Source organism: Anguilla anguilla, chromosome 1, assembly GCF_013347855.1.
Source record: "Anguilla anguilla isolate fAngAng1 chromosome 1, fAngAng1.pri, whole genome shotgun sequence".
NCBI lineage: Eukaryota > Metazoa > Chordata > Actinopteri > Anguilliformes > Anguillidae > Anguilla > Anguilla anguilla.
Genome location: NC_049201.1, coordinates 23,082,685 through 23,154,773, shown reverse-complemented (window position 1 = coordinate 23,154,773; position 72,089 = coordinate 23,082,685). Strand labels below are relative to the sequence as shown.

At 42.0% G+C, this 72,089-nt stretch overlaps 4 protein-coding genes across 7 annotated transcripts in view; 3 read left to right on the top strand and 1 right to left on the bottom strand.

Moving 5' to 3' along the window:
- Window positions 1-7,454, top strand: part of runx2a (RUNX family transcription factor 2a) — a 48,439-nt gene extending 40,985 nt beyond the window's left edge. Inside the window, exon 8 of the mRNA XM_035431708.1 lies at window positions 2,923-7,454. Coding sequence (XP_035287599.1) covers window positions 2,923-3,416 — 494 coding nt within the window. The 3' untranslated portion in view covers window positions 3,417-7,454. The remainder of the gene's footprint in view (window positions 1-2,922) is intronic.
- A 9,490-nt stretch (window positions 7,455-16,944) lies between these two features.
- fam167aa (family with sequence similarity 167 member Aa) lies at window positions 16,945-28,620 on the top strand. 3 transcript variants are annotated; one of them, XM_035421167.1, is made up of 5 exons: window positions 16,946-17,261; window positions 23,617-23,727; window positions 24,818-25,772; window positions 27,024-27,299; window positions 28,133-28,620. In XM_035421167.1, exons 3-4 carry the CDS (start codon window positions 25,410-25,412, stop codon window positions 27,285-27,287), a joined length of 627 nt encoding a protein of 208 aa, XP_035277058.1. In that variant the 5' UTR covers window positions 16,946-17,261; window positions 23,617-23,727; window positions 24,818-25,409; the 3' UTR covers window positions 27,288-27,299; window positions 28,133-28,620. The 3 variants fall into 3 exon arrangements, with proteins under 3 accessions (XP_035277050.1, XP_035277058.1, XP_035277041.1); XM_035421159.1 differs by lacking the exon at window positions 23,617-23,727 and having other exon boundaries at window positions 16,945-17,261; window positions 27,024-27,309; XM_035421150.1 differs by lacking the exon at window positions 23,617-23,727.
- Window positions 28,621-28,765: 145 nt separating this feature from the next.
- On the top strand, window positions 28,766-34,983 carry LOC118229286 (ras-related protein Rab-39B). The gene is made up of 2 exons (XM_035421141.1): window positions 28,766-29,805; window positions 30,859-34,983. Exons 1-2 carry the CDS (start codon window positions 29,591-29,593, stop codon window positions 31,274-31,276), a joined length of 633 nt encoding a protein of 210 aa, XP_035277032.1. The 5' UTR covers window positions 28,766-29,590; the 3' UTR covers window positions 31,277-34,983.
- Window positions 34,984-36,085: 1,102 nt separating this feature from the next.
- LOC118229275 (XK-related protein 6-like) lies at window positions 36,086-71,446 on the bottom strand. 2 transcript variants are annotated; one of them, XM_035421120.1, is made up of 3 exons: window positions 70,499-71,446; window positions 47,732-47,928; window positions 36,086-47,076 (listed from the first exon to the last, which is right to left on the bottom strand). In XM_035421120.1, exons 1-3 carry the CDS (start codon window positions 71,065-71,067, stop codon window positions 46,106-46,108), a joined length of 1,737 nt encoding a protein of 578 aa, XP_035277011.1. In that variant the 5' UTR covers window positions 71,068-71,446; the 3' UTR covers window positions 36,086-46,105. The 2 variants fall into 2 exon arrangements, with proteins under 2 accessions (XP_035277011.1, XP_035277020.1); XM_035421129.1 differs by lacking the exon at window positions 70,499-71,446 and adding an exon at window positions 53,898-54,507.
- Between the last annotated feature and the right edge of the window lie 643 nt (window positions 71,447-72,089).

Genomic DNA, 72,089 nt, shown 5'->3' with positions numbered 1-72,089 from the left:
TGAACACGTCTGCCGGTTTATTTCTATTGCTTTACCAGAGAGCTCCTTTAAAGTTTGGCCGCACGCTGGGTTTTCTCCCGTGCACCTGTCTGACCTCCTGCCGGACAGTTTCGCGCTGTTCGCGGCTCTGCCTCCAGCCATTTCTCACTGAGCCGCGAGGCGACTGCAACGCCCCCGCCCCCGCCCCCGCCAACGCTCGGTCGGAGTCCCGTCGTTCCGGGTTTCGCCGTCTTTAATCTCGAAGGGACGTGGAGCTTTGCTGTCCTCAGGGGCAACAGGCTCAGGGCGTGGTTCGCCTCTGACTCACTGTCTCAGGTGTGAGTGTGTGTGTGTGTGTGTGTGTTTTTTTTATTGCCATGGTTCTATCTGGCTGCCGGCATCTCAGTTTTCCCAGCATGCCGTATCAGGTCACGGCCACTCGACAGGAGGGAAAAGATGTTGTCCGAGCCGCCGACGTTGTGTTTAGTATTTCATATTTGAACTTCCCTCGTTGTTTCCCCATTGCTCTGTCTGCTTCTCTTCTGTGAGGAAATTGTATTCCAGTGAGTTAAAACCTCTTCATTCAGATAGAATTAGACTCTATGGTGTATGTTCCTGATTACAGGAATAACCATGTAACCTGATTGATCTTGGTGGCTCTTCAGGTAGGGAATGCCAAGGTCTGTTCAATGTAGTAAATAATATCAGGAGAAGTTGTCACAGTATTAGCATAGTTGTCACTCTACATGTCCAATGAAGGTTGCTGCCTAAGGTTGGGCTGGAGGGAACCTTTATTTAGTACTGTCAATAGAGAAGCGATATCCACACAGAAAGCTGTTGCTGAGGACAATGCACTCGATATGTTACTTCATACTTTCATTTTTTTGTTTGCTAATTCTGCAGCTTAGCACCAAATCCAGTGACATTTTTAGGTACCAGCTGACAATCACTGTACATTAGAAGTGATTGAGAATTTGATTTTTAAAAATCCCAAGATAAATATATGAAGGAAGAAACAAGCGATAAACCATCTCTAGAAGACCACTTCTCAAACCGTAGGGATGATCTGTGTCCAATACAGACTTGATTTCAGGGCGGATTCTAGGGCAGAGACCTGAAACTGAGAGGAGGGAGTAGTTCTAATGGGCCTCATGTTATCGGGCACAGGGCAGGCCAACCCGCACCGTCCTGCTTCAGGCCCATAACCAAGTCCTGTGGGGACAGCCCCAAGGACTCTTATACAGAGCAGCCTGTTAGTGGTTTTTTCATTTTTAGAAAACCCAAGAGAAGGTCTGAGAGAGGCAATCTAACCACCCCTCCACCCCCCCACCCTCAAATGGCAGACACGCAGCCACTTCTAAGGGTGGCCAGGACCCATTATGTGTCTCCATGGAAACTTTTTTTCTTCGCAAAAAAAAGAGAAAGTGTTTCCATATGTGCAGCTCCCAATTTATCCTGCTGGATTTTCTGAAAATGTGCAGAAATGCGTGCACACGCACGTATGTGCAAACACAAATGCACATGTTTATGAACACACTGAGTTCTGTGGAACTCCCAGGAAAGAAGATATGGCCACACCCATCACTCCCATCATGATTTTGGAACTCTCCTGCGGGCAAGATGTGAGTGTGATGACACTCATAATCATTACCTCTTTGTATCTGTGTATGTTTTTCAACCAAGGCCATGGCTGGATCATGTCCCCACTTACGACCATTTACTTCGCACTTGAACACGCTGAACAACAATCCATTAAAAAAAAAAACAGTTTTTTCTGTCAAAGAATATGAAGCTACAAACTTTACAGGAATGCTTTGTAAATACAATGTAATAAGTTTTTACTGGAGTCAAAAAAAATTTTTTAATCTTCATAATTTTTTATTACAAATCTGTCTTTGATTACCCTGGTTTGATAGCCACCCGGGTGTAGAATGAAAGTGTCTGAGGCCAGCAAGGCTCTTTTGATTCGACGCTTTTGTTCAAAGTCTCTTTTCAGACGCGCGGGGCATTTATTATTATTCAGATACCAACAGAGCAACTTCAAAAAGCCAGAAGATCAAAAAGCTCTTCATACCTGCGTCCCCACCTGTTCCATAACTCCTGTGCAGAGTCTCTCTGATGCGGCGTGAATGTGGCCAATTAATTCTTCAAAACCGATTAAGAACATTTCACTACTTCTCCATTATCAACTTCTCCAGTGCTGTGTTAGTGAAGCTACCCTATTAAAAAAAGCCATGAAGCTTTTTTGTCCACAAGGAAGCAATAATGCAATTATTCAGCTTAGCATAGCCAGCCTGTGTGTGTATGTGTGTGTGTGTGTGTGTGTGCATGTGATTTATTACGCTGGTATTTAATTTCAAAATATGGGCTGCTAATGAAATTATACCCTCCGTGATCCAAAATTTTATTTTATGCTGCCAGACAGTGCTGACGAAGGCGTTATGTTCAGCAGTATATCCATTATTATCGCTTCTAGGGTTGGGAGCTGAGTGCTTAAAGCTAATGGAGAGAATGATTTTACTATTGGACTGTTTAATTTTTGTGTATAAACACATCTTGGCTCCGTTGGTTAGAGCCTCTTGTTTGGCGTGAAGTGCTGGAGTGAATTCATGTCACTGTTAAGAGTTAGTGGGATAGAGTTATGGTCAGGTTTACCAAATGATTTCATTATCATTTTATTATTATTATTACCCTGTGTGTAATATAAATCCCATAGATTTCACAATAAAAGGAAAAGGGAAAAAATAAATAACTATTTTTTCATATAAATTAGGGATTTATCACGTCATGTCCATAATGATTGGCACCCTTGATAAAGAAAAAAAGCATTTTTGCCAGCTTCATCACAGGTGTCGTAAATACTGGACCTGTATGTCATTTTATTAATTGATTTATTTTTTGAATTCCATTAAATTTTTTTTTTCATTATTTCATTTTTTGCAGGTGCTGCTGACCTGAGCCCTTTCTCGGACCCGAGGCAATTTGAGCGGCAGTTCCCTGGCCTTTCCTCCATCACCGAGGGCCGCTTCTCCAATCCCAGAATGCACTACCCTGGCACCTTCACCTACACGCCTACCCCCGTCACCTCTGCCATGTCTCTGGGCATGTCATCTTCCAGCCATTACCACACATACCTGCCGCCACCTTACCCTGGCTCCACCCAAAACCAGAGTGGACCATTCCAGACCAGCAGCACACCCTATCTCTACTATGGGGCCTCCTCTGGATCGTACCAATTCTCCATGGTCCCTGGGGGGGATCGCTCACCGTCCAGGATGCTCCCTCCTTGCACCAGCGTCTCCACTGGAGGCTCCTCCCTCAACCCCACCCTGGTCAGTCAGGCGGAGGTGACGGAGGCTGACGGAAGCCACAGCAGCTCACCGACAGTGCTGAACTCCAGCGGACGAATGGATGAGTCTGTTTGGCGGCCATACTGAAAGCGCCTGATGGTCAGAAGACCCGGAGTCAACTCAAGGGCCCTACAGCCTTCAAGTAGAGCATCACCAGTCAGAAACCAGGATCTTTTTTTTTTGTTGTTGTTTTTCTAAGGCACAAACCATCATGAGGAATAATTGTTCCATTTACAGGAACCATCAATTTTTTTATTTTTTTGTATAAATTCAGTGGTGACCAGGATTCGCCGTTGAACGCCATTGCCACTGAAGACCTGTGTGCGACTGGAACAGAGCAGACTTTTCTCAGAGCTGCACTGGGGGGGGGGGTTGGGGCAGATAAAAGCGGCACTGGGTACAGGCGTCACCCCCATATTTTCCACATTCCACTGCTGGTTCTGGTCATAGCCAGCGGCAGCATCTCCCCGCTCATAGTTTTTGTCATCGAAGCATATTTTTCTATACAAACTGAACTTGACTCAGTTTTAACACTGAATGTCCATACTCGCCTTGGCTGTATTTTAGCATGTGACAGAAGCACAGGTTCATGTTGAACACCAGCGGTACATCTATGTGTTTGTGCTGTCTTACAGACTTTTATTTAAATGGTAAATTGTAGCTGGAAATCTGGCGCAGATTAAATGTCTTATAAAGCCATAAGTTATATAATGTTAGCGTAAGGGGACTCTTTGACGCTTGAATACTATTTTTGAATCATCTCTTATAAGTTAATAATGTATTCATGTTAGTAATTTAAGCAATATATTTTATTTTGAAGCAGCCAAAGACATGCTGTTTGTTAACTTGTGTTAAGTTAAGAAAACTATGAAGGTCAGATTTTTAACTGTCAGCTATGATTTGTAAAAAAAAAAAACAAGATGTATGTTTTTCAGAATAGTTTTTTTGTGAACACATCTCCATCTCATTGGCCTAATCACCAATCTGAAACTTCGTTTTATTATGAGTTACAGTAATGTACAGTACGGTACTGGAAGAGCAAACATGAGCTGTCAAGACACACATCATGGTAAGCAAAAACTAAAAGCTGAAATATGCATGCTGGTTCTTTCTGAGACATTGTATTTAATGTGTAATGAAGCTGTACATACATGTATTGTGAAAAGGATGATCATGATAATCATATGCAACAGGCTTATATTTTCCCTCCATTATGGCAAACCAATATTGTAGATGAAGAGAGGGCATTCTCCTCTCTCCGAGTTTTAAGTTAATTATATTTGGTTCCTTCTCTTGAACTAATTTATTTTCACATGCTTTCTTTAAAAATCCACAATTACCCAAGGATTAGAATATTTTCATTAACTGAAGCTAGTTTGTGAGCCTTTCTTATTTTATATACATACTGCCTTACAGTATGTGTAAAAAATAGAAATACTAATATAAACATGGACAATCTTTGTTCTCTTTGATCTTGAAAAGCTGGAGGTCACTTAAAAATGAATGGGTGATGACACATTAATAATCAAGCTTTGCGCTTAAACATGAACAAGGCTTCAGTCGCCATCGAAATCTCAAACAGGCAACAATGAGACAATAAAATCATCTACATGCAGTAGTTTCTCTGTCTGCATCATAATGGATAAAACACCATTCTGAGATTTCCCCCTTGAGGTTAGCCTCACTAAAGAATGCAAAAACCCTCCTTAATATTCTCACTGCTTGATTTTTCTTTCATAGGCAGGTTTGCTCTGTCATCTCACACCCGGCCTTTGAACTTCAATTGGAGCATTACCTTTGAAATAATTCTTACTTAGTCTATAATAGTATATGGATATGTTACCTTTAAATTATGATCCCAAACAAATTACTGAGGTAAAATTAAATATTTCAAGTGTGTACAGGTTTAAGGGAAAGCTGACATATTGCAGGATTATTGTCATAATAAAAAACAGGCTGTAAAAAGTTTTGTTAGTTTACATGCAGATACTGCACACGGCACAGGTTTACTCATTGACTCTATCTGAATGAGTAACGGGTACTTTCAACTAATTATTTCTTCATATGCTCGGGTTTTATAGTAACTTGACTTCTATAGTAACTCTGTTTCTTTCAAGACTTCCGTTCAAGGAAAGTGAAAAGATGAAAAGTAAGCAATAAAGTTGTGCTTAACATAGTATGCTGAACAAAACATTTGAAAGTGTTTTCACTAGTGCTTCCACAGAAAAAACAAATCAAATGCCCTCTAAAACTGAAGAAACTATGGCATTTAATAGAAAAAGGAGTGCAATGCCATTGTTTTATTGCCTGAGCTATTTTGATGTGAGAAAAGAATTAGTTCCTAATGTGTTCAGAATTCCTTTATTTGTTGAATGAATGATATTCATGTCCTGTGTCAGTCATTTTATATCAGCACTTATATGAAAGTGTCTGACTACAGGATTCATGAGAATAATGCTATCATTTCAAAATGTCATCTATTTTACAAAAAGAAAAAAGGTACTATATTTGTATTCATATTTTTTTAATTATTGGTGAAAAGGGCTTCAGTGAAATGTATAACAATGTTATACTCTTATAATGAGTGGTACAGTAGGTATGCTTTAAAAATGTTTTGTAAAATGTCATTTTTAAAAAACAGGCTGCAGGCAGCACCCAGGGAAAGCATGATATGTAATAATAATGATTTTGTGTGTACAGTATATGTACGGTATGGCACTTATTGTTTGGTGGTTTCATCTCTAAAACCTGAGGCCTTGATAAATTCTTGGAAAATGGGTCCGTGGACAGTACAGTCTTCATTAGAGGCCACAGTTGCAATATCACCAAACATGAAACTTGGGCAGCATAAGACTTTGGCACCTAGTCCTGAACTACAATGTACAATATGCTTGACTTAGTGCCTGACAGACACAAGGTTTAGAGTTTTACTTTTATGAAATACGTAGTGTAGGAACATAAGGAATAAGATAAGACATGCTTGTATTAGCCCCTCAAAGATATGGCCAAAGCAAATTGCAATAAGATTGAATTAAGCCTTTGCCTTCTTTCATTCTAAATGAATTGCAATTTATTGCAAATTGTTTAAGTATTTAAAAGTAAAGTGTTTAAGTATTTAACCAATTTCAGCATGTTTTTTTGTTACTTTAAACAAAAGACTGGTGATGCTTGAAATATTTAAACAATTAGACCTCCCCTCCTTATTCAAAAGTTAGATAAACCAAATTTGAAGAAGGCTGCACATTGGATCAGTGCCTTCATAACATACTAACAGAGAATTATTCTTCTTTTTTGCATTCCCTAGCAGAATATGGCTACAAACCATACATTTGTGCCTCAAATTGAATTACATTTAAAAGACTTATGAAAGTGAACATCGGAGGATATACAGTTATTGACACACAAATGAAATGATCTTTCCAGCACAGATGCATATGTACGTGTTCTGGACCACATTGTAATATGAGGCTTTAATGTCCCTGGGCTGTGAAGGGAAGATGGAAATTGGCTAAATGAGGACTTGAAATGCCCCCTGGTGTATGTTTGTGTGACAGCAGTCATATGATTTGATATTGCAAAAATATATGATCCAATATTACAAAAGTAGACGTGTGATCGTGAAGCAGAATAGCTGATTCTGATGAGAACATACTGCTGTCTCTGACTCTGAAACCAAGGATTTATAACACTATGTTGTTTTAAACAGAGAGAAGAGCTGGACTTTGTTTACATAATGGAAGTTCTTTCTCAGCAGACTTTATCATAAACATCTACACAATGCTGGATGTAGAATCTGCCGGTCGTATTTCCATGCAGACCTCTGTTTTGCATTTTTACTCTGAGTTTGTTCTTCTGTTACACTTCTCATTTTTTCCGAGTGCTGCAAACAGAGGTAAAGAGAAGACGTTATTGTACCATGTATAAAAACTGAGTCATCTGTCGTGCTCCGAGCACATCCTGTACAGACTGTCCAGTTTGGTTGTTTGCTCAGATTGTCTTTGTGTCTGATACTCCATTGATTTTGGAAATAGTTTCTTTTTCAGGATGATCAAAAACTAGCCACACCGACCGGTTTGCGGTCTGATATGTCTGGTTTTGGTTGTAATATTTGTTTTTCAAAGAATAAAAAACCTTTTTGTAAGAATGGAGCTCTTTCATTGTATTTCTTCTTTTTTTTTAACAGCCTACCTTTTTTGTCTTGAAATTCCTGGGGAAAATCTGTCATGTAGCAAATATTACAGGCTCAAAAAGGCTTCCATTCCTAAATTAGTGATATAACTTGGGGGGAAAGGCAACAAATGTGCTCCAAATAACACAATAGTTTATTAAAATGGACATACATCACAAAAAGAATGTTAGAGCTCACAGTTGTTAGAAGATGTGCTATTGTCTTGAAATGTTTTCTTCTCTGCTGTGCTGAAAACAGAAAAGAAGATTTAAATAATGTGAAGGGTGGATTGGATGAGAATATTAAAAACTGTCAAGAATATTTTTCCTGAACATTGCAGAAATGTGGGTCTATTAAAGGAACTGTAAAGTTCACCGGCAGGCAGCACACTGCCCTCTCTAGTGGATTTGACTGTTTTCTTTCCTGACATGAAAAAAAAAAATGAAAATAAAAACTTGATGCGGCTAGCACCATTGGAGGCTTCCAAGGCCTGTTTAATGAAAAAAAAATCCCAAAACACCCTTCAAGAATGTCCAACTTTGCAATTCAAAACGCCTCCGTGTTTACAATGTGAAGTTTATGTGGGCAATGCTCAGGGAGAAATGAATTTCCACAACATTAGCATGTATTTGTTGCATGCAACATGGCTGCCAACCCAGGAACTGACATATTTGATGCGAAGTAATTCTGGCAGGTCGCATTTTGAACCTCTTTACAAAGTAAGGTTATATAAGCATTAGATCTGGAGAAATGACTTTCAATAGAAATAATGCTCACCATACGGACTGATTGCAGTGATCCAGCATGTTTAATGCAAAGTATCAAAAAGGGGGTGAAATTTTAAACCTCTGAAGGTTTTTGAGAATGTTGGATCAAACAGAGGTAAAATGCATTATGCAGAATGTTAGTGGGCATGGTCAGTACACCATGTATGCTACCGACTATTCCATCAGAATTATCATAACCCATTATATTTACCATAAGTTCCTACAAGGTGTGCCATCTGAAGTATATGTTAAAGTGCCAGTTCACCCAAAAAAAAGCTGTATTTCCACTTACCCAAAGTGCTATCTATCCATCCAGATAGTTATGTTGAAATTTGATGGGTTTTCTAGATATCCACTGCACCTCAACCTGATACAACAAACCTCAAATGGACTAATGTTTGTGGCATTCAAAGCGCTAGAAATGTACATTCAAAGAGCTCAACAGAAAAGTCTCCTTACAAGTATAATGACACTGTTGCTCACGGACATCCACAAACCTTGGTGTGCACGGTTTAATTGAAAACTACTTTCTACCTAAGTACATCAACTTACTTTTTCCGCACGAGTCCCAGTCAAAGTACACCAGTGTACTGAAGCACAGTATCAACATTGTTTTCAAAACAACGTCGACACTGACATGCTTCAGTTGAGACGTTGAGCGGGTATATGCCTGCTGCACCTAGGCATCCAGCATCATCGAGAAAAAGAATTCAGTCAGTGGAATTGCCCTTATCCTATTGAGCAAGTACAACTCTTGTGATCTATTGTGCATGAAGTGTCCTCTTCCAACACAATGACTGTGCAGCTCAGCTGGTGGGATGAATTGTTGACTTGTAGCTGCACACTGTTTTCATTAATGTTCTTTTCCAGGATTTGAGAAGTCATGTTTTAAATATTTTGACGTTTTTACATATTATTCAATGGAGGTTAACAATAGAGGTTTTGACAATTTAAGTGTTGTAAATGCTTTGAGTTAAATATTTTAAGCCAGAGCATATTGTTCTCTTTAACGTGTTTTGTAAAAACCAGTTTCTGTTACAGTACTTTTCTGATACAGCACATTGTCTCTCCCAATAACACAACTTTAGGATTTAGGCAGTAATTAGTGGAAGAATACCGTTCAAAAAAGTTTTTTCGACAATGTTGACACATTTCATAAATACAGGAAACTTTAGTCAAATCTCAAATACGATGGAAACGCAGACATGCTTGACATCTTTCTCGGCAGGGTTTCTCTTCGGAGACGGCCTGTTGTAATTATTCAGATAGAACGCAACGAATGAAAACCAGCTCCACTTCAACTTCGACATCTAATTTTTGTTTTTCCTCTCTGTGATTTATCAGTGCAGTGTTCATTATTCTGGAGAATAATATTTCAGCAATTTAATCCCCGTTAGGAGATCAGATTGGCGCTGTCAACGAAGAAACTGGAGTCTCCTTCTACCGACCGGCTTCTCTTGGGATTCGACGCGACGTCTCACGGGATATCATTACTGGGATTCCTGTAGAGGAAACCGTTTCCCGAAGTCGCTCGGCTCCGACACATTCTTTCACCGGAAATTCAAACCATCTGCATCCATGTCTGCGATCTTAATTCAGAGGAGCCTCGCAAACAGGGTTGTGCTCTGATTACTCGACCTGTCAGGGGCCGGCGTGGAACGAGGGTCGCACGTTATCGGCACCTCGCCCGTCACTGCCCCTGTCACATCCCGTTTCGCCCCCTGATTATTTCCAAATGTCTGTTTTCTTTTAAATCAAATTACTGTTGACATTACAAAGTTTGTGTTAAACATGCTAAACATACAAATTTAGCACGCACCCAGTCGTTTATTCTTCATTCGAACCGTGAGATTATACTTGCAGTATTGTGGCAAAAAGGGGGCAGTTCCAATGATTTAATTCCACAAATAAACATGAATTAAATGTTACACAACAATATATCGAATGTGGTCATCAAGGGAAAGTATTCAGATTCGTATTAGGCCCTACTACTAAGTTCAGTCGCTCTTTGTGAAGAAGGACTATAAGCTACAGATGAATGTCCATTAAACCTTTTTCTTTTTAAATAAAATTGTAACACCAAACAAGAGAGAAAGGGACTGCATCTTGAAACATTGCCACAGATAATACTCCAAGTGCTCTTTAAATGAACGGCATTCTATAGTAGGCTATACCATGCAAAAATACATAATATACCGTGGACTAATATACCACTGTCAAGCGGTATAGGTGTAGGTGTTTGATGCCGTACACCTGCGCAATCATACAATTAAATGGGATGTTATTGCACAGGCGTTCTGCAATAGGTTATAGCATCACCTGTTGTAAATGTTGTGCTACTGCAGTCATATCCTCACTCTGTTCACTGCAGGGGGATCCCAAGAAAGTGGATCGTGGTCTCGTCTATCCTCCATACATTTTGGGTTCACAGGTTTACATTTTTCAGAAGCAAGCTCTGTAACTTGCATAAGACTTGTGGGAAAAGAGTGTATGGTGGTATAAAATTTAGAAACAGGTGAACGCTTTACTAGTATTGCTAATATCAACAAGTTTGAAGTTTGTGTCTAATGTTCAATATCTTTATTTTGCTTGTACTATTTTTTTTTTAAATCTGAAAGCCACCATGTATGAAATGTAATTTTATAGTCATTGGTCTGCATTACCATATTAATAAAGATTACCAAACTTATGCCTGAAAGCAGTGGCTCATGAAATTCAGTGGCACACCAATCCAAACACATTCAGCCGTTCTGGTTTGTAGTAAATAAAACCACAGAGTTTACCAGTAGACAAAACAAAAAAGATTTTATTTGAACCACAGGAAATGTCTAAACGAAAGCCTAAAAATGAACAAATATTCAACTTAGCTAATCATTTCTCTGTTTTTGTTGGACGCGTCTTTGTGTCCTGTGAGAAAAGTCGAGAGTTGCCAGTTCTTTGTGAAAATAGATTTTTATTTTAATAGGTGTTTGTGCACTTTGGTTGTACCTTACTGAAATGAAGTGATCTTATTTCAAATAAAACCTTTGCACAAACTGTGCAGTAGTATGAGTTCCCATAAGCTCTGTCTACCCTATTCATGTAGCATACCCGACCTAATCAGTCTAATATTTATTTTTAATACAACCCAATACATTTGAATTAACTGGCTACTTTTTAAAGTTCCTCTCAATCATAGTGAACTGTATTGCGGGCGTTTACGGCTTTCTGTTTTGCTGGAGTGCATAAATAAGGTGGCACAGGGCAGGACATCCATCACCATGGGGAAAGGCAAAGAACTTTCAGAAGAGACAAGACAAAGAATTATTGACTTTTACAAATCTTGAAAAGTACAAAAAATTAAATTAAATTTTTAAAAAATTAAAAAAAAAAACCAATGACACACTTTGCACCATTAAGCCAATAAATTAAAAAGTTTAAAACCACCTGCTTGGTAGAGGATACAAGTGCATCATCCTGTCCCCTGCACAACGCATGTTTTGGATGAAGACCCTAGGGCTGCAGTTGGAAATCCATAAAACTTGGCTGCATGCTGTAGACACAAAGTCTCCAAATCTGTCATCAGATGTCAACTTCATGCAAATAGGCGCTGTAGAAGGATTGCCTTTTAAGAGCATGAAACAAAAACAAGGATCTGGAGTTTACAAAACAGCACTCAAACTTTTATTGGTACCAAGTTATAAAAGTTAAGGACAGATCTGAGCAAAACGGAGCTTTAATTTAGATCCATGCAGGCTAGTGGAAGAAAATATAGAAGAAAAGGAAGCAATACATTACATTTTTGTAACACTAGATGGTACTGCTTCCCTTTTAGAATAAATGACTGCTTGCTTTTATCAAAAACGCAATAGTGAATATCTCACAACAGGGCTGGGAATAGCAATTTCTGATATATTAATCTAGGTACGTATAAATTATAACAAAATTATAAAACTGCATCGATTATCATATATTTCGTAACCTAATGAAAATACAGTAAATATGGTTGTCAAAAAAATACTGCATTAAAAATCTTAAGATTTTGTCATTGTGCAGCTGATTATTAACGTATCATTTATACAGTACAAAATTCACATAATTTTTATTTATCCTTCTGCGGTTCTGAAACACATACAATCCCACTGTGTATCCTGTTTTTCATTCCAACAATAATTCTACTCTGAATTTTGAATTTTCATTCCACTCTATATTGTAATGAGCCGTAGATTAACACCCTTTTAAGGTCTATTGAAGGCTGGTTTGCCCTTTTAAAGCCATATTATATGCAGCATACATGCTTTATATTCATGTCTCAGGACTTAGAATTATTTGAAATGACATTCAGAAAGAGGCCTTATTATTTAATTGAAGTCAATGGAGTCCTGATTGCTGAAAGGGTGTTTAGGGTGAGTAGACCAAATTCACTGTGGTAACTTCATTTTGGAGCAACCTTTTGCCCTAAGGTGTTGCACTTCACATCTCTATTCTAAACAACCGCCTCTTTACCATTGAAGTTGAATCATTCCAGTTTGATGAATTTGTGAATATTCATGCTCAATAAAACCAAGCAAAAAATAGAGTCTAAAACCAGAAAATGGATTTTAAAAGCACCCAACTGTTTTTCATAAGCAGTTGAACCAAAAATGGCCTGACCCAAAAGCAAACACAATTCTGAGCACAGAGGATCATTCAAAAAGAAAGGCTGTCCAATACAAACAAGTGTTCAGACATTTCAACTGTCAAATGTTTGTTTTCCCCATTCTCTAACCAGTTTGGAAATCCCAGTCATGCTCACACCTCAAGCTTTGTTGATGGACAGACATGTGTTGTCCTGTGAAGTATGTGATCTCAACCACTTTTCAGCTCACAAGTGCAGCTCACACAGGCATGAATCAGAGCAAGACACGTCATGTGCTTCTCAACAATTATACCACAAGTGTCCAACTGACCAGAGGGTTTTTGATGTGCAATGAGACCCTGTTATCCTAGCTGTCAGAAACTCCTCCATCACTGGAATACACTAGATCGAATTGCAGTTCTTTTCCCCATGGGGCCCTAGGACTAAGACACAGTTGGCACTGGCACAGTCCGGATTCAATTCCAGACCATGGGCCCACCTGGCAACTAGAGCAGTTCCTAACAGGATTAGCCATCCAGCAGTCAAAAAAGCTGCAGTTTTGACACCAGGAAAAAGTAAGATCTAAATAGACTGGGATTTGGCGTCCTCTTCTGGCGAACCACTGTAATGATGGCTTTTGGAATCCCTGTTCCATAGGGATTTCACAGACCACATACCTGGCTGCCTTTGGTGCCAGAGGTGGTCAGAATCAACAAGAAACAGACAGTGCAGGTGTGATCACAGAAATCCCATTGCTGATTGCTGTAAGAAAGATAAAATGGCTGGTGTTGCGATGGCAGAGCAATGTTCCAGGCAGAGGTAGTATTCTCAGACCAGATCTAGGTGAATATCAAGCTTTTGCATCTCTGATCTGGATGAGAGAATGTGGCCCAGCTACAGCGATTGTTTACTGGTTGCAGGCACATCAATGAAGGATACATTTCTTTGTTCTTTCCTGTAAATGTTGCTGATTTAGCAGCTGCTTTCTTCTAAACCACAGTTGCTGTCCAAGGTTCTGATTATGAGCCCCCCCTGCCCCCCCTCCAAAAAACCTTTTGGAATAACTAAATATACTTAGTGCTTAGTGATATTTTTGCTATTCTTGTTATATTTTTTCTTACTACGTAGTTGTTGATTGCCATGTCCTAAGAATTTCATTGTTCAGAATGACCCTGTGTTATACTGTGCACTTGATAAATAAAAACACTTTGACTTAAGGTGCTGTGCCATCCAAAGGTATGAGAATAGTAGAGTGAAAGTTGTTCGTTTGGTTGTATACTTTAAGGCATTTGGATTTGAGATCAAAAGATGAATGTGAGATGAAAGTACAGACAATCAGCTTTTATTTCATGGCATTTGCATGCGCATATGTTTCACCATTTTACAGAAACAACTGTTTTTGTGTTCAGCCTCCCATTTTCAGCTGTGCAAAATGGGTGACTGACAGGTGTTAACAGTTGCTTTGGTGCTTTCTTCTGAGTGGGCTGTTCACACATAAAAAAGCAGTGAGTGTCTAGTCTTGGTTTTAACCTTTGTTTTCATTTGTGGAGACTGCATTTGAAGTCAGAGGGGTACATCATCATGAAGACCTAACTATGGCTAAAAAAAACAACTAATCTGCAAGCTGAGGGAACAGAAGAAGTAATTTACAAGGATAGTGGAGAAACTGGGTATATCAAGTACAGCAGTTTGGAAAGTCTTGAAAAAGAAAGAAACCACTGGTGGACTTCACCGTGCAGGGCAGCCAAGGACAACTGCAATTATAGATAAATCCTCAGAGCTTTGAAGAAAAACTCTGAAGCAACAGTCAGTAACATCATCTGCAGTGTCCAGAAGGCAGGGGTGAAAATGTTAAGTCACAACAGGCAGAAGACTTAGAGAGAAGAATTATAGAGGAAAACTGCACGCTGCAAACCTCTCATTGGCAGCAAGAATTGAAAGGCCAGATTAGAATTTGTCAAAAAATTACGAAGTTGAACCAGAAGCGTTGTGGAACAAAGGCTTATGGTCAGATGAGATCAAAAAATAAAATACAATAAAATAAAACATTTACCAAAGCAATGGAAAGCTGAAAATTTGGAGAAAGGAAGGAATAGCCTACGATCTAGAAAAAATCAGCAGGTATGTATGGCAGCCTCTGGAACAAGCTCACTTGTCTTTATTGACAATGTAGTGGAAGATGGCTGCAGCAGCAGAAAGAATTCAGTGGCATACAGACAGATTTTATCTGTCTAAGAAATTCCTCCAACCTCATCAGCCGGCACTTCATCCTGCAGCAAGACAATGACCCCAAACAACATGGCTATGCAACCAAAAAAATCATCAATGGAAATAAGTGGAAAGCTTTGGACTGGCCAAGTCAGTCACCTGATTTAAATCCAGTCAAGCATGCATTTCACTTTCTGAAAAGGAGACTGAAGAATCCCCACTCCCCACCCCCAAAACAAAAATTAAACTGAAAAATGGCTGCAGTGAAAGCATGGGAATTCTAAAGAAGATAATAAACAATATAGCCAAACAATCCATGCAAAAGGAAACGCCTGAGCAACAGCATCAGCATCCTCGAGTTTGACACTAAACTGCCTGGGTCTACTTCCTGCATTTGTAAAGGAAAACAACAAAACAGCGTAAAATATTAACATAACAAAATAACTAATCGAAAAATGAAAGGCGACACATTCATCAGAAGGACAATATCAGTCATGAGAAGCAGAAGTGTTATCAAGTGTAATTCCCCTTTAAGTATACAGCAAAAATAATATATACTACATAATATAAAAATAATATTTAAAAATTTTTGGTGGACACTGTTGGTTGCTTTGCTTAAACAGCAAGCTGGAATATTTGGTTTGCAGTAATTTATGAATGTCACACAAAACAATTTTAAAAATCTTCAGTCTGCACATGTGCTAGTAGCTTTATTTGTTGGCTTGCAAGCTACATGGCAAAGCAGATAAATGTTTTTTTTTTTCATTTAAAAAGAAGAAGACTAAGAGGCTCGTGGAAACTAGGCCAGCACCGTGCACAGCTAGGCCCACTATTTACTGAATGAATCTGTAGAACAGAGTACAGATTAACTCTTGCCCTGATAGATGGCTCAGTATTGAGGCATTTATTCTGTCCAAGAAGAGGGGGAACAGAACACATTTTAAGGTAAAAACAAAAAACCCACAGACCACTTTGGGTGTCTAGGACCAGAGTTGACAACTCCTACGTTAGAAATATACAGACATGCACTCATTTCCACTGTAAAAGCAAACTCACAATGGCTTTCTATGAACACACTCACACTGCACACTCACACACATGTGCACCCTTTTTCTCTACATGTCTACACGCAAGTTCTCTTTACACAAACAACATGGGAATTATGTACATATCTGTGTGCATTCATATTTTATGAACAGCATGTCCACTTACTGTCAGACAGGGTGTTGGGGGGGTTAGGCAGGCCGATAAAGAGGGAGAAAGAGGGAGGAGCCAATTATTGGTGTTTCTAAGGAAACAGCTGCCATTGTAATCTCATTGTTACACAGTAGGAAGTTCTGCCTAATTAGTGATAATGTTTTATCCCAAAGCTAATGAGAGGGAATTTTCTATAGTGTGTGTGTGTGTGTGTGTGTGAGAGAGAGAGAGAGAGAGAACATAGAGACCCAAACACCCAAGTCTCAGTAGTCCATGTCCATGAGTGAACATCGTTGTATTTTAGGGCCAATCATCTCAATGGCATGGAGGGCCCTGGTGAATTAGGGATTCGGCATTCATTTTGAGATGAATTTATTATTGAGACTGGCCAAAATGACTGAACAGACGATATGTTTGGTTTCTCTTGGTCAAGACAAATGTTCTAAATAAATAAGATGCCAATTTTCTGTTATTTGTAATATGTAATATCTCAGTTTTTCAGCGGGTTATTTACGTTACAATTTCTCGAAAATTTAAGTTTGAGTCAACTTTGCGTCGACCTTTCTCAATATTCATTCACTAAACAAACTCATCTGGGATTCAAACACATTTGCCGATGTTAATCAACTCCACGGCTTCTCTGAAGTTCTGCCGAATGCCCCAACCAGAACGGCTTTCGAACACGTGATGCATGGGGCAGGTCTGGCAAATGTTGCCGGTGGTCAGGAGGACGTTACAGCAGCAGTAGTTAAAACAGAGATAGGGGAGTTGCTGAGCAGAGCAGAATCCTCTCCCATCGGAATCGAGCAAAACAAAATAAATAAATCATGCCTCACCCTATAAACGTGACGTCTATAATTAAAAATGACAAACAAGGGCATCGAGTGCTTTTGCATACACTACATTGAAGAAATGATTATGTTTCCGTCACTTAAGTGGTACTGAGGTGGAGACAGCGATCTGGAACAAGAGTCACAGCATCCACAATTAGACAGGTGAGTCACCGCGTTAATATATTTTAATGTCGGTTTATCGGATTACAAACGTCATGCCTGTGATCCGACCACGCAGTTGCTTTGTATCGTGCCCGATATTTCTCAACTCTTAGCTATACTTTATGGATTATTTGGTATGCTATAGCTTGATATGGCAAGCTATATTATTTACATTTTTTATGTGGCACGTCATTCTTGAGTCTTAACTATGCACATACTGTTCCTCGGTTCGTTCACATTTTGTAAATATCCTAAAATGCATTTCGTCTGATAAATGAATCTAGGTTCCTTCCTTCCTATTTATAGAGAATATGAATTGAAACACGCGTATTGAGGCAAACTAATCCGCTATTATTTTTCGATGTAATTGTTTATGATCTGAATCAAGCAAAATACCAAACTATTCATATGTAAACTACGTCGTGGCGCTTTTTTCGGGCACACCCGTCTGGTCTGAAATCTAAGCGGACCTTCCTTACATACAAGTAGACAGTGACTTGTACAATGTAAACGCAAAATATAATTCCACGTCAAAACGCAGCCTCCAAAAGCTCACATAATTATCCTTAATCATGTTAACGAAGAATGTGACAATTGCTTTTTGACAACAAAATTTGCAAACTTGATTTTTTTTGTACTGATTTTTTTGTACTGTGGTTGAATTGCATTGTGCTGCAGCATGCGCAAAAGGGGATGGCAGTGTTGCTGCAGACATAGCTTACCTGTATAATATTTATTATATTTTGAGTTAAAATACGTATTTCAGGCGGCCAATTTTCCGCATTTTTTGGCACTTGAGGTCTAGGTTCTGTTCTGGGTATCCGGTTGTGCTCACCCGCAATTCCTCTGCAGAGTATTGACGTTAATTACCTGATTACGCGCGTGATCTTAATGCAGGCTCGAGGTATGCACGTGGAAGCCTAGTGCTGCATCATCCGTCGGTCATATTCTCTGCTTTCACGATGCACGGTCGGGATTCTGTCTAAGAAACGCACCTGTTTGCACAATATGGCTATTAAGTGAAACTGCGACCCAGAAATACAAGCGTATTTGTGTGTTCATTTTGGACAGAAATGTACGGGGAACTTTGTGTTTTACCTTTGAAAAACATTATACTGAGGCGATTCCGCTAATAACCAGTTGTATAAAGGCAAATACTATACTGTATGCAAACAGTGTGTGTGTGAAAATGAGCTTTGCCTGTGCTGGTCTGTCACAAGCATTTCTGAGTAACATTCATGTAGCCTATTTTCAATATCTACAAGGATCCAATTTCATGATTTATTTCTTAGAGAAACATACAGTAAATGAATCTGAGTTCAGCCATCCAAACTCTACAGTGAATGCATGATGCTGATGTCAGTGGTATGTATCAGTGTAGCACAGCAATACTTGAGAAATTGAATATGTGCACCCCACCGAACCATAATGTTGTGAGATTCTGATTATGCAGAATATGCACCTTAGCACAGTGGATTCACACTTTGGTATGCTGTATACACCCTATTATACTTCATACAAATCCAAGTGTTCTGAAAGTGGAGTTATACCTGTCCTCCCAACCCTTATTGTGTTCTCTCAGTGTACTTCTGTGCATTTGTGCCTTATTTCCTGTACACTATGCACTACCTACAGCGTGGCCAGCATGAAGTTTTCCATGTGGGCTGATGTCATCTTAAAGGCGAGAAGTTTGCCAAATGCCAGCATTGCGCCAGCTCTGTGTGACATTCTGTTCCTGCTGCGAACTGGAACACAACTCTGAGCTGGCTGTCCAGCATGATCCATGTGCTGTTCTGTCATAGCCCCTCAAATCTGCTACCTTCTGTTCAGACTCTGTGTGGCCTGAGTCATGCTGGCTTAGAATTAATCAGCAAAACAACATGAATTACAGCATTAACAACAAGTACTGCATTATAGCGACAGAGTTGTAACCAAGTACTATGCTATGACCAAGTACTGTGTTATAACAAAATACTGCGCAAATACAAAGGACAGCTTTGTAATAAAGTATGGCATACCTTGGCTAATATGCCGAATATTACTCATGTTCACCCATTAAAGTTTGAGTGAATGTTGATCTGCTTGCGCTGAGTCATTGTTTACTCACATTCAGAAATTGCAGTTTTCATGGAGCCATTGTTTAAATATTTGAAGATTTGATGCTGTGAACTGTAGAATATTTAGAACATTCCTATATTCTAAACACACCCCCCTCTTCTCCAGAATAGTCTCTGATATCTGAGCAGAACAGTGCTTTACTGAGCCTCAAAGGTGCTGAGCTTCTTCCTCAGGCAGTGCTGACATAGTACGCTTGCTGTCAAAATGCTGGCACATTTTTCCTGCAGTGGTAAAACACACCTTTTACGGGCAAGACAAGCCTCACCCACACTCTCAAAAGGTCACTGCAACTCATTCATTCAGCTTTTCACAGGACACCTTCAGGCTGAGAAGAGAATCTGATTCAACAAACAAAATATTCCTTGAAAATTATTAAGGAGATCACAGCAGTGTTTTTTCCTGTATCAAATGATGTCATTGCAATGACACGTCTTCTTTGTTTTTGTGTTTAAAAAGGAACACACATAAAAGTTCCAATTTTTTAAAGTTTCTTAGATGATAGGAAGAATACGCAAATTGAATTTTTGGTTCAGTCAGAACCAACAGGTTCAAGGGTCAGCTTTCTGCAAAGTGTTTTGCTTTGATGGGGTGGAACTGAAGCCTGGGTTATATCGAGGATTATCAGCCTGACCCAGTCTGTCTCAGAGACTGCTGATTGATGCCTCTCCCAAGTCCTGGAGGTTTCAAATGGTGTTTAGAACTCATTAATGTCCTAACTCTGACTTTTCTAACACCACCATCGGCTTTGTAATTTATCTGATTGGCAGACATCCTTAATGCAGACATTCCACCTGAACTGTTGCAAATAAAATCCATATGGGCGCTCAGTGCTGTTGGGCCTTTGAAAAACACTATTATACTGAGATGATTTAGCATAACTTACAGAGCGTTGGTGTAGTGCAATACAATATATTAGTCTAAACTATGTTTTTCTGCAGTCAGTAATGCCATGAATATATATGAGTATATTGTTAGTAATAACATTTGCGTATGCTAGAAGAATAGCTGTTATCTTGTAGTGAAAGACCTTCCAGGGTAGCTTGTTTCTGGAAAGTTTCAGGAGTTTCTGGCCAAAATGGGGGTTTGTTCTGTGGGTGACTGTAAAACTGTTCAAATAAAATAATTTTATTATGAAGGTCTCACAGTCCATGGAAGTCTGGAATGGTTTCCAAAGTCAATTGAGAAGTTTGGAAGTTGTTTTCTCCAGAAAGAAACTCAGCAGCGCGCAGATTTAAACAAACATAACTTGTTCTAAAGCAGGGGAAAGTGCTGATGGTTCATCTTAGATGTCACTTTGTGAATGCCACATTTTTTTGGGATTGGATACAGACCATTTCTGGTTGGACACGGTTCTTTTGTGGTTGCAGGGAGGAAATGAGTCAAAGAAGCCTCCTTGTGTGCTTCTGTCTTTTGACTCTAAAGGTCTGTCAATTCTCCAGGGGCAAACCCCCAAAGTTGTCTGCAAGTCAAAACCCATGTTGTCATGGAAACCTCCACTGCTGGTCAGCGATGCAACGGTTAACCCCATCTGCCAATAACCCCATTTATATAACCATGGCAACCTCCTTGTTAGCACTGAACACCCCCCGCCAAACAAAGGTCCTTCATGACAGGCTAACAGACAGTGTAGCTACGTGACTTCTAACAGACAGTGTTTGCAGCTATGCTTCCTTCATATGCTCCACTTTTTTGTGATGTCCCTAATGGATACACGCACATACAAAAAACATTTTGTGGACTAGACCTCAGAAAACAAAGTAACCAGTTCAGGAGAATGTGAAATTGGTCTAATTGTGCATTAAAACAAATTGATACTTGTCCCACATCTTTGTGGCTTTGCTAAATCACACAGCCAATGATTAATGAAGTACAGCTGGCTGTGTGTGAATCTTTATGAAATGCCAAGGTAGTTCCTTTTTCAACATTTTTGTCCAAAAACTAGTCTGGATAAATCCGTAGCCGGCCTCCTTGTGTGTTGCATTTGAGCTACTGAATGTCGGACTATTCAGCATTAGCCTGTAGCTTGTCTAGCTAATATGGAAGTCAGTTAAAGTGCGAAGTGCTGACTCTATGATATGACCTGCAGCATTTGGATTATTCTATTTAGCCATTTCATTTAATTTTAGCATACTGTATTCAGAGAAACATACACTGATTATTCTTAACATTTGTACTTTTTACATGCAGTCAATTAAACAGCTGGCTGTTTTTATTGAATTTTTAAACTGACATCTTTACTGATGCAATGCAGGCTACAGTAAGTATCATAGCTCAGGAGGTAAGAGCGGTTATCAGGCAGTCGGAGGGTTGCCGGTTCGATCCCCGCCCTGGGCGTGTCAAAGTGTCCCTGAACAAGACACCTAACCCCTAACTGCTCTGGTGAATGAGAGGTATCAATTTTAAAGTGCTATATAAATGCAGTCCATTTACCATTTAAACCTGTTGAGGTTTGCAGCCAGTTCTATTACCTCTCCAATACAGTTATTTTGCCTAATGCGAGATTATTTGCTGGATTGAGGACATCTCTTAGAGATGCAGCATTAGGTGGTGCTCATATTCAGATGTTCCAGTGAGAGTGAGTGGGACTGGCTCTCTGCTTCCTGTGTGAAAGAATCAGACCTGCTCTCGGGGGGATCCCAACTTAGAAGGCAGCTGCTGTGGCCTAAATTCAGTCAATTTAGTGCCTCGGAATCTCAGAGGCCACAGGTTCACTAAATAAAACGTAATAGAGGCCCAGTCTGAGTGTGTCAACCAGGGCTGATTAAAAGCCTGGTATGGACATCACAATGTTAAAGCATCATTTTAATGAACCTCAGGATACCTGTTCCCCACACTGCCTGCAGATTGTGGTGTAAACTGTGACTTCAGTAAAGGATTGCGTTACACGGAGCAGTCTCTGCAAAGCAGTGAGGTTCTGAAACTCAGCTTGCAGCGCAGCCTTGGGGGTTTGTCAGCAGCTTTCATGCAAACCAGAGCGCAAAACAAAACGATAGTGGTCTGCATAACTGCTACCAATGAATAATATATGAATAAGTATTCGACAAACTGCAAGTCTGCTGATATTATGTAGCATAGTGCCCACACACATGTAGCATTTTGCCTGTATAATTTGTGCTGCAAATGATGTATGTTAGAATGTATCTCTTTTAATGAAAACATTTACATAAGTACATTTCAATGTTTTTTCCTGAGCAAAGGTCTCCAAAGCCCTCTGCTCTGTGCACTGTAGTTTTTTTTTCTTTATAGTTTCTTTGCCTCTTTTTTTAGACCACCTTCCTTACACCACCCTCCTTACTCCTTTCTTACACCCTTTCTGACAGTCTGTCAAAGAGCTCATCAGCATGCTTCTCATTCCTACTTGTCTGATGTGTTAATCCCAGCGTTCAGGAGGAAAGCAGAGCAATTACTGAGCATCGTGCGCCCTCCCGGTTTATCTCCACCAGCACAGGCATAAGGGAAGCGCTTGCCACCCAGTGCAGTGCGCTGACCCAGGAAGTGCAGGACTTTCCTGCTGATGTCTGTTGCCATGGCAACTGCGCATTTGAAGTCACAGCAGCAATGTGACTGAGAAGGAAGCCTCTCTCTGCATTCTGAATACTACACTTTAGAAAATTCTTAGTATATTTATGGTTCTCCAGTGATTCAGGGAGACTGTGAAAGAGATAAGGAGAGAACGAAATTCTATTTAATGTGCATAATAATTATTATTATGTGCTTTGTTCATAAAGATCTAAAGATAAGGACCTTTATGCTGCTTGTGGTGAAATTATGCTGGGAAGCAGGTGCAAGAGGGTGTGACATGCTGTTTTGATTGACAGCTATAAAGGACTGGCATTAAAGGACAAACAGGACTGCCAACACTGATGCGCATTTATGGGATGAGTGAGAGACAGGGTGTGGAATAAAAAAAAAGAGAGTACAACAAAGGATCTGAAGATAGGAGTGCATTCCTGTCACGGGCATGACGTTGACCCTCAATAAGTCCCAGTGTGGAATCGAGCTTTTAGTTTCCCACCGCTGGTCAGTGCATTAGAACCATAAAGAGGCTTTATACATTGCCTTACAGTCAATGTATAAAGCCAGTCAATGGGTATTACAACACTGAATCCTGCGTGTTATGTGACTGTATCCTTCACAGTTCACGCAGTTACAGTACAGGCAGTTACTAGGCAGTTACAGTACGATGTTACAAAAGAATGATTAAAATATTTGGTGTTACCTGTTGTCTCTTACACAGGCTGTTGGCCTCAGTTTACTGTCACTAAGTGGTATCCAGCGGTGCTTATTTGTTTTTGCCGTTGTTGGATCATCAGGCGTGGAATTGAGTGGAGCAGCTGTTTCACAGCAGGTATTCTCTGAAACGAATGCAGGGTGTGAATGACCTGTATGTGAATGACACACTTCCCAGAGATCGGGGAACTAATTTAATCCCGAAAACACACCGAGGACTATTTCATCTGACTCTGAAATTAATCAATGAGTCCAAGGGAACTGTTAGGAGACTGTGGTGCCATTATTATATATATTTGCTCTTCAAACGCCCTTATTTAGACTGATTTAATTGGCTTATATTATTACTGCAAATGGATGGATATTTACAAAAGGAAATGTCATTTACGACAGCAGCGCCACTTCCAGGACTCAGCAGACGTCTGGGTAGTAAGGCCTTTTCTTTGCTACACCGCACCCCCCTCCCACTCCCACATTGTGTTTGTTTTCAGTTCTGAGAAAGACATCCTTCTGAAAGGCACGTCCCCTGTAGGCAATACTACAGCCTCACACCTTCATTGGATATCAATGGATGTTGTGTCTTAATCTACCTGCAAAGCAAATTTCCTATCTGGGACAGTAAATGTATTGATTGATTGATTGATTGACTGACTGACTGACTAACTGAGTGACTGTTTGATTGATTGACAGCTGAGGTCAGAGTCATGTTTACAGTGGTACATAAAATGGATTCCTTTGGAAAGAGCTCAGCAGGATGGTATGCAGTGTGACCCCAGATACAGAAAACTTCAACTCATCATTTATCACCACCAGCAGAGGAAAATTAATTATGTGTTGTGTTTATCTTTTGAATATTAAATCAACCTTATTCATTTTTGCAAAACATTATATGAATCATTTTATATGTGGGGAGAGACAATGGAGGGGGGATGTAAGTATTAAAGGGAGGTGGATAAAATGTCTTAATAAATACAACCTAAAGGCCAGTAATCTGCACTTTATGACTAAGATTAACAGAAAAGTGCATATTAGCTCACCATTGAAGGTAATCCTATTTTAATGCCATTATACCTAACAGTCTATTCTCTGAAATAGGTTAAGGCCATTGCCCACACTTGATCACATGTATTTACTATAAAAATATTCTGACTACATGTGCATTTGGATGACAGATTCAGCACTTAATTCACTTTTTTGTTTTTCTCTAGATCCAAAGTGCTCAGCCCTTCTGCCTGCTGGGTCTGGTGAAAATAAATAGCTAGAATACACACCTTGGATATCCAGCAGGAAGAGACATTTGTTTTTATTTCATCACATTATATCATTACCCAAGAGTTTTCTAATATTTAATGAATGCAAGATTATCAGCTCAAATCTGTGCCATCATCAGCCTGCAGTTCAGTGCGTTGCTACAAGGCTTGCACCTGGTAGCTGGAGGATAAGGAAGCCATGGCCACAAAGCAGCCATAGCAGGAAGCCTGGTGTCGAGAAACTGGTGCTTTCCTGGAATACGCCGAAGCGCATATTTTCAATTGAGCGTCATTTTTTTTTTTTTAAATGGCTTAGTTAAGGAGAATGGAAAGGAACCAGAATTACCAGAACACCTTGATTTGGAAGAGGAAGAGTTCCAACAAGGTAGTTTGTGGTAAAAGCCTCAAATAAACGCCATTGTCAACCGCCTGAGCTTCAGTGGAGATGCTATGAGCCCTTGTCACTGTGCTCATCCTGACACTTTTGTAGTTTTTTGGTCGTAGTTCTTTGTCTTCCTCTTTTAAAAAATAAATAAAATAATTCAACGGAATGTCCGTGGACAAAGCGGTGCGGGCGAAGATGAAGACGGAGGATGCGAGCGGGGGGCGGGACCAGGGCGGAGCGGGAGTTGTCCATGACGACCACCTGCGGAGCCTGAAGGCCCTCACCAAGCGGCTCCGGCTGGAGACGGGGCGGCCCTCGTACCCCGAGTGGAAGGCCCAGGTCGAGGCCCAGCGGGGAAAGGGCCTTGGGGGGGCAGGACAGAGGGAGGAAGATCCCCGCACCTCGCTGCGCTGGCCCAAACGATCGGCCCAGGCCCCCGACGCCACCCTGGAGGGTCACCTGCCCACGGGGGGGCTTGGTGGGTTCAGGGATGTCGACGAGGCCCTCGCCTGGCTCAGGAAAGAGTTGGTAAGGACCGCCTGCGCGACCTTTGGCCTTTCATGACCACCGTATTAGTCATCAGACAGTGTGTGAACATACGGCAATACAGGGAGCAAACTTTTCATTAGACTGTACACTATGGAGTATGGAAAACATACAAATTTACTAAGCATTTAAATATCAATTAGCCCAGTAATGCAAACACAGCCTTTTCTTGAGTTAACCAAGAATGACAGTACAAAGTCCCACCACATTTGCTTTGTGACAAAATTGAGGGGAAATTAATTCACTTTTCTCAAACTTAACCAAACTGAAAGTGAAAATGTAACCTAACCACTACTCAGCTTGATCCAGAGCTGGTTAGAACACCTACAGCACTGAGATATTGGTACGTGAGCGGTAAATTCCAAACAGGAGAGAGACTGCATGTGTACGCAGCATCTTGCTAAACTACTGTAGTGGCAAACTACACGTGCACTAATCCTGTTATTGCAGTGAGACACTGCATGTGCATGCATCATTTTAATTTGTAGAGGCAAGTACACAAGGCTTCATGTTGAGTCATGTTAAATAAATGAGTTTAATAATGACAGAACTGTGTCTAAACTGTGTCAGGCTTCACAATGCAGAAACTAGGTGTTTCACTAAATGGCAGAGAATAAGGTATTAGAGACAATTAAATAAAAGATAAAGATGTCTAAATAATCATAATATAAACAGAATGCAAAAAAAACACCAAGGTACATAATTTATGAACCACAAGCAATTGTGCATTGCGGTTTCGGTTTCTAAATGCCTTAATATTTAACCCTTAATTTACACATATAATCTGTTACTGTAGTGTGTGTGTGTGTGTGTGTTGGGAAGTAGCAGTTTGGATTTGGCTGTCATGCATTTCAGTCTGCACTCGTCAACCTATAAATATGATGGGGCATTTTGCAGGGAAGGAAAATAGGTCATAGAGACGGGTTATTAATGCTTGACTAATCTTGGTTTGTAAAGTTTTCTAAGAACAATACCATTCCATACAGATTACATTGTGACGAGAATAAGCATGACATAAATTACAAGGTAGCAATTAGCATGAATCAGTTTTGTATTTCTGAGATTAACACTGTTGTTCTCCACTTATGTAAGTTGCTCTGGATAAGAGCATCAGCATTACGAAGTGATTGTAGTATAACGTAATATAATGCATGAGGCCATATACTCCTCCCACCCCATTGAGGTCACACCCACCTCAGAGCCTTATCTGGATGCTGATTTGTCGCCCCACAGACGGACATGCGGCTTCAGGACCAGCAGCTGGCCCGGCAACTGATGCGTCTGCGCAGCGACATCAACAAGCTGAAGATCGAGCAGGCCTGCAACCTGCACCGCAAGATGCTCAACGACGCCACCTACGGGCTGGAGGAGCGGGACGAGCTGTCGGACCTGCTGTGCGATTTCCCCGTCACGCCAGGCTTCGGCCTCTCTGCGCCACTCAAACTCATCGGCGTCACCAAGATGAACATCAACTCCCGCCGTTTCTCCCTCTGCTAGCAAGAAGCAGAGGTGTGTGCAAGTGTGTGTAGCTCTTTGTGTGTGTGTGTTTATGTCTGAATGTGCATGAATCTGTTCATGTTGATGAATGTGAGAATTGGTTGATGTGTGGGACTCTGTCTGGGTGTATCGACTAGTTTGTATTTCGGAAAGAGGCACACACACATACACAGACACACACACAGTGCTACATAGTGTTTGGGACAAAGACACATTTTCTCTTGATTTGGCTCTGTATGGTACAGTTTTAGATTTGTAATTCACATGTGGCTGAAGTGCACATTCTCAGCTTTTATTAAAGTGTATTTTTATACATTTTCGTTTCACCATGTAGAGATCACAGAAGTTACAAAAAATAAAAGGTGAGATTATGCACTTTAACCACATGTGATTTTTTAAAATTACAATTTTTTTAAATTTTAAATTTTAAAATTATGGAGTACAGAGCCAAATTAAGAGAAAAATATATATTTATCCCAAACATTATGGGGCTCAGTGTATGTGCATATACAGTATATAATAGCTGAATATGCTTGCTAATCACAGTTGATAATTCTGACTACTGTGATATTGTACAGTTAATTCCACAATGTCTTGCTTTTACTGACCACCCATATGAAATTAATAAATGCACCTACGTAGTTCGTTTTGTAAGTGGCTCTAGATTAGGGCATCAGCTAAACTGATGAGCATCAGCTAAACAGTAAACTACAGGAGCAAATGAAATGTACTGACATTCTTTTGGCCACTTTAGTAGACAGGTTATTTCACACTGGCTTGGGACTTACTGTAGAAATCAGCCTGGAAAAAAATCTTAATCATCCCCTCCTCTCTCCCCACTCCAGTGTGTGAGAGTCAACTCTCTGTGACCTCTGCCTTCATCCTGGACGTGACGTCGACCATCAGACGCCGCAGGGCACGGAAGCTCAGTGCTGAGTCTGCCACTACTTGCTGACTGTTTCAGTCATGGCGCAACCATGCTTTTGTAATCATGTTTTGAATGTGATACTCAGTAATGCCTTAACACCTTGTGATATTGATTGTACATGATCATTAATGAAGGCTGTGCTGTGTTTTGTGTGTGTGTGTGTGTGTGTGTGTGTGTGTGTGGGTGTGGGTGTGAGAGAGTTAGAGAGAGAGAAAGCGAGAGAAAGAAAGACAGGGAGACAGACAGTTTCATCAGTCATTTGAAGCTCTTGCTAAATAGGCTGGTACGTTTTCCTTAAATGCCTTTAACTCAACTGTATTAATGATGTAATTTTAATTTTACTGTGTCATTTCAAGTTGTAACATAACAATAGAAAATAAAGTCTACCGAAGTTAGTAACAGGAACAGGAAAGAATGTGTATGTATGTATTATTTTTATGTTTTTACATTGTTAACTGGTATCTTCTTGACTGTTATTAATAATCCCATGTATGAAGAATGAATGTTTGGGGCTGAGTGAAGATTACATCAAAGATTGGGATGGAGCCATGTCTTTAAAGTTCCAATTTCAGTCAGAGTTGTTTAGATTGACTAACATCCTCTTATTTTAACAAAATGGCTGAATCTGTGTGGAATACAGTTTGATGTACAGAATTTAAAAAATAGTTGGCCCATAGTACAATTCAAAGGCTAGTAGTTCCCCCCTTCCATAGTTCGAGTCCATCTTCAAATATTACTGTAGTGTGACACAGGTATACTGAAGGCAGACTACAGGTAATACAGTGGTGTGTTGACACTGTATCAGGGGAAAATATTATTGACACCAAATGTCATTTTTCCAGTTCTATGAATGGTATACAAAACAAAACAGTCTACAGGAAACTGATAAAAGCTGATGTGAGCTACAGTTGATTAAAATAAAAATGTACGGGTCATGTAAACCATCAAAAAATTCCATCATAACCTATAAACTGAAGAACCACACAAACCCACACCAGACACACACGCACACGCATGTAAAAACAAAATTTTTTGGTGCATTCAGAGTGCTTTTTCAACAATTAACGAATACTTTTATTTACACTTCTGTCTAGGATTTCTTATCCGAACAGACTATCCGGACTAACTTAATTCACCGCTCCCTCAGTCGTTATTTAGGTGTGTACTGTCGGACGTTTCCACAACACATTTTCGTGTTTAACCTGTTTGATTAGTTAATGTCGCAACGGGTATTCGTTTAGTTTTGATGGTTGTCTCGCGAACCCTTTAATAGTCGTAGAAATGCACCAGAACGAACCTGCCTGAACTTCGCTTACGGAGCGCCACATTTAAGGGTATACAACTGAGCGTGACGGCTCTCGTCGCTTTAACAATTATGGAGGGGCAGTGGAATTTCAGGTTCGGGGTAGTTATCCTAGGTGACTCCGCGGTGGGCAAATCATCACTGCTGCGCCGCTACACCGAGGGGACTTTCGAAGACTCAAACCAGTCACCTCTAGGAATCGATTTCAAAGTGCAACATCTGAGCTTCGACCCAGGCGTCACCATAAAAATGCTTCTGTGGGACACCGCGGGACAGGAGAGATTCAGGTTGGTGTTCAGTTTTCGATTTATTAAGTTACTGTAACCGTTCACTCACTGCTGGGGTTTGGGGCGCACGATTATTAGAGATATGTGTCAATACATGTATTGCCCAATAAATGCTTTGAAACTGCTAAATGGTAATATCCAAATAAATATAGGCTATTAACTGTTTCTGTGGGTTGTTCATTGTTTTTGTTTATAGTCTATGTAGCCTATCTTCTTCTATTTTTATGTGTCAATGTTTATACAAACAGCGCTTTAGTTTTTTTAAACCAAGCAAGTGCTGCGCAGCTCAGCTAGTGGACTGCACTGAGAGAATAAAACACTCCAGACTACACGCCCTTTGGAGGATAGCCTGCCCTCTTCCGAGTTGACAGGATATTGCAGCGAGGGGATGGGCTTACGGGTGTGATTGTTCGCAGCTGACACAAAAGGAAAGCTATTATCGGGGAAAACGATTCTTAAACATTTGGGCAACTTTAATAATGTATACGGAGGTTGGGTCATAAACAGGAGTAAGCAGTTCTATCAGTAATTAAGTTTGACATTACCCTGTGTTGCAGAATAATTGTATGCAGGAGTGTTGGAGTGCATCTGTAGCCCGGTGCAGTTTCTGTTCCTGTGTCCATGGCCAATCGTGAAATGCATTTTATATGAGCTTTAACAAGAGATCTGAGTTAATTACACCAGAATATTTTTAACATACTGGCTGAGCCACTGATTGGCTGAGTTAGCAGAATGCACTACAGACATGATTAGGGTCCAGGGCTGTCACTGCTCTGCTGAATTCCTTCCACTTGATTTAAATACTTTTATGTTGATGCCTGTTACTAGATTTTTGGGAAAATATTGCACTACACAGCAGTCCAAGGTGTGGAATTAAAATATGCCCAAGATTGTATAATGATGAGAACAGGCTATTAAGCCCACCTAAGTTCGTCGTTTTGTTTGTGTGGAACAGCACTAGGGTCTACAACTGTGTTTACTCTACCGATTGGACTGCGTCTGTCGCTGTGCTAAGCGAGCCCAATGGGCGGACTGTGTCTGTTACTTCCGCAGGTCAATCTCCAAGTCCTACATGCGGAACTCGGTGGGCTGCATCCTGCTGTTCGACCTGACCCAGCGGCAGACCTTCGAGCGGGTGAGGGAGTGGCACCGCGAGGTGGTGGAGTACGTGCAGCCGGCCGTCATGGTGTTCACGCTGGTGGGCCACAAGAGCGACATGGTGGTGCGCAGGCAGGTGAGGCGGACGGAGGCGGAGGCGCTGGCCAAAGAGCTGGACATGGGCACTTACGTGGAGGTGTCCTCCAAGGACGACGTCAACGTCACCCTGGCCTTCGAGACTATCGCCAGGGAGATCTACGAGAAGCACCGCAACGGCATGATCCCCATCATCGATGACTGGCACGGGCTGGCCATCGGAGTCCCCGTCGAAAAGGAAACTCCCAAACCTGAGAAAAAAGGTTGCTGCGGGTGACACCCCATCCTCACCCCAAGCTACAACAGTTTCCACATTCAGAAGAGATTTTTCGATGGATTTTTTTTTTTTTTAAGTCAGTCGGTAATAGTCCCCATTGTCACAGTTACTGCAATCCATTTAGACTCATGGTCCAAGCCCTTTAACTAGTTTGGAAATCATTTGCATTTTGTTATTCTGGAAAAAGTGTTCAAGTGTGAAAATGGCAGTTGTCATAAGTGAACAGCGGCAAGTCAGCTGATGCTTTTCCCCTTCTGTGTACCAGAGTTGGGGTCAATGCTGTTCATTCAGTTCAGGAAATTATTTGAAATTCAATCAATTAATTGAGAAATTATTGTGAAATATGCGCATTTTCAAATTCATGAACAGAATTTCATTTGATTTGTTGAACTGAATGAAGTGACATTTGGAAATGATTCATTTGTGCTAGACGTGTCTCACCAAAACATCCATGTTTGATTTTGTAGCTAATTTACTTCATGAAGAGGTCTTACAACAGTTGTGGCTCTAAGTTGATATGTTTTACAATTACCATGAGGTGTAATTTAGACACAAAGTAATCTATGTGTTAGAATTTGATCTTAGCAAGCACTCATGGCAGTCTATCCATAGAACAAATATATAATGTTGTTACCTTACTGATACATACTTTCAAGAGGCACAGTTGTAGAGCCAGTGGTACAAAAATGTTCTCTATAACGGAATATTACAAAGGAACTATCCGAATGACCCCTCCCACTTCAGTCTGATTTTATCACAAGCCACCAGTCAAATGACAGAGTAAGCTATATCCTGTTGTTTCATCCAATGTAACATGTTATTACATGCTTGCTCCCAAAAGCAAGATTAGGTTACTGCCATTTCCACTTTTTACAGATGCAAGCCCTGTGTTGTTGGGGTAGTACGATAATGGGAAACAAATTGACCAAGACTGACGGTCGGCATGGCATTTTACTGTGAATAACAAGTTCCATCATATAATAGCTGTTGTCTGAGAGAAAATGTAGTTATTTGAACCTCTAAACTACGTGATGTACCTCACTCACACTGCAGCCTTGTAGTGTCCTTCTCGGCATGTGTAATCCATCAGGGCATTGATTACGATCTGGATTCCTATTAACTGCAGAGCTGCACAGACACCAACTTCAATTCCAGCGATGTAACATGGATAAGCCATTTCCACAATCTTGATTTATTGTCTTATTTTACAAGAAAGCTAAACAGAGCTTTTTTTTCCTATTAAAAGTTAAACAGCCCATAGCAGCATTACAAACAATCACATAAAACTGTTTTTATTATTTTTTAAAACAAATGTGCTAGGTTTTATTAGTTAATCGATTATGTTGTTTTAGTCGTGCACAATTACATCTCAAATAGAATATACAGATATTAACTCTTGACTTTCTATTTAAATCAAACCTTTACTTGAAACTTTCAACAGTGATTTTGAAACTTTCATCACTGATTTTTAAACTTTAACCAGTGATTTTGAAACTTTCACCAGCAGAATGTTCAGTTTACCTTTGTCTTCGCTCCATGCCTGTCACAGATGCCATTATATATGGTACAATAACATCAATGTGAGCTGGCAGAACACCAGCAGCCTGGAGGGAAAAAGTTAGGAATAATTTGGAAAACTAGCTAGAGCTCAGTTCACTAATGAGAAGCTACTCAACTGTCTGCCTAATCAGCTCATGACAGTAATAATTATACTCTTTTCATTAAAGAAAAAACTATTTAAGACACAATGTATCATACTGCAATTCTTTCAAATAATGAAACCCCACACACACTTATAACAAAATGATTTTTAATATATTTTGCTTTCATATCAGTCACAACATTATAATGTATTAAAATGTAAAGATACAAAAGAGAAATAAATTGTTTCTGGGTCGTGTATACGTTTTTATAATCTTGTTTTCCCAATTAGTTGAAAATGATCCTTGGTTATCAATATTATCCATATCAAAACCTTAGACATTATATATATTTTTATTTTACAGTTTGTCGTTCTGTGCAGAACTAAAAAAATTTAAAATAAAAATTTAAAATCAATAGTTGAATAAGCTTGGAATGATAACCTTTTACATTAAAAAAAACATGTATGGTCAAATAAAAATAACATGAAACGTATGAATGGTCAGATTAAAAATAAAAGTTTGTGCTGAAGCTTTTTTTAAGCCTTGATATATTTTTAACATAAAAAAGATTCCATTTATTTGTTTTTTCCAGCCTGTCACCATGTGTTTCCTTGTGCAGTACATTCATTAGTGTCCAAAGGGAACACAGCCAAAGATACTCCCAAAGAAGATATTATAAACAGGGCATTGGAAAACCAAGACCACCAGCTGACAGAAACAGGAAACGGTAATTAACCTAAATAAAAACAAGAGTTGCAGCTTCTAAAAGTGCAAAACGTATCCAGTTTATTGTATTGAAAGCACACTAAAATCAAACATGCCTGTCTCCCAAACATTTGAGACAACTTAATGCATTAACAAAACAAAACTATTTTGTATATTCAGTAGTTCAACAGTTGGTAAATGTCCTCCTTTCTAGGGCTTTGAAAGTGTGATCTTCAAGAAACAGGTCATCTAAAGAGATGTTTTGGTGAGCCACTGTAATAGATTATGAAGGGAATTTTTTAAAGGGACTATGATTAATTGTATTACAATGTAGTTTTCAAAATCACATTTTCTTTCCATAATGCAGATTGAGAAATAATAGTTGTGTCTCACCATAATGTGCCTTTCTTTTATTAGTAAGGCTACACCATGACTACAACACAACATTTTAATAATGCATGACATGTTTGTCTTGACATATAGTTATTTCACTATATTGAGACAACTGTTTAAAAAATATACAGTTATCAGTTGTTGAATGACTACAATGACACTTATGGCATGAGAGCAGTGCCATTTAACTAGGACCACCAATATGCGAGCAGATAAATCAAAACATCATAGTACACAAATGATTAAGCCTAGCCATTTTTCTCCAACTTTCTTCTATAAGATCTAATTAAAACCATGATGTGAACTTGTGCCAACCTCAGTCAAGAATATCAAAGAATGCAGAATTTCAACCATCAGTGCTGACAATGTAATTTGGTATTATTGTAATGCAACTCCTCATAATTGATGCTCATATAGCATATCTTATCATGGTCTTTGTCTGTTGGTGGGTTTATGAATATTATTGATCTGTTTAAGGAGGTGCCCTATAGTCCTTATTAAGGTTTTGGGTTGTTTATATTAGCCTTCATCGAAGACAATCTTGTTACTAAGTAGTTTGTTTTCTGCATTGGTTGTTTGAAGTGTGTTGTAGTGTGTTAATACATGAAGGACACCAAACTGTATATAACCTGACCTATCTGTACTCTAAAAATAACTTGTATCCTTATTCTGAGAATAAGAACCCACATTCTATATGTAGACTCATATATATAATAAAGCACTTGCCATTTCCTGTGGCTTGACTTCACCTAACTACTTATGATGCTTGGTCAGTAATTACACATCCTCATATTTACTGTATTTGATCTTCAGTTTATTCTCCACTGGTCTGGTAATTTACATAAACAATACTGAAGCAATATAATCATTTATTTTTCTCTGCAACTGCAATTTTTGATAGCGAACATCCTTATCATAACTAAAATAATAGGCCTAAGTGTCATTTTATAAACTGACTGTTTAAAACAATTTACAGATTAATGAATAAAAAAATATATCTGTGTATAACTGTATGTAACACATTTTGGTGATAACTCGGTTTTGTAAATTCACAATTCCAACAGGAAGTAAAACAAGAGTATAATTATTGTGTACTGTAAAATATTGCTCATGGGTTAAAAAACAAAAAAAAAAAAAAACAAAAACAACGAGTTGCTCACAAAACAAAAGCTGGGTTTTGTGGTATATAAGCAGTGTATTCGGATAGGCTATTCCTGCTCTAAACAGCTGGTGTTCCTTTTCCAACCTCCTGTTAAGGAGACTGCGCTGTGCCATACCATAACGGCTCCATACCATCCATGCACTGTAAGTGTCACTTCACACAGCCTCTCCAGTTAATATACAGTGTCGATAGAAGTGTGTGTTCAGCACACTACACAGAGTTCAGTGAATCAGTGCAGTGCTTGCCTGAAGGAGACCCAGGCAATGTGAACACTGACAGGAAAGAAGACTTAAGACTACTCCGTTGAAAACCGCCTATTTTAACCACCCTACCCCCTACCCTCTACTCCTTACTAACCACCCCCCCCCCCCCCCCACCCCACCTTTTTCTGGCTATGTTTTAATACCAAACTGTCGTTTTGTCAAATGAAGTCATTCTGTTCTGTTAAAATATGTAAGCGCTTCAGCACTATTAACACATTACGATGTAGCTAAAGATTAGACTCTCAGATAAAATGGAGAAATCGCGTAAGAAAAAAAATAGCAGTTTTTTAAATAAAATGACCAGTCAGAGTGTGAGAACTCATCAGGCCACAAAACAGCAGACCTGCTTACCCATAGAGAATGTACAGAAATATTCAATGACAAAAACTTTCCTCTCACGGTAGAACTCTATATCTCTCAAGCACATCGTAACCATGCAAAAGTACACAAACATCTCAAATAGATTTTTTTGTTGAATTATGTTTTTAAAACTATTTTAACACGGACAATATTATTTTTATTTTTTTCTAGTTACAGCGAGATACAGTACAGCCATCTTGTGACGGTTGGATATCAGATACATCATCTACTGTACAACACCACATACCACAATCCTAGAAAATAGGTTTCATCACTGAGCTTCTTTTTTTTTTTAAATAAAACCTAAATTACCATCATGGAACTTAGGGGTTGTGCAGAACATAGATTGATGAAGAATACGTATGAAATTAATATTGTAAATTCATATTTAATTCTTATGGTATGGATATTATTCATCAACTGATATGGAGCTATTGCTAATTATGACATGGAAAGGGAAGTAAATTACTATTCTCAAAAATTCAAATCAAAAACTAAGACTCAAACAAATCTGAGGCTCATTCTGCTATGAGTTGATTATCAGAGAAGTGACTGGCATGTAAACAGAAAGAGACTTGGTGAGTAACTCTGACTTGAAAATTAAGAGCTGAATTCTCTGTTATATTTGTTATTTTATGACAAATCTATAGTATTTGCTAAATCCAATGAAGTGTAAAAATATTTGTTAGATATTTTCAAATATGTCCTCTGAAATTAAAACATCTGAGCAGATAGCATTATCAAGTTGAGGAAAATATGTTTAGCTTATTTGCACAAACACACTAAATCAAGTCCAGGTTTGGCTCGATTCGTGCTGCACAACGTGTTCTATTTTGAAATCCAACGTGAATGATCCGCATATAGATATTTACATATAAATATATATTATCATATAAAATATATTTTATATATATCTATATAATTCATATGTCTGTTAATATAGCACTGTCCCAAACCTTGTTTTGCCCCATAATGCAATACATGGGGAATATTAACATTTTTTTATGAGAGGGTTATGAGGAGGTAGACTCATTGGAATGATACTCACTGGTTGAACGATAAAAACAAGCCGTTTTTTAAATAATGCCTCTAGTCATGCAGATATAAACAATATAGCATGGACTCCTGTGTACTGTATGTACTGCTGCAGTGGAGGACATAGTCTCCTTGGCATGAACATAACCCTGAAATGCACCTTTAGAGTCAGCATGAGGGGTCGTGACAGAAGGATATGCCCTTTCAGTAGTCCGTACGCTTTCAGTTTTCAGTGCTCTTAAATAGCCCTTTCCCCACATAAATGGATTTAAAACTACATCGTTACTTGCCTACTTTAACTTATCCTTCCGACACACCCAAACACTGCTGATAGAAAGTAAATCAGTGCTATTACATCGTCAACACCTATAGCCATCCGTGGACATAAAGCAGTGAAATCTAAACAACAGCAACGGTCCATATACCATGCATAAATGCATAACATACTTTGATAAGCATGGGTTACAAACACAACTTGGCACTGAATGAAGGCCGGGGCCATAATGTAATTACTTCCCTGCTGCCCTGTTAATGGAGACTACCACTGATATGGCTGTCAGCCATCAACGCATCACTACCAATGGGAACTTATCACCTCACCATCAATCTAGCCTTCAGTACAGGTAGAGGCAGAGCCAGCCCAGATGCTGATGGGACATGAAGTCCATAGTCATGTGGTTCAGTGCCATACGTGTGCTACATGTCCATGTGCTTTACAGCTGTTTTTCTAATGTGCGTAAAATAGCTATGCGGTCATGATACGTCTATGGATCCATTCTGAGCCTAAAGAAAAGCTGAAGGAGCTGATGTTTCTATGCCGACAGGTACGTGCATGAATTGACTCAGTTGGTGTGTTAAGCCTACAGCAGAGCACAGGAACGTTTGATAGATTGATGTTTGTAAATCTACAGATGAGTGCTTCAGTTAATCCACACCTCATTCCCAAAACCACTGTATTTTACACAGGAATGAACTCTGCGGTCCATGCACACATACAAATACACACACACACACACACAGGCATGCACACAAGTACTACAAACATGCACACACATATATAAACACACACACATAGAGTAACGTGGTATCAGTACGATCTATAAAACAGAACTAGATCTACCAAAATATATAAGCCCAGACATGGGCCAAACCACCAAATGAGTCAGATGTCCTACTCCATTTTACTGTAGTTTCAAAGTCTGCTGTTGTCTGATTTTTTTTTTTTTTTTTGCATGGGTTATTTGCACTCTCACCTTGCACCAGATTTGAAGCTATTTAAAAGCTGATATATAAAGCCTTTTTTCAAAGTCAAATAATAATGTTAGTAGAACAAATTGGTCTAGGTTGCATAGTTTTTTTTGATTTGTGGGCTTGCATCAAGGTGAGAAAGTGCATTTGTTTGCTGCTGAAACAAAACATTGATTCCTGGCCTAAAAAGAATCAACACTGTTGTTATCTTTGAGCAGTGCAACCGTTAGGTAAGGCAGTGATCTATAGAGTACACTCCTGCAAGCTCGTATCGCGTTCCCTTCTTTTTGAAAAGGCCACTGCTCCAACCTTCACTGCATTGTCGCTGAACGTGTTGTGAATATGAACCATTTCCTGACCCATGTTACAATGGCCCGGGAGGCATTATAGAGATAATAATGTAAAGGAGCAGTGCCACTAGCTACAGTATGCCGTCCATGTCCCTGCAGTTAACTCTCCGTTTGTTTCCCACTTGCCTACATGTTACAGTAATTAAGGGCGTTTCTTTGTTCAGTATTTAAGGTTTGTTCTCAAATGCGCAACTAGAGCGTTGACAGGAGACAACTGTAAAGATAAGTCCTACACAATGACAAATATTATGTGTGCTTTTGTCAATCCTCGCCAGACATCAGTTTGCGTAACTGATATCTGATTATCAAAGGCAAATGAACGCAAAAAACGAAGCAAAAAGAATGACAGCAGGTGCGCGAAAGAAACGCATCATCGCTTACAACTCCTGCTCACATGTCTTTTAAGAGCCATTGTTATTGGGAATACCGTTATACATCATACCATTATAATAACACCCCCCCCTTCCCCCCCCCCACAAAAAAATAAATGAAAACAGCAAATATGTACATCGTATAAGTAAACAGGAATTATACATGAATTATATACACTTCAATTTTCTCCATATTTTGAGAATAACAACCTGATACATCCATCTACAGTAAGGCTTTACAGGAACTTTACACAGTTATGTTTCTTCTTTACATCTACAGACCAAAGTAAACAAAAGGAGGTTTGACTTTAGCACCTTGTTTTTTTTTTCTGTTCATAAAAGCTAGAGGGATGAGCGGCTTCGGACATCGCCGCTTATTATTACAGCACATTTACACTACATCTCACACTACATCGTACATGCCATTTCTCGAACCGCTTTTTACTAACAAAGTATCGTTCAGCTGGTTCAGCCGCAGCAGAGCTGAGTTACATGTAGCGTGCTGGATGACGTTTTAGCTAGAGGGTACCGTATGAGGAATGCCCCATGGCCATCAATAAAACGACATATTTGTGAATTGTAAAACAATAAAACGACAAAATTCTCTCAAGATTGACTGACTAACTTTGTTCCCCAACATTATAAATAGCTGTGTATATTGAAAGCTATATATAATTTTGACTGGCTGTACACTTTAAAAAAATATGCACAAAAATGTAAAATAAACCTTCTTTGTAATATGTAATATTAATACCAGTACTACACTAATCAGAATCAAAACACTATACACAAGTTGAAGACTTACACAGGACAGGAAAACATTATTTTTTTCTTTTAACATTTGTTTTCACCAATAAGAAAATAATGCATTTTGTTTTAATCAAGCAGAAATAAACATGAGAACGCAAACACGCACACACACACGCGCACGCACGCTAACCCTTATGATCACTTCTGTGCAGGTTGAAGAACAGTGGCACCAAATGCTCTGCTGTAAACGTGTTTGGGCAGGGCACGCGTTCGGACGGGGCAGAGCAGAGTCAGTAGGGCGTGAGGCAGGTCATTTGTGGGCGGAGGGAACCACACTGGGCGGAGCTACAGGGAAGCCCCGCAGTTCGCGTAGCGGTAGCACCTTTGGGTGTGTTTGTCAGCACCATGAATCTAAATGAATTACACTCACCGTCCTGCATAATTTCAGCTCGGCTTTACAGCAGAACAACATGACATAAAGTTCATATTTTTCCAACCGAAGACAGTAATGCGTAATATGTTCCACTTGTATACTTTTCATATATGAAGGCTGGAACAGTGCAGGAAGTAATCTCATCCAGTATGTGCTGAAGTTAGCTAAACTAGGTGACCTCATTTCACCATTTCACTTCACAAGAATACAGAAATTTGGAATTACACCCCAGCGAGCACCACATATTCCATGGAACCATTTGAAATATTTTCATGAATTTTTCGCCCAGATTTTTCTATGCGACAAAAAAACTGAAGACTGAAGACATAACTGTTGCTATTGTTGAATCTTGGCACTTTTCTTGCTATACATTCGGCAATCATTTAAAAAAAAAAAATGAATAAAACATTCGTTAAAAATGAATAATAAAAAAAAAAACATTGGACTGAAACTTCACTGAGATAAATCACAAACACGCAACAAAATCTGGTAGGCGTATCCAAGGGCAATAATTAAGGTGCAGATTCAATCAAATCTTTCAGCGCTAAAACTTCTTTCCTTTGCCTACCTCAGAACAAAATCACCTGTTTTCTATGGTCTAAGTGTCACGCCCTTTAGTTTAGTTTTTTTTTTTTTTTCTTAAAATGTATAACACCCTGTATGGCACCTTAATTCAATCACCACCTAGATCTCACACTATTCTGCTGGCCGGCAAGACGGCAGGCCGAGTCGGTGGACCCACTCCTGTCCGAGCTCAGAGACGAACGAGGTTCGAGACGCCCTCCTAACGCAGTAACCCTGGCAACGTCTCTCACGCGGCGCCGCCCCCGTTTGAGAGACGCTCCGTTCCAATCGTCAGTCGCATCACAACTTCACGTCAGCCAGAATATTATAACCATAGCAACACTGGAATGTATAATATATGGCGGTATAGTCTCATGTCATTGACACATGCTCATGTACAGATGTGTTGTGTTACTGCACTGGCGCATACATACACATGCGCACGCACACGCGCGAGCACATACAGACACACACGTAATACAGTACTGGCATTGCTGTTTGCTGGAGGGCCAGCCCTGATGGGGGGGGGAAGGGGTCACTGCCCCCACTGGAGAAAAGGCACAGAGGAGGGAGGGGGGTCAGGTGTTCGAGGAGAGGGGGCTGGTTGTTTTTTTTTTTTTGTAGATACATGCAGTGCTTGAAAACAGAAGAGAGTCGTGCAATTTTCATCAACTTATTTCATCGCGGTTATAAAAAAATACAAAGACTTAAGAAAATGCATTTCTGCCGTTGTAATATTGCAATATTATTATATTATTTCATGTTTAAAGTTTAAAGCTTGGCTTAAACTACCTTCTCCTGAACATTAGTTGGATGAAAACAGATATTTGTTATTCATCAAACTAGGAAGAAAACTGTTAAAACTTTGGTTTAAACAGTGACAACATAAATACTTCTGCTTCAATGATATTGGAATATTAAGATATCCATTGCTGTTTGCAAAGACCACTTACTGCCATATATTAGTTGGGTGAAAACATTTTAATACAGTGGTTAAAGTAAAAGGAAAAATCTGGGGCCAAAATGCATGTGGCAGTAGTTTAGGACATGGTTATGGATGCAGTGGGCTACACTTTATAAAAACTATTTCAACAAAAATATCTTGTGCTTTTTGTATGGGAAGAAATCTGATGTCACTGGAACAAAAACACCAGAAAATAATTTAATCATCCCCATGCTTACTTTGGCACTGTAAATTCCACCCTCTGCCAGAGCTGATAAGCATTATGAGTGTTCTGGTGTAACAGGGGTGGGGGACACACATCATGGGTGTTTGAGGGGAGTCCCCAACCCCACTGTAAAGAGCTCTTAGATTAAAGGTTTTATATATATGCAAATCCATTATTATTATTATTATTATTATTATTATTACAGTTATTATTACTGTTATTATTATTATTATTATTATTATTATTATTATTACTGCATGATAATTATTATTTTTTTATTATTGAATCCATTTTTATCAATTGAACCTAAGTGATTATTGAAACAACTGACATCAGGGTCCAGTACCAAATTATATACATCCTGGGCCCTGTGCTGTTTTTCATGTGAAGAAACTAATGGAATTGCAGTGGGAAAGCCCCCTCTCTCCCCTCTTTTAAACATAGCTCACTGATGCAGGAAGTGTGGTTGAGTACAATGCAACATTTGGAATCTGTGAGGCCCCAACCCTACAGCCTAATCTATCAACCCTGAGGTCTCATATCTATAATCCAATCTGGCAACCATTAGGCCCAACTCTACCAGCTCAGATTGGCAGCCATGAGTCCCCACCTCTACACCCCAATCTGGTAACCCTGAGGACTCAAATCTGTGACCCATACTGGCAACCATAAGGTCTAAATCTACCAGCTCAATCTGGAAACCATGAGGTCCCAACACTACGGCCCAATCTGTGCTGCTATTATATTCTATTCGAAGCCCAGTATTTGTGCCTGCATGCAGACCCTAAAGAAGAGAGATTCTCCAGCAAACAACAGCGAGCCAGAATTGTGCGGGATGGAAAAGGAGACCCTGGGGGAGGTGCATGGATGTGCTCTTCCAATGACCTTGCCACCCGCAGAGTGGGACAGGAGGGGAGGACTTGGTTGGGGAGAGAGAAAATTGATGAAGTCCAGACATATCCTATGATCTGAAAGTTGTGTGTACAGGCTCATCTAAAAAAAAAAAAAGATTAAAAAGTGGCTGAATTTTCCCATGGTACTCAATTCCTGGAAAGGGACCTAATGCCGACAGAGGTGGCAGGGTTGGCCAATCACAGATGACAAAGATGTGACGGGGGGAAGGGCTACTTGCATGCTCCCACATGATCTCCGTTTATCCCCCACCCCTCCCCGCCCCACCCTAGGTAAAATCCCTAAAAAAAAAAAAAAATTAAAAAAAAGAATCTGCACCAGAATACACCTGAGTCCCTCGCTGCTGAGGAGGAAGGGCGAGCAGCAACCAAGGATGGAGCCCAACGCGGCCGAACCGAGCCGAGCGTCCGGGAGGCCAGCCTGCGGAAGTACGGCGACGCCCACGCGCAGACGCGGTCACGCCCTGACGGACAACGCCGTCTCGGCGAGACCGAGCGGGATCCGCGGGCGGGAAGAACGCCAGACGGGCGAGGGACGCCCAAACAGGACCTCGTGAGGACCTTGGAAACTCTGCGCGTGGACTCGCCCCCCCCCCCGCGGGCTGGCCTCGGGTTGTTTTCCATCCCCGGCAAGAACCCTTCTCCCCTGGTCTCACCCGCACTGCTCAGGCCTGGGCTCGCCGGCAGCGCCCAGCCGGTAACCTGCAGGAAGAGAGAAGGCTCTTCCTCTCTGTGAAGCACCTGGACGCTCCTCAAAGTCCTGACCCATCGCTCAAACTCTCACGCGCACCCGATAATAATGCTTATCGCTATTAGCTTTATGATCGTCATAGTACCGATGATGATGCAATTTGTACACGCCTATCAAATTTTATCCCTGACAGCGAGATACTTGGAGGCCAAGTGCACCACAGACCAAGACGGTGGATTACAGTACAGGTGTGTTTACAGGTGTGGTTTGGCTTTTTTTTTAGACAGCGGCCAGCAGAGGGCGACAGTGGTGAGCCCCGCACGCTAAGGGAGTTAAGAAATGCGTCCCGCTTTGAAACTGCCAGGCTGACCTGGTTAGACTGTGTACAAAAATTCAGGTATATTCAGGCAAAGATAGCTTCTATTTTCACAAGCTTTAAAATGTAGATTTTTTTTTTCACATTCTTATATCTAAGCCATCGAAAAATAAACATGATAATGAAAGAGTCACAGTACACACTGAAAAACATGTGTGCATGTCAGGATCCCCTTTGGAATCAGTGACATACACTGGCACCTTGTTGAGTTTATTACTGAAATTGAATTCAATTTGAACCGCGATCTGCGAAAGAGGAGGAAGGATTTAGAAGGGGAAGAAGATAAAGGAGGAGAGGAAGAATTGATATGTTGGGAGGAGCAGAGGGATGATGGGAGGGCAGGAGAGTGGTCTGTGCTTTTAAACGTCATCTTTTAAAGTTTTATATCCATAACCGTTGCTTTTGCTCTGGCTGTTTGCTTGCCTGGAGAGCGGTGACAGCTTCGGTTCTTTGGGAAAATACGGCTGATTCTTAGCCGGTATAAATTTGATCCATCTGGATTCATTGCCGACCTCACCGTGTGCAGCAGCAGCACGCCGCACGTTTAAAAATTGTGCTATTTTCTAAACGAAAAAAAACAACATATTTTCTCAAATGTGAAAAATGGAATGCACTTAGTTCTATTTTTCATCTCTGAAAGACCGCCGAGAGTGGAGCAGCACTTTCACAGAAAGCCCAAATGACTGTTTCCTTTTTTTTTTTTTTTTATGAAAATAGCTCTACATTGATTCACCGCCACTCGGAAACGGGGGAAATGACTGTAAATCTAAACTCCCACGCCGCCGGACGTTAAGGGGAGAGGAATCAATCAAACGCAGTTATTGCCATTTTAACTGCGCTTTGCGAAGGTGTAGCACTAATATGACTCTCACGCTAATAAATACAGGACTGTGGGAAGGCTCCGTACTGATCGATGCTCTACGTCTTCAGCTGACGGCACGCCTCGCCTAACACCTACGTCTTTGCCGCGAGCTTTTGAATCACGGTGTTTACGCTGTGCTTTGGATTTTGGTGAGAGTCCATTGGTTGGCAAACGTTCTGGCATTTGCTTCAGAAGCTTGTATGTATGTGTATCATTGCCTTTTGAATTTGTTCACGCTCATTTTGGGAAACAAAACAATCACGCTAGATACCTTACCGAAAAATCAGTTATCGATAAATTCCAAGGAAGCCACTGACAAAAGATTTCTGCTCTGAAGCTTTTCATAATGCAAAAGAGGGAAGGGGACACTCTACTGCAGTAATGCTAATTGAAAATATTACTCATCGTATTACTTGATAGTGACATCGTTTTCGAAGAGAGAGATCATTTTTTTAAGGCGGTCTGACTCGTAATGCCACTGTAACACTGCAAGCACCAAATGAGCGAGCTTTGGTGGGTCTTAAATACGATCTGCCACCTGCAGTGGTCACAGTGATATCGGCAAATTCAGTAACCTGCACAGATTCAGCAGAGCTTAAGTAATGGGGGAAGGGGGGGGGGGGGTAAAGGCTGTGCAGGGCTGGGGGTTCAGTCTCTGTACAAGAGACAAAACATGGGCGTTCACTCAGAAAATTGTAGAAGAGGGTGTTTGCTCAGAAAAGAACAAGAAAAAAGGGAGCGTTCTCTCTCTGAAAAAAGGCAGAACTAGGTGTAGGTGAAAGAGAGAAAATCGTGTTTACTCTCTGCGCAAGAGCCGGAGCAAGGCATTTAACCAACGAAAAAGGAAGAACGGAGTTGAAGAAGAGATTTGGGTGCATTTGCAGTTGAAGAAAAAATGGCTAATTTTTGTCTCGGGATTTTCAGAGCGGATACACTAACTGCTTAAAACGGCCCCCTGGACTGGGCCTGGAAGTGGCTAGCACTGAGCAGTCTGCAGGGTGGCGGGGGGGGGGGGGGCGCTATCACCTAGCCTCCATCCTTCCCATCATGCTCTGTCGGCAGCGTTAGTCAACACACGCCCTGCGACAAGAGATGCTCCTCCTTTGGGTACAGAGAGTAATGACCATCACATCTGTGAAGCAGAAACACTGAAACACTTAAATGCTGAACATTTACACACTCTGACAGGCACCCAAACCTAAAACAGCTTATCCGTTTATCGTACATCTGTAGGCTTATGCGTGTTAAAGCAACTGAAAATATATCACTTATACTTTCAGCTGTTTTAACCTGTTTTTGTTGCTACATGTTATCTTTTTATATTGGTTTTCATTAACGAACAATTTGAACATATGAAAACGGACTTGGAGACGGTGACACAAACATTTTACGCTTCTGTCAAGGAACAAACAAATCAAACGCAGGTGAATGGGAAACAGGCGTGGTGACACAGAGAAAGACAGAGAGAGAAAGAGACAGAGGGGAACTGAGAGGGAGACAGAGAGAGAGAGCGGTACGGAGGGAGGGAGGGAGGGATGAGGTCTCATAAGGAGGACTCATACTGAAGCAGCTCGTATAGCAGGGGTCCGTCTCGATAGCGGATCCCTGCGGCGCTGGGCGTGATGTACTGCAGAATATTGATGGTTCTCCTCAGACGCCGGTCCACAAAGTGGGCATCCCAGGCCGGGTAGCGCTTCCTGGGTATGTCTATCTTGATGAGGGGCCCCTCCGGGCGGTAGGGTCGGCCCCTGGTGGTGGTGGGCGTGGTGGACCTCACCTGGAACACGGGCAGGCAGGTGTCCCCTGCCAGTTCCTCCTCCTCCGTGTGGTCCCCCGTGGAGCCCCTGCTGGGCGTGGCCTGGGAGCCACGGGGCCCCGGGGTGGAGGCCATGGGCTCGGCCTCGGGGGGCAGCGGGAGCCCCCAGAGCAGCTCGGCGCAGCAGGAGCTGGCCAGCACGCGCACGCGCGGGCCCATGGGGTGCAGCACGCCGTAGTACAGGAACATGAAGAGCACCCCGGAGGCGAAGCTGAGGTACACGCCGCACAGCGCCGACACGGCGTACGGGTCGGTGGTGGCGGGGTCCCGATACGCGTACCACAGGCAGGTCAGCACCGTGTTCTCCAGCAGCACCACCGAGTAGTAGGCCACCATGCGCCAGCGGGTCCGGCCCTCCTTCACGTTGAACCAGCAGAAGATGTAGACGATGCCCACCACCATGTTGAACAGGACCTCCTCCCACTTGGACATGCAGAAGTCGGTGCCCCCGTGCACCACCCAGAAGGCCATGGCGCACCAGTGCACCACCACGAAGATGCCGAAGTAGAGGTGGAAGATGGAGGCAAAAAGGGCGAAGGAGAGCACCCGTGAGGAGATGGTGAAGAGCCGCCAAAACAAGTGGATCACGGCGCCGCGGTAGCTCATGCTCTTCTTGTCGTCCCGAGAGTCCCGCAGGAGTTTGTGGTAGGAAGCCAGGACCCAGGCCAGGGACACGAGGGACCCAACGGAGGACATACCTGCACCAATGAGAGACAGAGATAGAAAAAGAGTTCAAATAGTCAGCCACAGAACAAGGGTTACAGCAAACATGGATGTGCAGGAACAATACTGTCAGAACTGGGCCCTGGCAATACATATCAAATAGGAAAAGATTCCTAAAAGGAAAAAGTCATAACTTAACAGCTAATTCTTAATGAACTTTGCTCAAAGCCAATATTAGGTCATGTCTTTATAAAAAATTCTGCAAGCAAACTATGGATTCCAGGAGGATTTTCAGACAACATCTGGCCTGCCTATTGGGCCTTACATTATAGTGTCAGGGGGACATCCAGCAGATGGAAGCTTCCCTCAAAAAAAAGATTTACTTTCAAAATTTTCATCACCCTCCATACTCTAATTCAACACCTTCTCTTCAACTTCTCCATCATTTAAATATCCCAGTAATGTTCTGTGTACACCGTATACATAGTAAGGAAAAATAGATTTCTTTACCAATGTCTGTGGCTCCTTGGGGCACCAATCGATTTTAGCGTCTGTTCATTGCGAAAAACCATAACTATACAATGGAGATTGGAGAACGTAACTAAAGTTATGATCACTAAGGACTCAGATGAGCTCATGGCTCGGCCCTGGCCCCTCCCCGTGGGGGCGGAGCCGCAGGGCTCCCCTTACACTGCAGCGTCTCGGCCCGGTTCTTCTGAATCATGATGCAGAGCTGTAGCACCAGCTGGGGGGCGCTCTCCAGGAAGGTCTCCAGGAGCCGCAGCATGTTGACATCAGCGTACTCGTACATCATGGCCCAGTAGAACCGCCGCTGGTGCGCCTTCTGCCGCCGACTCTGAATGCCCAGGTACATGGTGCGGATGTATCTGCGGAAACAAGCCCGGGGGTTAAAGGGGTACGCGGCCGAGAGCTCCACGCGCCCGCAGAGACAGGAGAGGCAGTGAAACGGGCACGTGCTGAGGACGCGCCTGCAGAGACGGGTGGGACTTAGACAGGCACAAGGTGAGGATTCACAAATGTTGGGTTAAAGGTGAGGCTGAAGATATTGCTGCACCATGCAGCTCAGGTTTGAGCCAATGGAAGAATTCACACACCCTGCTATGCTCTATTTAAGCACAGAAGCAGCCAGCCAAATTGCATACTTCATGTGCTTTCACTTAATATATAAACACAGACTACTACATTTGGCAAAAGAGAAGAAGAAACTTGAATGCTGTAGCAGTGCCACAAGAGGGCGCTAGTCCTCGTAAAGACAGCTTAGCGTCATTCACAGCAGTAGAACCAGAACAGGATTTTTGCAGGCAGTGTAAAGGACTGGAATGATACACTCACTGTGACAGCTTGCTTGGTCTGGCACCACGTGTTCTGTGAAGCTGACGCATGCATGACGCCATTATTTTTTTATTTGTGCGCGCTTTCTTCCAATACGAAGCGTGACCTTTAAAATGCGTGGTCCACTTAATCATGTTTCTAAGGATGTTCTTGAGAGAGTCAGCAATGAAACACAGCACATGTTACATAATATGCATTTGCAAACTACAAATGAAGAATGGCTTGAAAGATCTTGTAAGTGAACATGAACATTTAAAGCGTTAAACCTTCATACACCGTTGAGAATTACATTACATTACAGGCATTGAGGAGACGCTCTTATCCAGAGCGACTTACACAACTTGTTACATAGCATTTACATGCCATTTATACAGCTGGATATATATTGAAACAATGCAGTTTAAGTACCTTGCTCAAGGGTACAACAGCATTGTCCTACCTGGGAATCAAAACTGTGACCTTTAAGCTCCTTACCCATTACACTACACTCCCGCCCGCCCAAATGTTTACTCTAACTCCTGAACGGGAGTAGGGGAGAAAGCAAGGACCCTTGACTTAATGATCTTGAAAGTTCTCCCATATCTCCAGATCAAAGGTTACCAGGAAAGTGCGACCGAAAAGTTGGTGACAAACTGACGCTCATCCTCATCCAAAGATGCCCCTCCCTGGGGGTTCTGATGAAGTGGGCACAACTTAGCCAGTCTCCGTTTAGCCACCGCAGTGTGCCGAACTGCGGCCTGTCTGTCTGGCTCCGCCTCCCCCCCCCCCACCCCCCAGCCCGTAATCTCTGTGATTACGCAAGCAGGACACGCTTCCCTGGCGGCGGGTAAACCGCTCAATTAGCTAACCGCGCGAGGCAGTCGGGCGCGGGAGCTCTGGGAGGGCTTTCTTTGGTGAAGAGACGGGAACCGACGCATCAGAGGAGTTCAGGGAATCCCGCCTCCCTGCCGAGAGCAAACGCGCCGATGCAGACGCGGAATCAGGGATCCGGCCCTGCCCTCCGTTTACTCTGAATATCACCGCGCAATTCGCAAGATTCTTCCTGCATTATAACGCCCCCTTTTAAAGAACAAACCGATAATGTTGAACTTTTCCGGGAACAAAGTACAGGAGTACAAACCGTCCCCAAGAAACTCTTGTATGTGCTCAAGATTAAAGAGCTGTGAACAAATATTATGAAATTGTACTTATGAACTTCTAACTAGCAGTGTGACCCGGGAGCTAAAAAAAAAGCGTGATTGGATAAGGGATGAATGTGTTGCAGGGCAGGGACTGTCATGTTATGGGGCGTGAGGCAGCGTGGTTAGACCCGCAGGTCTGAAAGCGTTTAAGGCGGGGGGCGGGACGATGCGCGAAACGACGGCATCCCCAGAGCTCAGTCGGACACTCCAGGGCCTCGCGTAATCCCAGCCTGTTCTCACATCGTGTAAAAACGCTCCTCCATTAATAATTTGTTGCGAAAATCACAACAAACCGACTCGAGGCCGCCTTTAGCAAGGGCACCGGCCTTTTACCGAAGGGAACTCATTTCCGTAAAGGAATTAAAATTTGATGGCGGATAAGTATCGGGTGCCGCACTTAAACGCTCGACCGAGCGTGACCAGGCTCGCGCCGTAAACCTAGAACCCAAGCAAACCGCTCCGGCGTTTCATTACGCCGTGCGGAAGAACACCGAACCCCATCCAGAGAAAGAGATAACCATCAATTATATATGAAACACAACGCGATGCCTTTCGAGAGACCTAAAAACAGGATCGTGTCTGGGAAAGAAAAAGAAAAAAGCAAAAGAAGAACGGGAAGATAATCTTGCGGCTTTGTAAATGAAAACGATCGACAGTATTTTCCATTTCTCCCCCCCCCCCCCACCGCCTTCTGGCTCAAGCTGCTAAAATGTTGCCTGTCCTATTCGGATACCATTCAATGTGATGCACCGCTCCAAGGTCCAGAGCAAATACTGACTGTGGCCAGGAGTCCTGCAGGAAAGGGCATAATTTGCCCCAGTGCTACTCAAGAAGGAGAGTTTCTACTGGCCTGCTTCAATAAACAAAGCAGTTCTATTGGTCAGCTGCCTGCAATCAACCTGGGCCGGCTGAGCCAATAGCGCTAGTTTCCACTCCACATACACAAACACAGTCTCGGCTACATTTTCTTGCACAGTCCAATTGGTTGCAGCAGATCTGCACCATAATATTTGATTGGCCGAAGGAGCTTATCATGGCTTCCCTGACATATGCTGCCCCTTGTCTGTCCATATCTTCCCGCTTAAGACAACTAGCTTCAATGGATTACAAAGGGCTACTTGCAATAAGGACTCCCACAAAGGGAGGACTCCCACAATTTGTAAAATGGCAAAGGCACATTCTGGTGACTCACTTGTTGACAGAAGTGGCTGACATTGAATATGAATTTTGTCCACAGTGTTATCAAGGCAAAGTGGAAAGGTTACTTGGCTATATACCCTCAAAATATTTCAGCTGTATCTGTCTATATTTACCAAAATGACTGTTTAAACCAATCAATATGCCATTTTCATATAAAAAAGACGACTTACCACATATGCTTGATGTCAGTGAGGTTTTGAATGTCATTCAATTATTTTTATGGCATAACTATTGCAAGTAGCCCATAATCCTGAAGCCAGACACTACAGATATTTTAAATGATTTACAGTCCACTATCTACTAGTCCTTGAATCTATCTCACAGGTTTACAGTGGTCCGTGCATCCCTGCTTTGAAGCTGTAGCAATGCCTATGTTTCAAAACTATCATTTTGAATCAAGACATTCTTGCTTGCATGACTGAAACCAGGCACACTAAACCCCTGGTTTTGGATGAGGGTGAATGTTTCTTAGATGTTTCCATGTCTCCAAGCTCAAAGAAAGAAACCTGTACCCAAAAATTTCCCCAGACTACTCTCTTACCCTGAGCTATACATTAATGTAAAGTAACGTGTGCTGCAAAGCTGTTGTGCTTTTATTACTCAAAATTCAGCAGTTCTGACTCAAGTGACTTTAAGGGCAGGGACGGAGAGCTAGCCCAAACATTTATGTCATATTTTAGCTACATTTCTTTACATTTCATTTTCAATGACCCAATGAATAACAGCTGTCCCTATATGGCATGTTTTACCATGGAAATAGACTCCTGACACAGACAACTTCATGGGGACTAGCCCAGGATACGGAATGCTGGAGCGCTCCTTAGTGTTCCTTATTTCGGGCTAGTCCCTGAGAAGTAAGGAGTAAGGAGTTCTTATCTATAGTTTGACTATCCTGGCTGTTCAGCACCTTTTCCTCTTTTATATAGTTGGTTTAAAGCACATTGGGCATCTTCCTTTTGATGCTTCATGATGGATCCTCTAAGAGAGGATCACCACTGCTGTACACAGTTGATTATCCAGTTAAGACAGGGTACAGTAATTAGTGGGAAAACCTTCCTTCAATGGCCGCTCCGGGAATGGAGTTTTCAACCTCTCTTATTGCGTACATTACTCACCGAAGCATCATCAGAGAATGTCCTGGCTTGGAATTGTAGCATCCAGTTTGAGTCCCGCCTGATTTGACAAAGCAATAACTGGCAAATGGTCTCTGAGCAGAACATGCCCAAAGTTAGGCAGAGTTCTGCTACGTTGGAGTTAGAAGCTAATACACAAGTCAGATAAGGGTAGCTAGCTGCATAATAAAAGCAAAGCTCAGACAAGCCCTCGCCGAACCCAAACTGACGGTGGGCACTGCTGTGATGTGCCAGGCGCAGTTGCAAACGAGCTTCAAGTTTGGAAAAAAAAAATCAGGGAAAAGAGCTTTACTATATGCGATTTCGAAGTCTCGTAATGTCTTGCAGTAACGCGCGCAAAAGGTTACGCTGTAGCCTGAAATACAAAGCCGTTCGTTTTATGTTATAGGAAGCTATGGAAGTAACTAGAAACTTCAAGTTCTTCTAGAAGTTCTGCAATGTACGGTGTCGGTGAGTCAAGAGATATACTGCCCTGTCACTGTTCTGCATGACATCACTAGAAGGGAGTGGGCGTGAACCCAAGCTGTGCACCTGTCAGTGCGTCACCACAGCCCACATTTCATGACTGAGAGCAGGGCTCAATAAAAACGTGTTTGCAATCTTTATAACGGGCAACAGGGACACTCACACTGCAACCTAAAGTCTGCCCAAGCAAAGCAAAGGCAAACTTCCTGAGGCTCAGCCAGTAAAGGCTCTCACCATGAGTGAAGACCGGGCCCTAGCACCACTTCGATTCAGGCCTGTTGCCTGCCTACATGACTAACAGAGAGAAATAAAATGTGATTGGGCATTCTATATTGGAGAAAAAAAGAAAATTAAAAATCATGGATAGCTGTATAGATCGAATAAAACTATATACTGTGGTATGGCACTCTTGGTCAAATTGCACGTTTTGTTGAATCTCTAAGTGAAAAGAAGTTAACATCTCAGTCAGCTGCTTAGAGGAGTCCATGGTTTTTTGAACATAAGCACAACACACTGATAGAGATGAGAAGGGTCAGAGTATTTATTAAGCTCTGGAATCGTCTTCAACTGGCTTCATTTAAGACCTAATGAGTCAATCAAGTTTTGAAAAAAAAGATTAATGGATCAACTGGAAGAGTGCCCAAACTTTTGCACATGCCACATTAACAGTTCTTTATCTGTTAAATTCAGCAAATAAAAAATTAATTGTGCGTAAAGATTCGCAGAAATATGTCATGTTTAATTTCCCTGGAGAGGCCGAGTTAACATCTTTTCACTTAGAAAATCAACAAAACATGTCATTTGACAGTGGGTGCTCGAACCTCAGCGTACCACCGCACATAGCACTGTGTAAAAGTATACGACAAATTATGTCAGTATCGCGCTGACTTTACTGGATGAAACAAAGTGATACGAATCAGTTTGGAAAACGTGATTCATTCTTTCGTCCGGGGTGCGGAGTGGCGCTCAGGATCGGGCTCGCGATCGTGTAGAGCGGCGGCGTGCTCGCAGCAGGCCCGTAGGTGTAAGAAACCGAAAACACGACGCTCTCACGACAGACTCACAAGCCCTATGTGTCACTATCAGAGAGGCACGGCTCCGTGAGCTCGCCGCCGTTGCCGCGGGAACGCCTTCGCGCCACATACGGGGAGAGAGAGAGAGAGGGAGGGAGGGAGGGAGGGAGGGGGAGCGACGCCGCACCTCCTCCGAGCGCGGCGTGGCACTTTCGGGGCGCTCGGCGTTGTAAAGAGCTCCAGGCTGCGCGCGGGCAAGAGCTACCTCAGACCCAGCCTTCCGGATTTTACCTGGTTTCATTCATTTCTGTCATTCTCCCCGACTTTCTGTTCCAGACAGAGAGAAGCAGAGAGAGAGAGAGAGAGAGAAAGAGAGAGAAAGAGAGAGTGAGAGAAAGAGAGAAAGAGAGAGAAAGAGAGAGTGAGAGAAAGAGAGAGAGACACAGAGCGAGAGAGAGAGCAGTATGGAGGAAGGGAGGGAGGGATGGGGTCTCATAAGGAGGACTCATACTGAAGCAGCTCGTATAGCAGGGGTCCATCTCGATAGCGGATCCCTACGGCGCTGGGCGTGATGTACTGCAGAATATTGATGGTTCTCCTCAGACGCCGGTCCACAAAGTGGGCATCCCAGGCCGGGTAGCGCTTCCTGGGTAGCCACAACCTGAGTGTCTGTGACAAGCACCTAAACAAAATACATATCATTTATGGTCCATGGCCATTATCATCTACATTATGTCAGTGTACATGTGCAATTAAAAAAAGATTATGCTTTTATTAAAATTTCATATTTTCTCCTCAATCACACTAAGACATTCCGTTTCATTTTCCTCTCATGTTTCTGTTTCAAACGACTTCTCGTTTCCTTTCATCTTCCACCCATTCCGCCTCTCTTCCTCTCTGCTCCTGTCACACTCGCACAGTCTCTTTCTCCTGCCTCCATCCATCATGATAAGTGGTTGATTTCAGCACCCGTGCGGTGTGGACAGCTCCACTGCACCCAGAACACCAGCGATCAGCAAAACATCTGGGCTGGGCTGGGCTCAAAAGACGCACCTACTCAGAGCACACCACAAACACAAACACAAACGCAAACGCACGCACACACGCACGCACATACGCACACGCACATTTACAATCTTAAATCACATGCATCACACGCACACGCATGTGTGCTGGTGCACATACACACACGAGCGCACACACGCACGCATGTACACACACACACACATTTACATTTTTAAATCACATAAATCTCACACACGCACATGCGCTGGTGCACGTGCACGCACACACACAAGTGCACACACACACATTTACACTCTTCAATCGCGTATAGCCGACACATCACACGCGCACAGCCGATACCCGGTTTAATTACAAACATGGCCGCCCATCACCGACATAACAAAGAAGCGTCAGCGCTGCTCTCATTATTCTGTCTCTCTGGCTCTTCCTCCAGAGGACTCCCTTCATGAAGACGGCCGCTGACACGAGCCACGCGCTCCTCCTGAACGCACGAAGGCCGTCGACGTTAATGCGCTCAGGGGTCGGGTCCTGCCTTCCTCACGCGGCTCATGGAGATGACATCGCACAGCGTGGAGCTCGGTCCGAGCCGTCCAGGGCAGGCACCGTGCTAAAACCCACGATCAGCCAACGGCTGTAAAAATGTATCATAAAAACCAAAAACGTTATTTCACTTAAATCGTGAATAATTCTACGGCCAGTAGCCCGACCGCCCCGCCACCACCACCAACGCAAAAAAGCACCGCTACCGACAGCGCCAAACACAGAAAGCAATGCCCACAGTGCCGCCTTTAGAAATGCCAAAACCGCTGCAGACACCACCGGCAACTCCAGCAACAGGCCCAATTATAAAAATCCATCTATACTGTTATAATCAGTTATTTCTGGTGAGTACTTGGGTTGCCGACGGCTGCGCTCTTGTATCTGTCTGAGAGGGAAATCTGAGCGAGAATCTACAGATGTTTTCTCAGCAAACAGCAGCTGCTCTTTATTCACCCAAAAATAGTTATTTTCTTCTCCCTGCGGGAGGAAACTGAAAGGAGCAATCGAGTTTATATTCGAAGCTACATAATGCATAGATTTAGCTCCAAACATAATTAACTGAATCTGTTTTTTAGTTTTTTTTTTTTTTTTTTTAAAAAAGCTTAACACATCATGGTGCCAATCCTCGCTTGTGAACACTTCATGATTTAAAATGCTTGCTTTCAGTCAAAGGTCGTGTTTTCGGATTGAGGAATAAAAAACATAAAGTGAAGTGTAATTAAATGAGCCTGCCGCTCACTGTAATTAACTGCAAACTAAGAAGACCCGCCGCCGCCTGCTTTCTCCACTGCGCTCGCGGTGCTCCAGCTAAATTACGTTTAGCATTCAGACGCACAATGCGCAGTTACCGTGTTGTGCCTTTAAATTCCCTCCGTTTCCCCTCCGGAGAGATAAGCCATTTTCCCCCCCCATTCAAGCCCTGCTGCGCTAAGACTCCGGGAGTGTTTCTTTTCCCGTTTGAAATCTTACGGTAAACGTTTGCGAAAGCAAAGGGAGACACGGCAGACGGCACAAAAAGGGGGGGGTGGGGGGGGTGGGGGGGGCGGCGGCGTTCGCGGCGGAGATGAAAAAAAAAAAAGCCACAGACGGGAGCGGTGGAATTAGTTGCGACGGGAGCGCGGCTTTGTTCCGCCTTCCTTCCCGCCGTCGGGAAAGAACGGCGGGCGGGCGGCGACCGAGCGGCGGCACCGATGAAAGGAGGCGCGGGGGGATCTCCAATTTCCCTCCAAAAAGAAGCTGGGAGGGGGGGGGGGGGGGGATTAGCGCGCTGAACGCTCCCTCCCTGCGTGGCGCCTCAGAGGAACAAAAACGCCTCCTTTCGTTTGGGGAAACACGCGGGGACTTTCACGCGCCGGTTCAGAAGCGCCGGAGCTTCGGTCCCACATTATCCACTGATTTGTGCGTTTTGAGAAAACACCGGACTTTAGCTGTGCTTGAGTGTTCGTTTTGAAAAGCGAGGTTTTATCGTTATCGGAGTTCAGCTGTGCGAGTGCGTTTAAGAAGTGAGAATTTATTGCCGTAGTGTAACTGTGCTTGCAGCAGTTAACCTGTTAATTATGGGCTTCCCAAATGGCAGGGCAAGTACAGGAGCTCAACAGTAAGGCAGGCGAAGCTCCACGGGTCAGGTCTGGGGAATGGTACAAGGCAGCCGCACCAGTCACACAATTGGCTTTATCTCACCATGGGAAAGACAGCCAGGATTTCTCACATTAGCACAGAAATACTTTCTCACAATGGGTTCCTCGTGGTTCCCTACAGGGAAATATCTCTGGGCCCTGCTACAGTAACTCAGCAACTTGATGCAATTTACTATGAACACGCGTAGGAGTTTCACAAGGAAACCCTCCAGCTTCCTTGTCGGCCATTTTGGATCCATATATAAGTGTCGTGTAGCAACACGGGCAATCCAAGATTTTCATACGCTGTATAATACAGTACATTTATGAATGCAGAACTGCAGTTACGCCTTCAAGTACAGCCTAGCGCGGAAGCACAACCGTCTGTGAATGGAGATGAGCTCATGCTGTAATTAGCAGAGGGACGTCTCATTGGGATTCATTGTCAAGTACAAGCTGTACAAGTACAGTGAAAACCTTCCTGTGCCTGTGTTGCTGCCTGTAAATCCAGGTGTGGAGAGACTTGTATATGTAACAGACACCATCACAGAAGGGGCTTCCATTTATTTTAAATGAGTTTAATTTCACTTCACCCCAAAATGAGAAAACATCACAGAGCGATAGATAGCTTTTTCCCCAATATACCAGTTGGATTTAAAAGCACACCATGGATTTAAGGACAAACAAGCAAAAAAAATCCCCCTTAATGCCCTTGTAAGCTACAACACAGACTAGAATCAACAAGAGGAACTAAATGATATTTGGGAGAGAGAAACAGACATATGCAGGTCTAATTCGGAGAGGAAGTTTCAGACAAGGCACTGAGAATGAGAGAGCAGGGGGAGGGGCAAGCACTTACGAACACCTGGCCCGGCGTCCAGTCGCTCACAGAGACACTGCGGCCCCCCCACTGTCCCCCCCGGCACTGAGGGGAGGGTCCCGCCGGCCTGACCCAGCCTGCCATGCTGGGACACTGAAGCAAACAAACACAAAATAATGGATTCATGAAATGGCAATGGAGCAAGGGAGCAAGAAACACTCACATACACACACACATACACAACACACACACTCACACACATACACATTCACAAACTGAAACACATACAGACGCACACACACAACACACACGCTCACACATTCACAAACTCAAACACGCACACTCACACACACGTACCCAGACACACACACACACACACACACACACACTCACATTCTCTCACACACACTCTCACACACATACACACACACTCAAACACTCTCTCACTCACACACATACTCAGTCTCACACACATATACACATACAGGAACAGGGAGGGAGTGAGGAACACACAAAAAGGCAAACAAATCAGACTAAAGGGGGCATTCAATAAAGCCACAATGCGTTTTGTACTGAACTGGGAGAAAAGCAGGCATTTCATACACTGTGGAACTCAGTGAGCGTGTGAGCAGTGTTACGTTCCAAGTCGTGTGTGTTGTTTTTTTCCCCCTCTGTAATGCTGCAGGAGAGCCATTCATCATCCCATTCGCTGTCCCCGCTGTCAGTCATCGTTAACCTGGTCCCGCCTCCACCAATCACATCCCTCCTCTGGAAGATAAAAGCTGCGTGGCTGCCGCTGCTCGTGGTCTCGCTGTCATTGATCTGTTCGTTTTCGCTGTGTGGTTGTGTATGTGCGGTAGAGATTTAGAGACCTGTGTGTGTGCGTGTAAACGTTTCCCCTGCTTGTGTATGTGTGGTTGTCTGTGTGTGGTTCAGGCCCTGGGGCAGGTAAGACAGAGGCCTCTATACACCGGTGCTACACGCAGGAGGAAACTTGTATAGACACATTAGAAAAGGGGTGGTTGCCAACTGTGTATTTTTGTTTGTAAGAGTAGTTAGACAGTCTTTTGTTATGCTTAGTTAGTCAGATTATCTTTTGTTCTGGCGCTGTTTGGTTCTGCTTATTTCATTTCTTTGGCTACATCCATGTCCCTTGGCCTTGTGACCTAGTTGTATCTTGTTTTGTGTAAACTTGACCAAATGTAAATATCACTTCACTTGCACTCTTATAATAATAACACCTTTAATATCACCTGCAACTTTGTCTGCCCTGATTATTTACACTAAATGTGCTCAGCACCTTTTCACCCGGACACTTTATTTCACTATATATGTTACGTACTCCCTTCTACCCCTAGACACCTTGAGAGATGTAACAAGCAGCAAGACCTGCATTAACATACACACACCCACACACACGCAGTCACAAAAATAAACTCGCCCAAACATATTTACATAAACATAAGCACACACCTACGCTGTTCCCATACACACTCCTACATGTGAGTACATCTATAACTTTTTTTTCTGCAATATTTAGAAAAATTGGCTATACTCTATTCTCAAAAGTGGAAAACAAAGTTTATGGTTTGACTAAATGTCCATCATTGAACTCCCAATAAAAAAATTGGAAGAAAAATGAATTCAAGTAGGATAAAAGTATAAGAAAGTCACCTGTTTCCCTGTGAGTCATGTGATGCTCTATGACTCTATAAATCACATGAATAAGGTATGAGACTAAGTGAACCACATGCTAGTCCCTGTTTTGCTGCTGTGCAAATGAAGGTCCACTAAAAGAAAACAACTCAATGTTTCCATTGTTTCTGAGCAGCTAGTTTGACTGTGTCTCAGGGCAGTGAGTGTGACAGTTTCTCAGAGCAGTGAATTTGAGTGCTTCTGGGGGCAGTGAGTTTGAGCATTTCTCAAAGCAGTGAGTGTGACAGTTTCTCAGAGCAGTGAGCTTCAGCGTTTCTCAGGACAGTGAGTTTCAGTTTGCATGCAGCCACAGACAGCCCCGGAATCCATGCAGCTCCTCCACAGGAGGTAAGAAAGTGAGATGCTGGGCATCAAGCAGCCAAACCCCGCCCCTCACATTTCTCCCACCCCCTAAATAGTTTGATTACATATTTTCTCAGGAGAATACCTTATCCATCTCATGTTTTTTAAACACCTTATCCCAACCCGAAGCCTTCTGGCTATGAGTCCAGGTCCTCTGGGCCAAATCAAATAATGATGCAAGGATTAGGTTCACAGCCAATCACAGCCGAATATAAGCAGAAACATCGATCGAAAGGATCAGCGTGAACTCGCGAGTGAAAGGGCTGGCGTGGGTGCTGCGGGAAGATCCAGGAAGGACTCTGCTTCTCAGCCACAGCCAGAAAGGGGTGAAAAGGGCGAGCTTAAGACGCTCAGTATTCCTTAAGTGCCTCCTGGCAAGCACAGCTACCCAGTCGTTTTTTCCCGAAAGATGCACCACTCCTCCAGTTATGGTTTTTATGTTAAACGGTTACTCTCGATCCACGCAGGTAGTGTACCAACGATGGCCGAGAAGAAAAAAACGGAGGGCGATCTTATAAATAATTAAAGAATCGGCCAGCCAAAGTCGCCATGTGAGCGGATCCGAGGGATTTAAACGCTGCTGACAGGGAGAGATTTTCTGCACTGTAGACTCCACATGCCGACCTGCCAGCAATGGTTCCTCCTGCCGGGCACTTAATCGCCCTGGCACCTATGCTGGCAAAGCTGGGCAGAGCCCTCTGGCTCCCTCTGCTGGTCAGCTACACACTCAAATAAGCCTTCGCCCTTAGACCAGGACTTCCAATGCTACCACACTGCATTTGAGCGCTACCTCACAACCACACCACAACCTTTATCACTACTCCACTTTTTCACCAGGAACTTTGCCACTACTGCACTGTTACACTAGTACACCAGAGGGAAATCAAGACCCTCTGGTCTAATGTTAACGGTGTCTGACTGGGATTTTTTATTTTATGTAACCAGGAAAAACCCAATTGAGATCGATATCTCTTTTACAAGGGGGACCTGACATAAAACTCAAGTTGCACAAGACAGTAAACAAACAAGTTACAACATCAAATGGGGAATGAGACAACAGTGTAACAGTAATTAAAAGCAGAGCAGAGGTTAAAAGCAGGAGCATATTTCAGTCACAGAGTTGTGAATTACGTGTTTAAAGTCAACAATTGAAAGTAATCTGTCAAGTTTAAGATTTCTTTGCAGATTGTTCCGACTGTAAGGTGTAAAATATCTGAAACCCAACTTTACAATTTCAGAAGAGGGAAGAGGGACTTCAAAGAGTTCTTCATCACTACAGTGGAGGTGATAACTACAGTATGTGTATAATTAGCAGACAGCTGAGGTTTGAAGGAAGTAGACCAATTATTGTATAAATGAACATACACCAGAGGATCAATCTCCACAGCTGTAAAGAAGTTAATCCGCATGTGGCGCTTTAGATCTCCTGTAAGTGCAGGGGTGTGAGCACTGAAACACTGTTATTCTCAGAGTGTAATGCCTGCCTGCACTAACCAAAGAAAGCTCATAAGTCCAGCTGAATTTGATATGATCATATGTAGAAACTAGGCTACATCATAAGAGCATGTGAACTGGAGACCAGCCTATGAACAGCCCTTTGTAAAACCACTGGAAATCTAATTCAGAAATACTCGGCCCTTACACTGCACTGCACATATCTGAACACATTTACACTGTGCATATCTATGTAGCTACATCAGATTCTGTGGAACCATCAAACAACAATGGTGTCTGGGTCAGCCAGGTTGCACGTCCAGCCTAAGGATACATATTTTGGTCCTGTATCAAATTCCGACAACTGTGGCTGGTGGTCCTATGGGGAAATGCATTACTCAGGATGGGGGGTTGGGGGAGTAAGGCGATTCCTTGTTGACAATTGCATATCACTCATTCATTCACGTGCATTAATTTATCAGTCGGCTAGCTAGCAAGTAATATTAGCAAGTTAACCTGAATACAGGCCTATACGCTTTGCTCAATATGATCAGTGGGTTGATAACTAAAGTGCTGGTAGAGAGGCTATTATTAACGTGATGTGGGACGAGAGCCCGTGTTTTTTTATTTTGTGTCGAACAGCTCCGTTTAGTAGTGTCAAAATTCAGGCTATAACACAAGTTTATTCCCAAAATGTATTCATCCACAGCTATACTGACAGACTTAGAAGAGTAGGCTGATTGCACCACCGCAATCATCTACATTGATAAATTACCACCAATTTAGCATAGATAAGGATCGACAATGATGTTTAGACACAACACTCGTGTCAAATTTAGAACCAGAAACATGCAGCAGTACTTTGAAATGTCGTACTAGAGGTGTAACCTCTTGTCTAAAGCGATGGAAATGTAAAAATTAAAACAGTTAAATAACATTTAACTTCCACAAATCAGTTAAATATTGAAAGTTACAGCGAGGGTAGATGAAAACATGATGGAGTTAGAAAATTATTTTTTGTCTGTTTGGTATAATGGCAGAGAACATTTTCTGATCAGTATTTAAAAGTGATATGGGTCTATATGATAAACAGGCTGAGGCATCCTTACCCTCTTTATGGATGACTGTAATAGAAGGAGAGGGTGATTCAATGTTCCTCGCAAGTTCCCTTTTATAAAAACCAACTGAAGACTCAAGAGAACTGGTGCCAGCTGGTCCTTCAATTCCATATAAAATGCATTCATGGTATATCTGAAATCCGAGGGAATTTCCTTATTTAAGCATTTTAATTGGCTGTACAAGTTCTTCTTCAGTTATCCATTTTATAAGGAAAACATCATTGCTCTTGAGATATTTCATTTAATTGAAGATTTCTGAGATATGTTTTTGACTTTGACGTATCTATATTCCCTGACGCTGGTTTATGCAGATGTTCACACTGCTTCGCAAATTTTTTCTGCTGTGTCATTTTTATTCATTATTTTGGATGCATTTAATTTTAATTTAGCGATAAATCAGTTAGGTTATTCTGTTTTTGAAGTCTATATGCCAGGATCTTCAATCATCTAGAGACTGCCATCATTTTTTAAAAAGAAAATACCAGTGATTTTCAGTTTCTTGAATTAGTCATTCATCTAAAGTAGCCTAACACATGGTTCCAAGTACTCTGTCCTCGTATTTATGGCTTTCTGGACATTGTTAATAGTTTCTTGGCATCTTTTCTTAATTTTTCTTTTTTCCTTTATTCTTTGGAGATGCGTGTCATATTTATTTCCCCTCTAAATACTGCCTTGGCTCCTTCGCAACATGCGATTGGGTCAATTTTGTTTGTGTCATTACATCTTAAACTTTCATTGGTGTTTTTCATGTTATGCTTAAATTCTCCATCTTGAAGTAGAGAGATTCCCAGTCAGATCAACTGTTAGAGTAAATCTGGCAAGGTCTGAGAGTGTCATTTTTAAACATGAAGAAAAGTTAAAATCTATTACAGATGGACTGTCTACCTGAAGTAAATAGTATGTATAAACTTTAGTTGTTGGATGTAAAGTTGTCCATATATCAACTAGTCCTCTTTCAAAACACGCCAATCTTAAGATGTTGCCGCTTTCTTAGACGTGAATTGTTGATCTGTGAGTATCTAATCTCAAATGAAAATTCAAGGTTCTTAACTCGGTGATTAAATCTGATCCAGTTAACAGCCTCTTTTCTCAGAGATTGACAATGTTTGGTGAAAACGTGTTCTAATGAAGAGATGCATCTTTCTTCAGGAGTTGGTTACAATGGACAAAATGCATTTTGGGCTAGATTTGGAGATCTTTCTTCAGCTGTATCCCCGAATTCACCCAGTGACATTACCATTGCAGCAAATAATTGATAATCGCCCAGCTCAGATCTACACCTCTCTTCAAAACTTGGAATAGAGTCTGGTGGAAGTGTTGGCATGCCAAGTCAGCACATTTGCTTGGAATCAAAAACTCACCCTCAAGAAATGTGTGAACTGACAACAGAAATTTTATTTTTTAGTTAATCGGACTGTAGTACATAGCCAGCTTCTCTGCAACCACACTGAAGGCTTCCACGCCTTTTAATAACAGACATGCACAGGATCATACCATCCACTAGAGAACAGCATAATCAATCACTGATTGATCACTAATCAATTACTCAGTCACTCATGGAGAGTCCCTGGCATGAACTAGCCTACTATCCACTGCTGACAGTACTAGAACTGTGTTTAGCCAAGTTCCTTCATGAATATTCATGAGAATACAGCCAGACCAATTACGGACGCCACCAAATGGGGACAAATTACAATCTAATATAGCGATCAAACCAAATCACTGTCCATCACTGCTGATTGGAAGGATTTTAGACATGCATAGCTCAATTACAGCTCACGGTTGTTTGTGTGCATTAGCAGAAAAAGGTATGCAGCATTCCTGCAGAACAAACAAACGGCAAATGCTGAATATTACCCAATACACAAACAACTAATCAGGGCTGACTGTTGATGCTGGCCATTCAGAGCCATTGTAATAATTGGGTTGTTAATTATGCATGTGCTTCCGTGAGACTGGGAGAAAACTATGGAACTGGGGCATGCAGGCTGGGTATAAATCAACAATTATACACCCATGTACCAAGTCCATCATTCAAAAGCATTTATTATCAGCTTAATAGTGTGTGATGACAATAACAGGACATTTACCTCACCCTAATGTCCAGAGATCATTCGGAAATATAAGACCTGTCATCACCACTCCAAGCATCTTTGCTTCTACTCCATGACATGGTAGACCCGCATTAACAAGTCCTTCAACTTTCAACGTAATTTCCCCAGATGCTCCCTGACAATAATCTGGTGACAACCTGATATATCTGCATTCCACTTAATGTCTTTTTAAAACATAAAAGCCTCCATCAAATCCAAATTGAACCTGAAGAGATTGAGCGCCTTAAGTCCTTCTGTGCACATTTTCAGTTTCATGCCTGGAACAATGCCGTTGCCCTTCTCTGTACCTTCTAAAGCGTTTCTTTATCTTCCAGTGTCCAGAACTGCATGCAGTTCCCTAAATTGTGGTTATATGAGGAAACTGTATAACAGTATATCCAGGCCTGTGCTTTCCCTGTAACAGTATGGTCCACTTTCTTAAATATTGACATTGTAATGACTTCTCTAGGTTCTACTTTTAAAAACATTATAAATATAAGTAATAATCACAAAAACGAATTTAATGCACTCGTATAATCACCCAAATTGTCTGGACTCCCCCACCGCTGTGGTCCGGCCTCTCTTTCGTCGTAAAAATAAACAATATTTGACCTATTTATCTCTGTACCACCAAAATACATATTCCTTGAAGTATTTATAAACAAAATACACATTCTTTATGCATCACTAATGCGCATTCCAGTGAGGCAGGGGGTGATCCCATGCCTTTCTCGAGAGTGGGAAAAAGGGCATCTCCTGCTGTGGGCAGCCCACGCACCAAAGCTTTTACCGAGAGGTTCAGGAGATGAGAACAATCTACTGACTACTCGTCTCTCTTTCTTTCTTTTTGTTCCTTTTTCTTCTCTCTTCATCCAGATGCTTGGGGGCGGGGTTCTATCTAGGGACTCAAGAGCTGCTCTTGAATACTGAGCAAGTTGGAGGAGTGGCTGGAGTCCCTAAATTTTAAACCGGGAATTTCAATGCAGTTAAACGTTAGCACTGCGGTCAGCGGTCAGCATTTACAGCCAGCAGTCAACATTAAAGTGAGCAGTTAACATTACAGCCAACAGTTAATGTTAAAGTCAGCAGGGAACATTACAGTTGACACACATTTCTCCCCGCTGCACCATCTACATGGCTTGCTCGGTTTGATTCCTGCTGCATCGCCCTCAGCAAACTCCCATCTGGATCCACTGACCGTACAGATCCACCCTCAAATCTGCTTGCATTGATGTGATACTGGTGTGGATAAATAATGAAAAGATATTAGCTATCATAAATAAATCGCCCCAGGCAAAATTTATTTTTGGAGTCTTGTTATTCCACTGGAATGAACAGGATTATATTGGCTAGCTGTACTGCCTCCAGGACGGTGTCCATTGGCTGCTCTGGGAATGCTTCCCAATCTATTCATTAAACTAGAATAGTGCACCCTTCTTCCTCCTATATCTTTTATCTAATGGACATTAGTTGGGAGTCATTGGACATCTGCATGTTACTAAAAACGTTAGGAAATGTTACAAACAAACAACACACAAATAAAATTTTTTTGGTGAATTACCAACATGTTCTTTGGCTTGACAACTTTCTTTGAATCGTAATTGTTGCCTTTCCCATAGTGCTATCTCAGAGAAATACGGCACACTATAATCAGAGTTAATGCGTAAATTAAGGCTGCCATCTCCTTAAGGCACTCAAATACCCATTTCCCTCTCTGGGGTTAGAAAAAGACTGGCTCAGTATATCCCTTATGCACTGTAGAGCTGGGCCCAAGATGGCTCATTATGCCCCTTTCCCACTGTAAAGTCGGAACACGACTAGCTGAATAAATCTAGGCTCCATATATCAATAATAATAATAACAACAACAATAATAATAATCTATTTGTTTATATAGCACTTTTCTTACAAAGCTCTGTACACAACAAAGTATAGATACAACAGAATAAAGAAAATCAATACTAAATACGTTTTTTAAATCAGGTTTTTAAACTAGATTTAAAAGTAGACAGTGTTGGAGACTCATAAAATCTGGCAAATTATTCCATAAAATCAGAGCCCTAGCCACAAATTCCTTGTCCCCTCCCTTTAAAATCTGCTGGCACAGTGAGGAGATCTTTTGCTGAGGGCCTAAAGGAGATTGGTCAGGTGTACTGTATGCTTTTATCAACAATGTATTCTGATGCTAGACCTAGCCTTATCTTAGCCCTATCTCCCCAAGCACTTAAAAAAGGCAATTTTACCTTGTTTTGCACAAACAATTTTAGTTTGTTTTGCACTGCCCTCAAGTAAAGCCATATAACTTTGTGGAAACACACAGCAGAGACATGGTTATTGACAGTATCTGAAGGGCACATGTATACCATCAAGACTACATTATCAAACCTAATGTAATACATGAGGAAGTATTGGTACGCACATAATATACATAAAATTGTAAACAAAAATAACAAACCATAAACCACCTTACAATCAATATGCTCTACTGTTTATTTCACACAATCTACATCAGACAGTGGCAAAATTATTATACATAGTTCATCTCCAACACGTTTGCAGCAACAGGTAAGAATGCTACTAATAAAAATTACACTACTATGAATACATACTAAAAGCCATAAAATTCTACAATGGCTTCAAAGGTAAGAATACTTTTCACATTGAAGATTCACTTTTGTTGAGTTCTTCAACTTGGCCTCAGCGAAAAACCTTTTTCTTTGACTATTTGTCATAACCAGTTCAGAAACTAGATTTTACAAGACAACACCAAGCTGTTTTCAAAACGACCACTTGAGCTTTAAATCCAGCCATTTAAATGGCTCGTGCTGCCAGCCTGCTGCCCTCCCGTGGTGTTGTCCGATAAGAGCCCAGGCACTGAACACATAAAACCAACAAGGGCTCATTTGAAACCTTAGAGTCCTGTCCCAAGTCGCCCTACTACTTGATTGGCATGCAAGGAAACCAATCCCTGACAGCAAAATCAAAACCTCGGATTTGTCGCAAAGATATGAGATACGAGGACAGTAGAAAAATATTTTTTTTAAATCAGTACATAATGTGGTTTATGGAGTAATGAGAGACCAGTGGATGTGAAAGCTCCTTTTGTTTATTGCCCTGAGCTTTAAGGAAGAGCTGATAAGGATAAAAGTGGCGCTGCTAGCTGCAGATGAGGCTCCTAAAGGCTCGGAGTGCAAATTTGCGGCGCGCTTGTTGGTTACGTTTCAATAAATTGTGGATTTGCGACGAGTCCAAATTCCGTGGGCAGTATTGCCCATACCATTAGCGAGCCAGATATACAAGTGATGAGTGAAATTTTCCTTCAGTTCTGAAAGAAACGGGAACTACCGTGATGGCAAAGTGAAGCGGACAGGCGTGTGACTGATGTAATAAACCAAGACTGCAGACATTTTGTTTTAATGTCAAGTGCATTCATTGTTTACTTATGGGGAAAAAAAATCCCTTTGTTCTTCTGTACAAATTCACAGCACACCCAAAAATCACTTGCTCATTTATACTTTCAGATATGAAACACAAAAAACGTCACGTATACCAAACAGTTGTCCAGGAACCCTTTGTATTGGGAGCCGGATAGGGAAGCATTTTCACTATTTTCACAATTTTGCACACTTCTCCTTCGTAGGCATGTCCCAAACCGAAGTCATCAAAAAAATGCGTCTTTCTAAGGTGCCTTATTTCAGTTCAATCTGAAGGCAGCATCTGATGTATCCTTCACCAGGTAGGATATCCCATAGGTCTTTGCGATTACCACAGGCATCTCACCGTAGTTTCGGATATAAAATACAAAAAAAACCTCACAGGCATACGAAGAAGTTGACCCAGGACCCTTTGGACTGGGAGCTGGATAGGGCAGACAGAATATAGACAGCAGTAGCACAGCAGTGAGAAAGACATTCTGAGACAGTGAGAAGTATCTCTGATTACGATTTGATGCAGCTTTACGTTTTAAACCCAATGAAACTTGGCCTTGCGGAACTTAGCCTTGGAAAACTCTAGTGAGGCAGCTTTTCAGCACTGGACAGCTTCACTCCAAAATCCCAACAATTCCACTTCCCCATATATGCTGGTTCTGGTGAAATTTTAAGTAATACCACAATTTTGTTTGTGTGTTTGTTTGTTTGTTTGTTTGTTTTTTTGCCTCAAATGAACAGCAAACGAATCAAAAATAGAGTACTTTGAAAAGGGGGTTTGGCATAAATTTGCATTGCCGGTTTATTTGTGTCCCAGTCAGATAAGTCAGTCTGCTACCGCTGTGGGAAACATTCCTCTAGAGAGATGCTGAGAGAAGATTTTATCATTCCTTCAGAAAGCAGCTGAGAGGGAGAGAGAGAGAGCGATCACAGAGCAGATGGGGCTCCTCTCCATCCATTCACACCTCCTCACTGCTACCAACACTCTGAGAGGCACGGAGGAGCTGGCATCACACACAGGGTGTAAACTGCAGAAAAGGGGGCACCACAGGGTCTTCTGCTCCAGTTCATTAAGAGTCTCTCCTGCTGCTTCACTTCAGCTCTATGCCAAGAGGGCGGCAGGTCACTTTAAACAGAACCAATACGAGCTAAGATAACTGTTCCTCGGGGTCCGCTGGAGCATCGAACACCTGTAACAACGGATCTTGGTTTGCCCCACGTGATAGCACTAACCTAACCTAGCTAGTAGCAGCTCAGTGTCTGATCATAGTAGACGGGACACCTCTTTGCCTAGCCACGGTGTTAAAACGTTTTGGGGAAAAAATAACAGGAGACGTCGCAACAATGCTGGATCTATTTTTTTCCGGATAGCACAACCCGCTCACTTGCAATGGGAAGAGGTGGGCTATGGGGGCGACTGTTGTGAAATCCAACCTTCAATTGACTAATGAGGAAAATACAAACGCAAATCGCATATGGTAATTGTGGGTTTTCCTCTGGCATGGCACATGGGGAAGACGAAAGACGAATAACAAATTCTTTATTTAGAAAACAACGCCAGATGGTGTTGTGTGTAAGATGTCGGGTGAATGGTTCCTTTCTTGCATCAATTAAGCGAAAGCCAGCGGTTTCTCCTTAAATAAAGGCCAGGCAGCACCCCCACCCCCAGCTACCGCCGCGAGAGCGAACAGGAATACTCTCAATATATACAGACGTACAGAGCGATTTTTGAATATCGTACCATATAAATGCAATGAGATGCAGTTGTCTCAAAGAGGTATACGGAGATTGATCGCTACAACCACGATTTTAAGGAACCTAAACTGTTCGTAGACAGAGAAACATCTGTCGAACCAAAGGCGGATTACAGTTCACATAAACACACGCAGGCTGGCACTGCTAAATTACGACATATCTTAAAACGACATACAACGGCAAACTTATTGACTCCCTATCGAGGAAACATTCTTACGCTATAGCTAAGTACCGACTAAAGCGCAGCCTCCCCCGCACCCTCTTATAAAGGTCGTTCGGCGAAATGACTCATTCAGAATATCGATTCCATACTCCGAAAAGCCATCACAGGGCGTTCTATCTAAAGACAAAGCCATCCACAGTATCAGCATGCATTTTACCAGCAACTCTGTTATCCCATAAGTTACGCATCCAGGCTGCAAAGCGAGCGTTCTTTTTGGTTACTGCAATAGTGTCTGTGACTGTGTCTTCTGGATAGGCTACTGCTTGACATAATGTGTATACTATATATTTATGTAAATATGTGGTACATCGAAATATCCACACCTACTTTATTTTTTCAAAGATTCCAGTCACAAATTGCTTTGATGGCTGCTTAATCACAAGAAATTTCACTCTAGAACAGCGTGTCCCCTAAACCAGGTCCTGTCGATGCACTGTAATGTATTAAGCGAGCCACAGCTATCCGGTGTGAGGGCACCAAGGAGACGAGTCCTTACATGCACTTATCGTACCCAGCGTGTAACAGCAGTACACAAGCACCGAGTGCTTATCGAACACATCCTATTATAACTATTGCTGTTATGACTGGCTTAAAAATGAAACTTTAGGAAAACTTTATAACAAACAGAAGCTGGTAGTGCATCGTTTACGGGCGGTCATTTCCCCAGTGATCCTTCTATTTTGGGTGGTAAACAAGCACTGTGTTAGCTTTGACAGACAGAGTGGTGGTGCAAACACCCAAAAAACTGCTCCTTAAGTTACGTGAAGCGGTGGCAGCACTGGCTTGGGAAAGAGAAGCGTGTCTGCCCTGACGGGGGGCCGCCACACACACTCAGGTGCATTTGTCGCGTGTACTCATGCATGCACAGCAGGTCATCTCAGGTGACGGAGAGACAGACACGCGGGGAAGGGGGTGTGGAGGGAAAAATACGAGAGGGGAGGGGGGAGTCTGCATTTTGGCTACTGTGCGTTTTGTTCGTATTTTAATCCCATCAGTCCTTACCTCCATACTTGTCCCATCTGCAGAATATGTATGACAACCTGCCAGATCCACACGGATATTTGACAGCACCTGTCCCGGCTGTAAATGCCGATGGTCAGCTCCGCAGTGGCTCTCCGGCTGAGTCCCTCTACAGCCCCCAGCCCTCCCCCGGTGTAATCCTGCACGAACCACCTGAAACTCAGGATCTGGACCAGCACCGACGGAACGAGCACGAAGAACAGAGTCAGTCCGAACCACAGGTAGTCTCTCTTGGAGTAGTAGTCGATGGCCAGCCACAAGTCCGTGCCAACGTCCCAAAAGAAGACCAGCAGCGCGAGGATGATCCACAGACAGTCCAGCCATAGGCGCTCCTCCGGCGGCGGCCGCCTGCGTTCGGTCCCCTTCCCCCGGAGAGTACGCAGGCAGGCGCTCCGGCAGCCCCAGTAGCAGGACGAAGTGTTGCAGCAGCGCCAGATGTGAATAGCGCTGCTGTCGCCCGGGTCATCGTCGTCGTACTCCACCGTTTCGTCCAGGTTGTGCAACTGGGCGAAACCGGCAGCGACCCTCACGCCATCAGATTTTGCTGCCATCTTGCTCTCTGAAGCGCCCCCGCCGCCTTCAGGGGACAGTGACGTCACTTCCTAAATACCTGTTCTCTGACTCTACCCCAAATATGGCCGCTGTGTAGAGTCCAGCTCATACCAGAGCACTGCTCAGGCGTCTTCTCCGAAATCTGCTTCCCCACCTCGACGCAACCGTTCTTCATATGACAAGTGCCGCCACCAGCGACGATAAAACCTACGATAAGTTGCATTTTAATTGCATATTGGACCTATGTAGAAATGAAATCCATAGTAAGTGTCGAAGCACTTGATTACAACGACACCCCGCACAGATTGTTTCTTCTAAATCTTCTGCGTGACGCCTCGGGTCTGTGTGCTGTGTCCTCTTACAAAACACTATGCATTTAAAAATATACCATGAATGGACTCACTCACCTCCAATGACGTCATTTTTATAGTCTCCTACAACTCGTCGCTGTTTCCATCTAGTGATTAGTGTTGAAATTACAGGTCCGAAAATATTTGCAGTTTGGATTTATAAACCTTGGATTTACCAAATTACTCAGTTGCGGACCGATGGAAAAAAAGGAGGACAGACCAATATGTAAATAGCATTGTGACATTTACATATTTTTAAAAAACAAACTTTGCGTGTAAAGAATTATTATAGCCTAATATGTACAATAATTAGAAGATATTATTATTATTATTATTATTATTATTATTATTATTATTCGCAGAACCTGTATTTTGATATACAAATTCAAGTTAGAGACAAAATCAAATTTTGCTATTTTTATTTACAAGGGATGAGGTATAGAAGCAGGAAGAAGCATTATATACAAAATGTGCATAACTGTAGTGAAGCTCTTATTAATTTTAGCATACTATATGACCCTAAACACTCAAAATGTTTTACTGTTATTACCGCATGCATTTTGCATGTCCATTTGGTATATTTGGTGGGATGCATACTGACTACTGTGAAGTTTGGCGGGGGAGGAATAATGGTATGGGCTGTTTTTCATGTTTTGTGCAAGGCCCCTTAG

Excerpts from the sequence above, each read along its gene's own strand:
- LOC118229286 (XM_035421141.1), top strand. The coding sequence starts at position 29,591 with ATGGAGGGGCAGTGGAATTTCAGGTTCGGGGTAGTTATCCTAGGTGAC. Across the intron at positions 29,806-30,858 it reads GCGGGACAGGAGAGATTCAG|GTCAATCTCCAAGTCCTACA; the intron begins GTTGGTGTTCAG and ends TTACTTCCGCAG.
- fam167aa (XM_035421159.1), top strand. The coding sequence starts at position 25,410 with ATGTCCGTGGACAAAGCGGTGCGGGCGAAGATGAAGACGGAGGATGCG. Across the intron at positions 25,773-27,023 it reads CCTGGCTCAGGAAAGAGTTG|ACGGACATGCGGCTTCAGGA; the intron begins GTAAGGACCGCC and ends GTCGCCCCACAG.
- LOC118229275 (XM_035421120.1), bottom strand. The coding sequence starts at position 71,067 with ATGGCAGCAAAATCTGATGGCGTGAGGGTCGCTGCCGGTTTCGCCCAG. Across the intron at positions 47,929-70,498 it reads CAGATGGGACAAGTATGGAG|ATACATCCGCACCATGTACC; the intron begins GTAAGGACTGAT and ends TTGTTTCCGCAG. Across the intron at positions 47,077-47,731 it reads CCGGGCCGAGACGCTGCAGT|GTATGTCCTCCGTTGGGTCC; the intron begins GTAAGGGGAGCC and ends TCATTGGTGCAG.